Consider the following 60948-nt stretch of genomic DNA (forward strand, 5'->3'; position numbering starts at 1 on the left):
GTCGTGATTTTTTGCGGTGACTATTGGAAAAAGACGATTTTTTTACGACTTTTCCCGCAGAGACTTTTCCTTACGTTCGGGAGTTTAAGTAAACCTGCCCCGTATTTTCATCGCTTCATTGTAGCCATAGAAGTTATTGTTTGTATCTGGATATTTATGGTGCTGGATATGTGGGAGCTGTTTTTGATGTTAGGGTGTAACAGGAGTAATAGGGCTACTGTTTCGGCAAAGTGCTCTTTATTAGTAGCTGTCAAACCCCAAAGTGCCCATTATGTGCATTATAAAGGCGTTTAAGCCTATCTACTCTATGTTTCTACTAATTTTTCCCTTTTCCCTCAACTGTTTCATGAGAAAACATATAATAAATGGGAAACGTGTGCACGGAGAGGATAACAATAAGATAATTCACTGATATTATCTCAGCGCTGGAGCGGCACAGCTGTACTCCACCCATCAGCCTAACTAGCACAACAGAGATCTTTGGGGTGAAAACACCAGGGGGCAAAGTGATGCAAGTTAATTAATAAGGATAATTGATTAGGACAGTTGGTTTTAGTTGGCATGTACATTGCTGCAAAAAATAATCCAATACGACACACCCTTCGGATATAATATAAAATGACTGGGAATAGTTCAAATGTTGCACTCACCATAGCAGCTCTTTTTTTACTACTGGAAGGGTGTCCTTTTGCTTCCACAACATGTCTCAATATTCCTTCAAACAATCAACCAAGTCAGTCCAGTACAGCTCTGGCAGCAATGCCGGAGGTGGCTATCAGTGCGGTGTAGGGGGTGGCTTTGGAGGTGATGGAGGTTTTGGTGGTGGAGCTGGTTATGGGGCTGGCTTTGGTGCCGGGGGCTATGAGGGGGGTGCCGGTGGTTTTGGCGGTGGTGGCTATGGTGGTGGTGCTGGATTTGGCGGTGGTGCTGGATTTGGCGGTGGTGCTGGATTTGGCGGTGGTGCTGGATTTGGCGGTGGTGCTGGTTTTGGCGGTGGCGCTGGTTTTGGTGGTGGCGCTGGTTTTGGTGGTGGTCCCTCAGGTGGACTGCATATGGTCAGTGAGAAGGAAACCATGCAGAATCTTAACGATCGTTTGGCCAGCTACCTGGACAAAGTAAATGCACTGGAAGCAGCAAATGCTGAGCTTGAACGTAAGATTAAGGAATGGTACGACAAGCAGAAGCCCAGCACCACAACCGGAGAGGGGGCAAAGGACTACTCCAAGTACTACAAAGACATCGAGGATCTTAAAGCTAAGGTATGGTAGGAAATAACACTATCACTCTTTACTATAACAAGGCATGCAATAAATATTATGTATCAGCACGTATGACCTTATTCTGCAATGTAATCCTTGTATTAGGATTACACTGCAGAATAAGGTGTCTTTTTGGTTGTCTTTTTCTACTAAACTCTCGTATTTAAACAACTCCAATGTTTTTTATCCATTAAAAAAAACGGAAAAAAACCCAAACGCATTAGAAGACCTCGGAATCCTCGATTAGGACCTTGTGACCTTGCCGGCTTTTATACCTCGTCTATTATGTTCCTCGTGGTTTTTACACTTGATCAATAATGAAAAAATTCTATTTTGGGGTAATAATCAAAATACAGGATTTTTAGAGCTAAAAAGTTCAATTTGGGGAAACAGGGAAAAAAAAATGAATGAATCTGGCACAAAATGTTGGGTGCTGGCGAGGTTGCATTTACACTGCATACCACTATAATGAGGGATGGGAGTTAACACCTAATTGATATGGAGGGGGAGGGGTAAATGTTGCGAAATTAACTATAATGAATCACAAGATTATACAATAAATTAGTTCATAACACATTTCTTAAATCACGGTCCCCTAACGGTGTTTCATGAATATCTCTTTGTACGCCAAGATTGAGCGTGTTCCAGGGGTTCAGTCGGCATTTTGACACCCTTATTTCATAAATCTCCTACTAAATAGCAACTTTCTATTATATCACGGTGTATTATGCTGACTTGTTATTGCCTCACTCCTCAAACAAAGACCCTGAAATACCCATTGTTAGGACTTCCTAAGACTAATAAGCATTTTTTATGTCCCCCTCGCCAACTTCAACTCCCAACCAACACCCCAAATCTGTATGTGCTCCATTAATATTTACTTTATTTAGATAATCTATTGATTATGCAATTGGGTTTATTTCATGGTTAAATGATTCCCTTTTCTCTGTAATAATAAAACAGTACCTGTACTTGATCCCAACTAAGATATAATTACCCCTTATTGGGGGCAGAACAGTCCTATTGGGTTTATTTAATGGTTAAATGATTCCCTTTTCTCTGTAATAATAAAACAGTACCTGTACTTGATCCCAACTAAGATATAATTACCCCTTATTGGGGCAGAACAGCCCTATTGGGTTTATTTCATGGTTAAATGATTCCCTTTTCTCTGTAATAATAAAACAGTACCTGTACTTGATCCCAACTAAGATATAATTACCCCTTATTGGGGCAGAACAGCCCTATTGGGTTTATTTCATGGTTAAATGATTCCCTTTTCTCTGTAATAATAAAACAGTACCTGTACTTGATCCCAACTAAGATATAATTACCCCTTATTGGGGCAGAACAGCCCTATTGGGTTTATTTCATGGTTAAATGATTCCCTTTTCTCTGTAATAATAAAACAGTACCTGTACTTGATCCCAACTAAGATATAATTACCCCTTATTGGGGGCAGAACAGCCCTATTGGGTTTATTTAATGGTTAAATGATTCCCTTTTCTCTGTAATAATAAAACAGTACCTGTACTTGATCCCAACTAAGATATAATTACCCCTTATTGGGGGCAGAACAGCCCTATTGGGTTTATTTCATGGTTAAATGATTCCCTTTTCTCTGTAATAATAAAACAGTAGCTGTACTTGATCCCAACTAAGATATAATTACCCCTTATTGGGGGCAGAACAGCCCTATTGGGTTTATTTAATGGTTAAATGATTCCCTTTTCTCTGTAATAATAAAACAGTATCTGTACTTGATCCCAACTAAGATATAATTACCCCTTATTGGGGGCAGAACAGCCCTATTGGGTTTATTTAATGGTTAAATGATTCCCTTTTCTCTGTAATAATAAAACAGTACCTGTACTTGATCCCAACTAAGATATAATTACCCCTTATTGGGGGCAGAACAGCCCTATTGGGTTTATTTAATGGTTAAATGATTCCCTTTTCTCTGTAATAATAAAACAGTACCTGTACTTGATCCCAACTAAGATATAATTACCCCTTATTGGGGGCAGAACAGCCCTATTGGGTTTATTTAATGGTTAAATGATTCCCTTTTCTCTGTAATAATAAAACAGTATCTGTACTTGATCCCAACTAAGATATAATTACCCCTTATTGGGGGCAGAACAGCCCTATTGGGTTTATTTCATGGTTAAATGATTCCCTTTTCTCTGTAATAATAAAACAGTACCTGTACTTGATCCCAACTAAGATATAATTACCCCTTATTGGGGGTAGAACAGCCCTATAAAATATATGGACTGTACACTTTCCCTTCCAGGCTTGTGGTACATTACAGGTGGAGGGTAATTTCCCTGGTATATTGCACATTCTTCTTCAATCATTACATATTATGTATGTGATTTTATATCTTAATTCAGGGGTCCCCAACCTTTCTTACTCATGAGCCACAGTCAAATGTAAAAATACTTGAGGAGCAACACAAGCACCATAAAAGTTCATGGAGGAGCCAAATAAGGGCTGTGATTGGCTATTAGGGGCCTCTATGCACCCTATCAGCTTACAGGGGCTTTATTTGGTAGGAAATCTTGTTTTTATTCAACCAAAACTTGCCCCCAAGTCAGGAATTCAAAAATAACTCCCTGGTTTGGGGGCACTGAGAGCAACATCCAAAGGGTTGGGGAGCAACATGTTGCCCCCGAGCCACTGGTTGGGGATCACTGTCTTAATCATTCTATTCTGACCTATGGTGTTCTTATGTAGCAATTTATAACTATTGTCATATATTTTACTTTTGCAGATCATCGCAGCATCCAAGGAGAATGCAGCCCTTTTGTTACAGTGCGACAATGCCCGGCTGGCTGCCGATGACTTCAAGCAGAAGTGAGTTTACACACACATTATTGAAGATGAAACCATATTCCAAAAATCTTTCCAATTACTTGGGAAAAGATCCCAACATTTAAGGAGACAAGTTCTTTGCTGGGTATCAACACATGATTCCTTCATCAGGTTGAATTGTATTGTCCGTGTCTTGACAGGTATGAGAGTGAGCTGCACCTTCGCCAGACAGTGGAGGCCGATATCAATGGTCTGCGCAGAGTCATGGATGAGCTTAACCTGGCCAAAACTGATCTGGACTCCCAATTCCAGGGTCTCACCGAAGAATTGGCTTCTCTCAAGAAGAACCATGAAGATGTAATATATAACTTTCAATAGCTTGTAATGAACGCAAACTGTCTGGAAAACCTACCGGCTCATGTTCTAATATTCTGCTTCGGCATCTTACAGGAGGTTAAAGGTGTCCAAGTCACCGAAGCTGGTAAAGTTAAGGTGGAAATGAATGCCGCACCCAGTAACGACCTGACCAAACGATTGAACGACATGAGGGCTCAGTATGAAGACTTGGCCAAGAAGAACCGACAAGAATTAGAGAACAAATTTAACGCCGCAGTGAGTATAGTTAATTAATAGCAATGTCGTGCCCAGCGCTAACACATACAGGTTCATGGCGTGTCTTTACATCTAAATTCATCTTTGCTTTACTGTCTTTGCCTTGTTGGTCTGTTTGAATCTGTTTGTTTGTTACCCCATTCCCTTATGCTGTGTTCATAACTATATCTATCGTTATTTTTAGACTGGTCCAGTGAAAGAGAAAATTAAGGAAGACGTCAAAGAAGATACCACAGTCAAGACTCAAATTTCAGATCTTAAGAGGTCCCTCCAGGCTCTTGAAATTGAGCTCCAGTCGCTACTTGCCATGGTACAGTATGATCATATCTTATTCTCAGCATTCTCATGATGTATCAGGTTTCCCAGAAATGTTCTCATTGCTGTATGTAGAAAACAGTGGAAATACTTATAAATATAGTGGTGTAAGATCATTTTACCATGCCTGCACAAGGAATCCACTCCTTATGGAGGAATTTTGGTTAAAAAAGAATACATTTCGAAGATTATCTGAATTTGAAATCTGGATTTTGCCATGACATACACCAAGGTCTAGACCAGGGTTCCCAACCTTTCTTACTCGTGAGCCACAGTCAAATGTAAAAAGACTTGGGGAGCAACACAAGCACCATAAACGTTCATGGAGGTGCCAAATAAGGGCTGTGATTGGCTATTAGGGGCCTCTATGCACCCTATCAGCTTACAGGGGCTTTATTTGGTAGTAAATCTTGTTTTTATTCAACCAAAACTTGCCCCCAAGTCAGGAATTCAAAAATAACTACCTGGTTTGGGGGCACTGAGAGCAACATCCAAGGGGTTGGGGAGCAACATGTTGCCCCTGTGCTACTGGTTGGGGATCACTGGTCTAGACTTTTCTTGAAAAGTTAAGGAGAAATAATGTTTGGTGGAATAGTCCATTGCTTACAACAAGGAACTAAGCCTTGGTATGTTCCAAGAGACTAGTTCTGCAGAAATGTTCACTGTATATGTTTAGAGACAAAAGTATAGGCACCTCAAATCTCAATTTTTTTTCCCACTGGCAGAAAAAATCCCTGGAATTGCAATTGGCAGAGACCGAGGGAAGGTTCTGCATGAAGCTGTCAGTACTACAGGAGAACATCGCCAGCATAGAGCAGCATTTGGAGCAGCTCAGAGCCGAGTCCGAGTGCCAGAAGGATGAGTACGATCAGCTGTTGGAAATGAAGACCAAGTTGGAGAATGAGATCAAAACATACCAGTCCCTGCTGGATAAACTAGGGTATGGGCGGTCCTAATCATATTTCAGTTGTCTGCGGTTCCTTTTTATATGCCATTCTTAATAAATATCTTTGCTTAATCCCAGGGCCATACAAGTCACCCAAGGACAAGGACAAGGACAAGGACAAGGTCAAGGACAGGCACAAGATCAATCTCGAGGCCAAGGTAAAACTCCTTCATGATATCTCTTTATATTACAGAGACACATACCCCAATATGAACATTGGATACAAATTAATATTTGCCAAATGTTTACTAGTTTGCATCAATCTAGCTCATTGATTCTCTAGTAGGAATATATTTGTATCCCTGTAGGTTTAATGTGTTAAAGTAGTAAAGACTCCCTATTACTTTTCTAAATAATATATAAACCACCAGGCTATATATGTATGTTGCCTAATAGGGGTTGTAGCAAAAACCTAAATCCGAGCTTTTCTTCAATATTTATATTGCACAATAAGCTGGTTATAAAGGCAAAAGTTGCCCATGCATGGGTCAACAAGGCTGTTGATGTTGCCTTTCTTTACCAAGTGATCCAGTTCCCAATCAATATGTAAATGGGGCTTCTCTAGGCAAGGAGGAGAATTCTATTGACTGGGGACACATGTAGAGGAGGCCGGTGTTCTACATGGGCCTCCAATGTGTTCTGATCATTTAACTGAAGACTTGAATCTGCCCAACTGTATTAAACCAATGCAAAAACAAGTCTGCATGAAGTATGCAGATCATTTTCCCAAAACCTAAGGATGAACTTTAATGAAGGGATGGAGGGCTGAGCCTCCCAAAACCCAACAAAAAGCAGGATACAGGTATTACACATGACACTTTATTTATCCTGCAATAGTTACATAGTTACATTGGGTTGAAAAAAGACCATCAAAAGTCCATCAAGTTCAACCCATCCAAGTAAACCCAGCACGTACAACCTATACCAATCTAATGGGTTATGGAATTATTATAGACCATATTTCCACAGTGTGTACACTACTTGGTCTTCTGCTGGCATCATATGACATTGGCACGAAAATTACCCTCCTCCTATTTATCTTTATAATAGTAAATTATACTGCACCCGTTATCGAGAAACTTCTGAATGACAGGAAGGTCCCATAGACTTCATTACACCTGTATAAAAATCAGAATGCTCTTTCAGCTTAGGCCCTATTTGTTGGTCTTATGCTTGGCATTGAGTATATTTACCTTCAAGTTCTGGAGAACATATTACATTGAAAATACTGGACCCCAATGTTTCTATATATCTGTAGGCAAACTGCTTGGATTTTTTAAACTGACGAAAGCACTTTCTTCTCTCATAGCTCCCCAGAAGCATTAAAAGTGGAAAAACAAATCGGGCTAGAAAGCTTTGTCAATCAAGATGGTGGAAGTGGAAGAAAAAAAGAAGAAAGAAGTCAACGATCCCTGGAAAAATGTTGTTTCAGCCTGAGATCTGCTTTATTAATGCAATATAGAGTGGTTTGGTTAATATGCCCTTCTTTCTTTGTTTATGGGGCTGCTTTAGATTGGGGAGCGAGCACATAACACATTTATTGACTTAACCTGTCCTTTTCCTTTCCTTTGCAAAATTTCAACAATAAACTCTTTTCTGATGCAAGTTATATACAGCTTTGGTGGTCTTTTCTATATTGTACCGGACATATATGAAGCACCACCAATCAGATTTGTCCCAAATTTTATTGCATGAGATTTGTACAGCTAGACCTAATTTAAACATACTTGGTGGCGGTGGTATATGAGCTGATTGTCCACACAAACTAGAGGGAAAAGATACAACCTAAGTCCTACAGTTCTTCTAGACCAGAGATCCCCAACCTTTTCTACTTGTGAGCCACACTAAGATGCAAAAAAGTGTTGGGGAGCCACACATGCCTGAAAAAAGTTCTTTGGGGGCCAAATAAGGGTTGTAATTGGCTATTTGGTAGCCCCATGTTGACTGCTGGCCTGAAGGAGACTCTTTTTAGAATAAAACTGTAATTTTATACTTCCAAAACTTTTCTCCAAGCCAGAAATGTAAAAATGGCACCTACTCTGAGGCCCCTAGGAGCAACAGCAAAGGGAGTGGTGAGGAACATGTAGACACTGGTTGGGGATCACTGTTCTAGACTCTCAGAGATACCTACACAAGTCTCTGTAGCTTATATGTAACAGAACCTTATTATCCCACATAGTAATGCTTTATTATCCCAAGGTAGCCAGGAAAGGACTGTAAAGGTTAGCTTGATTAATATCATGGAGATAAAAGTTAGGAAGGAATTTTTCCCCTCTGAGGCAAATTAGAGAGGGTTCAGATGGGGTTTTTGCCTTTTTCTGGATCAACTGGCAGTTAGGCAGGTTATATATAGGCATTATGGTTGAACGTGATGGACGTATGTCTTTTTTCAACCCAACTTACTATGTTACTATGTTACTAAGTCACTGCGTCCAGAGCACAGGGGACAGGGCCCTCATAGACTCATAATTTCATATATCCCAAGGTAGCCAGGAAAGGACGGTAGAGGTTAGCTTGATTAATATCATGGTAATAAAAGGTAATTTCCAAAATGGGTCATTTACAAAGAGCACTAATAGACATGACCTGTAGAGCTAATACATAGAGCGTTTCAGTCAGGGCGGTGCTGAGGTAAGTACCTTGAGCTGGGTGCAAAGGTACAGACCAACCCTGTTCTTGCCAGTTTCTATAGAGTGGTCAGGTGGTAAGTTTTAAATGCAGGGCTATGATGTGGCCTAACTTGGGCAGGCGGGCCAGGGCCTTATTGAGGCCTGTGTTTCCTGTCACTTCCTAGTGTGTGCATCTGAATTACACACAAGTTAGGGGGCAAAAGGTGGGATACCTAGGTGCCTTCCTACACATCTCATTAATACATTGATTATTAACACAGTCAGCTCTGTTGGGGGAGCAATAGGTCTTTGCACTATGAAATGGAGTGCATGGATGGCTTCTTAGCAAGTGAGGGAATGCAGGGGTATGGGAGATAGCTCTTAGTTGATCCAGGGACTGGTCCGATTGCCATCTTGGAGTCAGGAAGGAATTTTTTACCCTCTGAGGCAAATTAGAGAGGCTTCAGATGGGGTTTTTTGCCTTCCTCTGGATCAACTAGCAGTTAGGCAGGTTATATATAGGCATAATGGTTGAACGTGATGGACGTACGTCTTTTTTCGACCTAACTTACTATGTTACTATGTTACTAAGTCACTGCGTCCAGAGCACAGGGGACAGGGCACTCGTAGACTCATAATTTCATGTCCCTTGTGCTCTGGATGTTAATTCAGATACGACACACCCTATGGGTATCATATATAAAGGGTAGGAATTGTTGGGTTGTTCACTATAGGGGTGTCTCTTTGTTTCCACAATATGTCTTACAGTACTTCTTTCAAACAGACGACTGAGTCAGGGAATCAAGGCGCAGGAGGAAATGTAGGCAGTCAAGCTGGGGGTGGCTCTGTTCTAGGCGGTGGCTATGGTGGTGGCTTTGATGTTGGCTTTGGTGGTGGTGCCGGTGGTGGATTTGGTGGTGGTGCCGGTGGTGGCTTTGGTGGTGGTGCCGGTGGAATGATAGGCATCGGTAACGAGAAGGAAACAATGCACAATCTCAATGGTCGTTTGGCATCTTATCTGAACAAAGTCCAAGAACTGGAGGCAAAAAAATGCTGAGCTTGAACGTGCGTCCAGAGCACAGGGGACAGGGCGCTCGTAGACTCATAATTTCCTGTGTGCCCAGTCCCTTGTGCTCTGGATGTTAATTTAGATACGACACACCCTGTGGGTATCATATATAAAGGGTAGGAATTGTTGGGCTGTTGCACTCACCACAGCAGCTAGAAGGGTGTCTCTTTGTTTCCACAATATGTCTTACAGTGCTTCTTTCAAACAGACAACTAAGTCAGGGAATCAAGGCGCAGGAGGATATGGAGGCAGTCAAGCTGGGGGTGGCTATTACTCCGCTGCAGCAGCTAGAGTTGGTTTTGGTGGTGCAGCTGGTTATGGAGGAGGTTTTGCTTCTGATGGTTCTGTTCTAAGCGGTGGCTATGGTGGTGGCTTTGATGTTGGCTTTGGTGGTGGTGCCGGTGCCGGTGTCGGTGGAACAATAGGCATCGGTAATGAGAAGGAGGCAATGCAGGATCTCAATGGTCGTTTGGCATCTTATCTGAACAAAGTCCAAGAACTGGAGGCAAAAAATGCTGAGCTTTAACGTGCGTCCAGAGCACAGGGGACAGGGCGCTCGTAGACTCATAATTTCCTGTGTGCCCGGTCTGTTGTGCTCTGGATGTGAGGAACCTTCAGGTGTGGCTGGGTGGCATGCCGTCCCTTAATTTGTGCCGCCCCAGGCTCAGGTCTTTGTGGCCTTGCCAAAAATCCAGGCCTGTGTGTACATGCCACATAAGTGTATTATCAACCTGCTTCATGGACAGTATTGTTGGGTTGCAACCATAAACACATGGAGATAAGATGCTACAGGCTACATTTGATCTAATGTTTGGAAATGTAAAAAAAAAACACCAATATATGAAAGTGTTATGGTTTGCTAGCTTTGTTTGCATGGCACTAAAGTGTCGGTCTGGAAAATCGGGTTTTTTGGGTTACAGATGCACTTAGGTTGGGCAATCACATTCATAGGTGCTCCCAGACTATTCACACAATCCATGCCATAAATATTTATGTTCATAGGGTTGTAGACATTTTGGAATTTAGTGTTTGTTTTGCCATTCCAAAGTATGCTTGTTCCTGGGGAGGCGGTGCTCTTTTCAGGTCTTTGATCCCTTTCATAAGCTCCAAAACCATATTTACTCTGGCATTTCATGAGTACAGGCATTTCAAAAAACTTCATGCATATAAACATGTGTTGACATTGTTTTTCTCTGCGATACTGTGTAAATATTTCTTTACTGTTATCTCTGGCATCTGTTTCTGATATTCTCAGACTCGCTTTCATCTGCTATGGTACCTAGGGATTGGAAGAAGGCGAATGTCACTCCTATATTTAAAAAGGGAGTAAGATCTCAGCCTGGCGATTATAGGCCAGTAAGTCTGACATCGGTGGTGGGCAGGTTATTTGAAGGCTTGTTAGGGGATCACATACAAAATTATGTACTGGAGAATGGCATTATGGGTAGGAATCAGCATGGCTTTATGAAGGACAGGTCATGTCAGACCAATTTAATTGCTTTTTATGATGAGGTAAGTAAGAAGCTGGACAGTGGGGGGGCAGTAGATATAATCTATTTGGATTTTGCCAAAGCATTTGATACCGTTCCCCACAAACGACTGCTTTCTAAGCTAAGGTCTATTGGTCTTAGTGAAGTCGTTTGCTCATGGATAGAAAACTGGCTACAGGATCGGGTACAGAGGGTGGTTGTTAATGGTACATTCTCTACTTGGAATAAGGTTCTCAGTGGGGTCCCTCAGGGTTCTGTACTGGGTCCATTTTTGTTTAACTTGTCCATAAATGACTTGGGGGAGGGTATCATGCAGCAGGATCTTGACCAACTGGCAATCTGGGCGGCTAAGTGGCAGATGAGATTTAATGTGGATAAATGTAAGGTCATGCACCTGGGATGTAAAAATATGCAAGCCCCGTATACCCTTAATGGGACTGCAGTAGGCAAATCCATAATGGAGAAGGACCTTGGAGTCCTTGTAGATAATAAACTTGGCTGTAGCAAGCAATGCCAGGCAGCAGCTGCAAGGGCAAACAAGGTTTTGAGCTGTATTAAAAGGGGTATAGATTCACGGGAGGAGGGGTTTATTCTTCCCCTTTACAGAGCGCTGGTAAGGCCCCATCTAGAATATGCTGTTCGGTTTTGGTCTCCAGTGCTCAAACAGGACATTATTGAGTTAGAGAGGGTCCAGAGAAGGGCAACTAAGCTGGTAAAGGGTATGGAAAGTCTCAGTTATGAAGAAAGACTGGCCAAGTTGGGTTTGTTTACACTGGAGAAGAGACGCTTAAGGGGGAATATAATAACTATGTATAAATATATAAGGGGATCATATAATAACAGTAGGTCCTTCCAACGGGCACAAGGCCACCCACTCTGATTAGAAGAAGGGAGGTTCCGTGTAAATATTCAGGAAAGATTTTTTAATGTGAGAGCTGTGAAGTTGTGGAATTCCCCAAATCAGTTGTTCTGGCTGATACATTATATAGCTTTAAGAAGGGGTTGGGTGGCTTCTTAGCAAGTGAGGGAATACAGGATTATGGGAGATAGCTCTTAGTACAAGTTGATCCAGGGACTGGTCCGATTGCCATCTTGGAGTCAGGAAGGAATTTTTCCCCTCTGCGGCAAATTAGAGGCTTCAGATGGGGTTTTTGCCTTCCTCTGGATCAACTAGCAGTTAGGCAGGTTATATATAGGCATTATGGTTGATGTGATGGACGTATGTCTTTTTTCAACCCAACTTACTATGTAAAACCACACGTTGCCCTAAGTAAAATATAAAGTCGCTGGAAATGCCACCAGAATGAAATTAAACCTGTGATTGGCAACGAGTGTGCAGGAAAAGGATCAAAGTCAGTTTATTGCTGACACAGTTGTCTTTATTTCCCAAAGATCCCAGTCATCAATTTCACCTTCTTGGCTTTGTCATCAATATCCCATTCCTGGAACAGACAGCTCAGTTCCCCCGCTAGCCCCAAAGGAGACGATAATTATCACAACGTAGACAACCCAGCCGACGTTAGATCCCTGAGAACAGGTGTAATTATAAAAACCCGATGTTTGGTAATAGGATAATCACCTAATCCATTATCCGTTTCAATTACAAACTTCGTCAAATTATCCATTAGATGCATTATTACCAAATCTTTGATGTTCGTATATATATATTATATTTAATTACTCTGCCTTTTTGTCTTCCAGCTGTTTTTATGTAAAATTAGAAGCACAAAGTGCCCGTGTAGACAGGATGACTATTCGATACTTCATTGATATTCTCTTTCTTCTACTCCACCCAGCAAATCATATCACGCAATAAACAATTAAGCACGAATGCAAATTGATGCTAATGATTAAATATAATTGATCTGGACGGAGGCGTCTCTATACTTTGGAATGTAGACTGGTTCACAAAAATTTAGACACGACACACCCTGTGGGTACCATATATAAAGGGTAGGAATTGTTGGGCTGTTGCACTCACCACAGCAGCTTTTTTTTCTGTCACTAGAAGGGTGTCTCTTTGTCTCCGCAATATGTCTTACAGTGCTTCTTTCAAACAGTCGACTAAGTCAGGGAATCAAGGATATGGAGGCAGTCAAGCTGGAGGTGCCTATTTCTCCACTTCAACAGCTGGAGTTGGCTTTGGTGGTGCAGCTGGTTATGGAGGAGGTTTTGCTTTTGATGGTTCTGCTCTAGGCGGTGGCTATGGCGGTGGCTATGGTGGTGGCTTTGGTGGTGGCTATGGTGGTGGATTTGGTGGTGGTGCCGCTGGTGGCTTTGGTGGTGGTGCCAGTGGTGGCTTCGGTGGTGGTGCTGGTGGAACGATAGGCATCGGTAATGAGAAGGAGGCAATGCAGGATCTCAACGGTCGTTTGGCATCTTATCTGGACAAAGTCCATGAACTGGAGGCAAAAAATGCTGAGCTTGAACGTAAGATTAAGGAATGGTTGGACAAACATGGGCCAGCACCTGCTGAAGCACCAAAGGACTACAGCAAATATTACAAGGAGATCGAGGACCTTAAAGTTAAGGTACTATTATGTCTCTTTGTTGTTCTTCTTCTTCAAACAGAGCTTTCCTTCTATGTATGACCGTATGCCTTATGATATAGTGCAGATATGAAATATATGAAACCTCTGAGATATTTGCCGTATTACCACTGAGAATGCAGAGAGGGAAAGCAAAGTTCTCGTTTCTTGACTTGGTGGCAATGTATTGAATGTTGATGTTCTCAAGAACATTTGCCAGTAGCCACTACTCAACAATTAGACTTGAACAGTCTACAATAGCTAGAAAAGTAAAGACCTGATTGGTTGCTATAGTGAGCTGCACTGGTGCAATCAAGTCTATGATCTGTATAACCTGAATTATTATATTCTGAGGCATACTGTTATGTTGCAATATATTTTCTAAAGGGGTATAAGCCTTAGTATTTAATGAATAATGAACTTATTCCCCATTTCCATTTGGCAGATCATCACAGCATCCAAGGACAATGCAGTCATTCTATTACAATGTGACAATGCCCGGCTGGCTGCCGATGACTTCAAGCAGAAGTGAGTTCACATAGATACAAACAGACAAACATAGATTCTACATACAAGTTTAAACCTTTATAGAACCCCCCATTGGCTGCTCACTTCAACATTAAATAGGTTACCCACCAACCTATAGCGCTACAGGACCTAGGAGATGATTATAATGCATGCAGGACAGCAACATCTGTAGGTGCCTCCAGGAGGACTATGCTTGTCATTTGCTTTGAACCTTAACATTCCTGTGGGATCTTGTTATGGAACACACACCACACCACAAGTGAACGCCTTCAAAGAATGTTCTTACCTCAGACACCCACTTAATTATACATTAATATTTTATATGCAACTTTATATGCCTCTTGAAGACCAACCCTTGGCTGGGTTGACAAGGAACATGATCAGGTACAAGGAGCAGGTACCAGCACTGGTATAAAGTAGAACCATAATATTTTACATGTAAAAGAACAAAGAGTCAGCTAGAATTCATTATGGTGGAGGGTACAGACTACATGATCAGGAACCTTGTCTTCATAGTTACATAGGGTTGAAAAAAGACCAGAGTCCATCAAGTTCAACCCTTCCAAGTAAACCCAGCACACACAACCTATACTGACCTATCTATACACTCACATACATAAACTATATATCCAACCACTAATACTAACTGTAGATATTAGTATCACAATAGCCTTGGATATTCTGCTTGTTCAACAACTCATCTAGATGTATATTATTAAAATTGTTAAATTACTCTTGACAGGTATGAGAGTGAGCACGTCCTTTCCCAGGCAGTGGAGGCCGATATAAATGGTCTCCATAAAGTCATGGATGATCTTAATATGTCCAAGACTGATCTACAATCTCAGCTTGATGGGCTCACCGAGGAACTGACTTATCTCAAGAAGAACCATGATGAGGTAAGATTTAAGCAACTTGAGCAATCCCACCAATGGTGCTAAAACCTCTCTAAGAGACTAAGACTAAGAGACCCATTTTGGTATTTCATTTTTCAGGAGGTTAAAGCCATCAAAGCACCTGTAGCTGGTACAGTCAGTGTGGAAATGCATGCTGCCCCAGGTAGCGACCTGACCAAATTGCTGAACGACATGAGAGCTCAATATGAAGATCTGGCTCAGAGGAACCGCAAAGAAGCAGAGGACAATTTCAACAAGCTTGTGAGAAAATAATTGTGAAATATCTTGTGCACATACAATATAGAACGATATATATATATTTATATCACTCTCTTATTACTTTTAGAGCGCTGACTTGAAAAAACAAATAGACCAAGGACAGACTGTAGTTGTTGAAAGCAGCACTGAAGTTACAAACCTCAAGAGAGCACTCCAAAGTCTGGAAATTGAGCTTCAGTCACTACTTGCCCAGGTACCGTATGAAATAAATCAGTGCATAGGATTGTTCTGCCCCCAATAAGGGGTAATTATATCTTAGTTGGGATCAAGTACAGATACTGTTTTATTATTACAGAGAAAAGGGAATCATTTAACCATGAAATAAACCCAATAGGGCTGTTCTGCCCCAAGAAGGGGTAATTATATCTTAGTTGGGATCAAGTACAGGTACTGTTTTATTATTACAGAGAAAAGGGAATCATTTAACCATTAAATAAACCCAATAGGGCTGTTCTGCCCCCAATAAGGGGTAATTATATCTTAGTTGGGATCAAGTACAGGTACTGTTTTATTATTACAGGGAAAAGGGAATCATTTAACCATGAAATAAACCCAATAGGGCTGTTCTGCCCCCAATAAGGGGTAATTATATCTTAGTTGGGATCAAGTACAGGTACTGTTTTATTATTGCAGAGAAAACAGGAATTCATTTTTAAAATTAGAATTATTTGCTTATAATGGAGTCTATGGGAGATGGCCTTAATAAACCTGGATAATAGGTTTTTGGATAACGGATCCCATACCTGTATAAGCACCTAAAAAGCTGTTGGTCTTGGTACATTCAAAGAGACTAGTTCTGCAGAAATGTTTACTTTTCAGTATATATGGCAGCTAAAATCTCAATTTCTTTTTTTTTTCCACTGGTAGAAAAAATCCCTGGAGATGCAATTAGCAGAGACCGAGGGAAGATTCTGCACAAAACTGTCACATATACAGGAGAACATCGCCAGCATAGAGCAGCATTTGGAGCAGCTCAGAGCCGAGTCCGAGTGCCAGAAGGATGAGTACGATCAGCTCTTGGACCTGAAGACCAAGTTGGAGGCTGAGATCAAAACATACCAGTCCCTGTTGGATAAACTAGGGTAAGGATGGTCCTAATCACATCTGAGTTGTTTATGGATTGATGTATGCTATTCTTATTAATTGTCTTTATATTACAGGGCCATAAAAGTCAGCCAAGGAGAGGGTCAAACACGTGGAGGTCAAACACGTGGACAAGACCAAATGCAGAGTCAGACACGAGGCAGCGGTAAGATACTTCTAGGATACATGTTGATGTTATATACAGAGATCACCATTTCCCCCAATATAAATTATAGCATACACATGCTTATTCATTTATTTATAGCATATTAATTCATTTTTACTGAATTTTTACTTTTTTGTTCAATCTGTGTCTTGATTTTGTGTCAGTGGTAGGATTGTGATGGTTCCCCATCCAGATGCGTCTAGTTGAGCTTCTATGGAGAACCCTTCTATTTTACAGCAGTTTGGAACTTGATAATAATAATAGTTTATATCCAGTATGTAACGGCAGAATCCTGTGTGTATTGAGGCCCTGTTTATTGGTCTTATATTGGTCTTCATGTTCTGTAGAACTGATTGCGTCTCAAACAAACCCTCTAAAACTACTGACAACACACGTTTCTTCTCTAATAGGTCAACAGAAACATTAAATGTGGAAAAACAAACCTGAACAAGCGTCTGGCCGGAGAGCTGTGTCTCCCACCATGGTGGAAGTGGAAGAAGAAAACAAGAAAGAAGTTAAAAAGAGCATGAAAATTCCGTTTCGGCCCCCCAAAATTCCACTTACCATTATAATATTTTCTTCTTTCTTTTCTTTTTGTGGGACTGCTTATGATTGGGGAGTGAACCCATCGATGAACCTGGGGAATCCATTGATCGATGAAGGACACTTTCTGTTTCTTGCTGTTTCCTGTCTTTTTTTGCATTATTTGTGCATTAAACTCTTTTCTGATGCAAGTTATATCCTTGTTGCGTTGCCTGTTGTGCTTCTCCTGTTTGGACAGCAATGTAGGAAGCATCTCAGATCAAATTTGTGATCAAGTAATGTCCTGTGAGACTCGGACAGCTTGTACAGCATAGCTTTGGTCTATTAGTGTGAGCGTCATGGCCGATCCACGTTAAAATCCAAAGGTGCACTAAACCTATGGCATAAAGGTGAAGCTGGAGTAGCTGAGAATTAATTTTCCATATAAACTAAACTCTAGGGCAGGAATCCCCGACCTTTTAGACCTGTGAGCCACATTCAAGTGTTGGGTAGCAACTCAAGCATGAAAATGGTTCCTGTTGGTGCCAATAAGAGCAATAATTGGCTATTTAATAGCCCCTATGTGGACTGGCTGCCTACAGAAGGCTCTGTTTGACATTATACTTGGTTTTTATGCAACCAAAACTTGGCTCCTTACAAGAAATTAAAAAATGAGCACCAGCTTTGAGGCCACTGGGAGCAACATCCAAGGGGTTGGTGAGCAACATGTTGCCCCTGAGCCACTGGTTGGGGATCACTGCTCTAGAGATCCCCAATCTTTTTAACCCGTCAGCCACACTCATATGTAAAAAGAGTTGAGGAGCAACACAAGCATGGAAATGGTTCCTAATGGTGCCAATAAGAGCAATAATTGGCTATTTAATAGCCCCTATGGGGACTGGAAGCCTACAGAAGGCCCTGTTTGACATTATACTTGTCTTCGCCCATGTTTATCTTCCATGAAAAAGGGTCAACTGTGAAAATGGTTACACACAAGTGGTACATTGGGCTCCCTGTAGGTTGGTAATCATTTTGCAAATCACTCAGAAGACCTATGTGTCAAATACTGACTCAACTCAACCTAGAAGCCAGGGATATCAGTTTCTAGTAACTTTATTCAGCCATCAGCACAACATGTTGACATTTAGTAACATAAGTTCATGATTTTATATTCCAAGAGCTGGCAGGATTTACCTAGAGTTTCCCATAGATAGTCCAGATGCCCTAGGCAACCCAGTCAGCCTCTTTTCCCCAAAAGCCCCCCGTGAACATACATGAACAAGCCCGTTCTTGACCACAGGGGCAAGGAACGTGCTGGGAAAGGTAAAAGTGGTGTGAAGGGGGACAGGGACCGGACTAGGGGTAGACAACAGAAGAGGTCAATACCCAGAGCCCCTCAACTGTTCCACCCTGGGCACGTGCCTCTTCTGCCTATAGTCTTCTTCTAACCTTATGGAAAAAGCAAGTCAATATCTGGACTGCCCTGGTATCATTGGCAGATTCTGGCCACAGTGAGGCCCCGTACTTACCCCCTGCCCTATGGTGTGAGCTGCAGAGCGCAATCAGAGCCCAGACAGAGGTGCTTTGACCAATAGCATTAAGTGGTGCCCTTTTGCGCCCCTTAGTGATCTTGCACTTTGGTTTGGGCTCTTTGTAAATTGCCCCATTTATTTACTTTGATAATCATAAACATATGTTAGGCCAGTGGGCGAAATATTGATTTATTTTCTTGACTATCTTGAGCGTGTAAGAGATAAGATGCTTTTGACTTTTACTTATTCCAAAAATACACAAGAACATTGAAAACCCTCCATGGAGGTCAATAATCTCTGGTAATTATAGCCTTATGGAAAAAGCAAGTCAATATCAATTTCATCCAGATGAAACTGATTGCAGAAGAATTGGATTCCTGCACTTTTCAAAACCCAGGAGGTCAGTATAACGAACGCCATGTTCCAAGCGACATTAGAGGAAGAATTACTCCTCAATTAGATCTCAGTATAAATATTTTTGATTTTTTTTTTAATAAAGAGGAAATAGGTTTGACTGAACAAAGAGAATTTTGGATCAGGTTATTAAAGTCCACCTTTCATTTTAATTGCCTCACATTTAACCAAAAAATCTACTTACAGACCCAAAGAACAACAAGGATCCATATTATGTCAATCTGTTCCAGGGGTTCCGAGTTCAATTCTCCACTCCCACTCAGCCAAGGGAGGGCATTACCCACAGAAGAGCTTCTTAGATTAGGAAGAAATTTGTTCCTATTAAAGACTGAGCCGGACCTTGAAATTAAATTTAAAGAAAGGGGATACTCTGGCAAACAGATTGAATCAGCCTATCGGAAAGGACTGCTTAACTAATGATGAAGAGACAGAAGAAGGATGAACCTTTCCCAATATCTAAAAGAAGAATATTATTGAATCATCATAGAATCGTCTAAAACTTAAATATTATATCATTTCAATGATGCAACCAAGACTTCTAGAGCAAACTGGTGAGTATAACCAGGATAAAGGGAAAAATCTCAATGGGCCCTATCCCTGTTGGGTCCTGCCACCTAACCCAGCAGCAGAGTAGAAAGGCAGTGGCTGGGGGTGGAGCAGGGAGTGGTGGTGGCTGGGTAGTGGGCACATTGGTGGCTGGGTGGTGGCCTCTTTCGAGGCTGGGTGGTGGGCTGTTTGGTGGGTGGGTGCTGAGCTCTTTGGTGGCTAGGTGGTGAGCTCTTTGGAGGCTGAGCTCTTTGGTGGGTGGGTGGTGAGCTCTTTGGTGACTGGGTGGTGGGCTCTTTGGAGGCTGGGTGGCGGGCTCTTTGGTGGCTGGGTGGCGGGCTCTTTGGTGGGTGGGTGGCGGACTCTTTGGTGGGTGGGTGGCGGGCTCTTTGGTGGCTGGGTGGTGGGCTCTTTGGTGGATTGGTGGTGAGCTCTTTGGTGGCTGGGTGGTGGGCTCTTTGGTGGGTGGGTCGTGGTTTCTTTGGTGAGTGGGTGGTGGGCTCTTTGGAGGTTGGGTGGTGGGCTCTTTGTTGGGTGGGTGGATGGTGGGCTCTTTGGTGGGTGGGTGGTGGGCCTTGGATACCCTAGTCCGTGCAATAAGATAATTGGAAGAAACATATTATAAAAGAATACAAAAACAGAAGGGGTTGTCTAAACAGCAATTTTGGGGTTTGAAGAAAAACAATCATGGGATCAGCAGGGATAATTTAGATCGACAAATGGTAAAAATTGACACATTTGGATCTTTAAACTGAGTATTTCTTCATATGAAATGCATGGAAATACTGTATCTTATATATCACGTACCTGTAATAATTGAGGCTTTTGAGATCTTGCCTCATATAACTTTATTCTGCCCAGTACTCCAGTCTGGTTCGTAGCTATACGAGCACAACCCGTTTAGCCAGGAACCGTAAGAAACTGACCATCTGCTTGGGTATTATGGGATATATATTTCCAAAGCCAAATAAGGTCTGTGGTTTCAGAATTTTCTGGAGATGTTCAAGTTAAGACATGAGACAGTAATGGGCATCTGTATAGGGGGTGTATGGGTTACAAATGGATTCAGAGTGACCAATTCTGTACTCTTTTGACTTAAGCATCCCCTAGAAATGGCAGCTGGAAGAGCTCAACATAACTATTAATCTTCTATTAGAGCGAATGTTCCTTATGGGTTTTTTGTTAAATAAAATGCCGATATTTGTGATTATGGGTTATGTGCTTGCAATACTGTTGGTCTAGGCCAGTGTTTTTCAACCTTTTTTGGGCCAAGGCACACTTGTTTCATTAAAAAAATCACGAGGCACACCACCATTAGAAAATGTTAAAAAATTTAACTCTGTGCCCAGCAGCAGTGCCCCCCTAGTACATTGGTGCCCAGCAGCAGTGCCCCCCTAGTACATTGGTGCCCAGCAGCAGTGCCCCCCTAGTACATTGGTGCCAAGAGCAGTGCCCCCCTAGTACACTGGTGCCCAGCAGCAGTGCCCCCCTAGTACATTGGTGCCCAGCAGCAGTGCCCCCCTAGTACATTGGTGCCAAGAGCAGTGCCCCCCTAGTACATTGGTGCCCAGCAGCAGTGCCCCCCTAGTACATTGGTGCCAAGAGCAGTGCCCCCCTAGTACATTGGTGCCAAGAGCAGTGCCCCCCTAGTACATTGGTGCCCAGCAGCAGTGCCCCCCTAGTACATTGGTGCCCAGCAGCAGTGCCCCCCTAGTACATTGGTGCCCTGCCTACGGCACACCAGGCAACATCTCGCGGCACACTAGTGTGCCGCGGAACAGTGGTTGAAAAACGCTGGTCTAGGCCACACCTGGATCTTATGTCTCCTTTTCTATCTATAGGCTGTTTCTTTATTTCCTACCTTAATAGATCCAACTTCTCCTGCTTAAAGGTTGTCCTTTTATAAATACCTTGGGGTAGCTCTGGGGGCCCACCAATGAGATCTCTGCCCTGGGCCCACTGGTACCTTAAAGTGGTCCTGGTGGGAAGTCTAATGTAGATGTGTGTCTACTCTGAGGAGTTTCTAAAGGTTGTCAGATCAAATGTGCCTACTTGATAACAGTGAAACGTGCGTCAGACAGTGTAGCCATCTCCATAAATCCTTTTTAGCTCTATGTTATTATGATGTATTGGTATGAGGTATCAGGGTCAGACATGAAATAAACCCAATAGGGCTGTTCTGCCCCCAATAAGGGGTAATTATATCTTAGTTGGGATCAAGTACAGGTACTGTTTTATTATTACAGAGAAAAGGGAATCATTTAACCATGAAATAAACCCAATAGGGCTGTTCTGCCCCCAATAAGGGGTAATTATATCTTAGTTGGGATCAAGTACAGGTACTGTTTTATTATTACAGAGAAAAGGGAATCATTTAACCATGAAATAAACCCAATAGGGCTGTTCTGCCCCAATAAGGGGTAATTATATCTTAGTTGGGATCAAGTACAGGTACTGTTTTATTATTACAGAGAAAAGGGAATCATTTAACCATGAAATAAACCCAATAGGGCTGTTCTGCCCCCAATAAGGGGTAATTATATCTTAGTTGGGATCAAGTACAGGTACTGTTTTATTATTACAGAGAAAGGGAATCATTTAACCATGAAATAAACCCAATAGGGCTGTTCTGCCCCAATAAGGGGTAATTATATCTTAGTTGGGATCAAGTACAGGTACTGTTTTATTATTACAGAGAAAAGGGAATCATGTAACCATGAAATAAACCCAATAGGGCTGTTCTGCCCCAATAAGGGGTAATTATATCTTAGTTGGGATCAAGTACAGGTACTGTTTTATTATTACAGAGAAAAGGGAATCATTTAACCATGAAATAAACCCAATAGGGCTGTTCTGCCCCCAATAAGGGGTAATTATATCTTAGTTGGGATCAAGTACAGGTACTGTTTTATTATTACAGAGAAAAGGGAATCATTTAACCATGAAATAAACCCAATAGGGCTGTTCTGCCCCCAATAAGGGGTAATTATATCTTAGTTGGGATCAAGTACAGGTACTGTTTTATTATTACAGAGAAAAGGGAATCATTTAACCATGAAATAAACCCAATAGGGCTGTTCTGCCCCAATAAGGGGTAATTATATCTTAGTTGGGATCAAGTACAGGTACTGTTTTATTATTACAGAGAAAAAGGAAATCACTTTAGAAGCATTTATTACTGGGAAGGAACAGGTGATTTCTAACATACTTTATGAACTGTTACCATACAAAATTAATTATAAATAGACTAAAGAAATGAAGTGAAGCAATAATATTATTTGGCTGCTAACAGAAACCATTGTTTTCCATCGAATATTTCACTGTAGAATATTTCAGCTTTGAATACTGAACCTGAATGGATTCATGCCTTTAACATTGGGTGCTATCCCATAGTTCTAACACAAGATGGCAATACAATGTGGGATATAAACAGGCAAGGTCGCCAATACCTCTTTACTAACCTCCGTACTGGTGTGCTAAGGGGTAGGGGGATTTAACAATCAGTCTACTTTCATTCATATAAAAATAATAATTCTCTCACTCGTAGTAATGAGCGAAGGCATGGATTCGCTGCAAAATGGCACATTTCACCAATGACAAATTTTTTTGTTGAAGCTGCTGCAAAAAATTCACAGTGAGTGAGGAAAAAGTTGCAACAGTGTCAAAAAAGTTGTGGTTGTATCAAAAAAAGTCCCAGTCGCATTGAATAAGTCATGTCAAAAAAGTCGCACACGTCAAAAAAGTACATCATACTTATCCCTTAAGTCTTCTAAGAGAAATTCTAAGAGATCAGTTTTAGTGATGATTTTTTGTTGCCAGGAATGGATTCGCAGTGAATTTGCGCATTTCGCCACTGGCGAATTTGTTTTGCGAAACTTCCGTGAAAATTCACAGTGGAAAAATCCGGGCGCACGGAGGGTGCGGTCACATACAAAAAGGGTGTGGTTGCATCAAATTGGGTGCAGTAGTGTGGGAAAGGGGCGTGGTCATGTAAGAAAAAAAGCATGGGTGACAAAAAACCCAGGGGTGACCAAAAAAGACGCGGTTGACAAAAAAAGATGTGGGAGGCAAAAACAAATCAGGTGACAAATGTGTTTTGCAAATTTTTCGCGGTTTTGTGAATCTTCTTGCCGTTCCGCAAATTTTATGGTGAAACGGGACAGATTCGCTCATCACTAGTCAGTTCAACTTTCTACACTTAAACCACTAGAACCACTAGTGCTACAGTTGAATCTATCATGGAAAGTGTTGGTCAAGCCCCAACACATAGCACCCAAGCACAGAACATAGTTACATAGTAGTTAGTTACATAGGGTTGAAAAAAGACCAAAGTCCATCAAGTTCAACCCATCCAAGTAAACCCAGCACACACACCCTATACTAACCAATCTATACACTCACATACATAAACTATATATACAACTACTAATACTAACTGTAGATATTAGTATCACAATAGCCTTGGATACTATGGTGGGATCATGCTTGTGGGGAAACAAAATTACTACAGGTATGAGAGTGAGTGGGTTCTCCATAGAAATGATCATGGATGATCTTCCCCTGGCCAAGTCTGAGCTATAACCCCAGCTTGAGAGTATAACTGAGTAACTGGCTTATCTCAAGAAGAACCATGATGATGTAGGGTTTGGCTATAAGTAATTTGATTGATTGCAATTTAGGTACTTACACCTAATTAGGTGTGCCTTTGTAAATAATTAGACTTACATAATATATTTTGGCATCTCATCTTTCAGGAGATTAAAGCCATCAAAGCACCGGAAACTGGTACAGTTAGTATGGGAATGAACTCTGCACCGGGTGCTGGCCTGACCAAAGGGCTGAAGGACATGAGAGCTCAAAAAAAACTACCTATGAGGATCCACCAAGACGTAAAAGACCATTTTAACAAAACTGTGAGAACAAATCAAATAAATATATATAAATTGAAAAACTAACACAATTTTAGCCACATTGGGCTGGGGTTTCAGTGTCCCCTATTCATCCATCACAACCTAAACCGCCCCAATTACAACATGGACTCCCATTTCCACCAAGGAATCCAGGACTTCTGGGAAGCATTCAATACACATACAAAATCCAGCTCTGCATAGAGGCAACAAGGAGAGGGTTGAGCACTAAAGTGCTGTTGAATTCATTCATTGTGCCTCACCCCCAAACTAGGAGTGTGTTTGCTCCACAGGGCTTCAGTATTGAGCCTGACACAACTAAAAAAAGAACATAACTTTGAGAAAACAGCTGGAAGGTTGGAACAACTGTTCCAACCTTCCAGCTGTTTTCTCAAAGTTATGTTCTTTTTGTTACATGTATGGGATCTCTTATCCGGACACCTGTTATCCAGAAAGCTCCGAATTACAGAAAGCCTGTCTCCCATAGACTCCATTTTAATCAAATAATTCAGAATTTTAAAAATTCTATTTAATGGTTAAATGATTCCCTTTTCTCTGTAATAATAAAACAGTACCTGTACTTGATCCCAACTAAGATATAATTACCCCTTATTGGGGCAGAACAGCCCTATTGGGTTTATTTCATGGTTAAATGATTCCCTTTTCTCTGTAATAATAAAACAGTACCTGTACTTGATCCCAACTAAGATATAATTACCCCTTATTGGGGCAGAACAGCCCTATTGGGTTTATTTCATGGTTAAATGATTCCCTTTTCTCTGTAATAATAAAACAGTACCTGTACTTGATCCCAACTAAGATATAATTACCCCTTATTGGGGCAGAACAGCCCTATTGGGTTTATTTCATGGTTAAATGATTCCCTTTTCTCTGTAATAATAAAACAGTACCTGTACTTGATCCCAACTAAGATATAATTACCCCTTATTGGGGACAGAACAGCCCTATTGGGTTTGATAAATGGTTTATTGATTTTTTAGTAGACTTAAGGTATGGATTCACTGATCACTAATTATACATGAACAAACCCGGCTTACTGCAAAATGGAAGAGAAGAGACACTTTGGGCCAGATTCAATTTAGTGAGAAAAAGTTATCTCATGTGAAAACTTGTGGACGAGATTCAATTCGAGGAAATTTTTTCTCCAAATTCAGTTGCAGTTTTCCCCATAGACTCGGTGCGACAGCCCTGAGCACCACAGAAAATAAAAGTGTTGGTCTGGAAAGTTGTGTCACCCACGAGGAAGAAGAGAAAACAGAAGAAGTTGGAAGTCCCCTCGGGGGAATTGGTGGACGTATTTTTCTTTCTCGTTTTGTGGGAGACTTTAGATCCGGGAACCGAACACATGGATCCACCTGTGAGTGTATGTACTGACTCAGCCTGTCGTGCTGTTTCTTGTTGTTTCCTTTCCTTTGCATAATTTGTGCAATAAACTCTTTCCTGATGCAAGTTATATCCAGCCTTGTGGTTTGGCCACCTGTTTTGACAGTAATGTTCAATGAGCATCCAATCAGATTTGTACCAAATATTGAGACTTGTACAGCTTGACCCAATTTTGCAGTACAGCTTGGCTGGTCTCTCTGTGTCTCATCGGTGATCCAAGTCCTTCCTACAATCCAGTGTGCACTATAGCTATGACTGCATGTAAAGCCTGCCATTTAAACTCTACCATGTAAACTTTTATTCTTGAACCAACAAATGTATTTGTAGCTGTAATATTGGTGTGTAGGCGCCATCTCAGTGCCTTGTGCCTGAGTCTGAGCTTTCAGCCAGCGCTACACATTAGAACTGCCTTCAGCTAACCTATTGTTTCTCCTACTCCCATGTAACTGGAGGAGTCCCAAGCCGGACTTGGATTTCTTACTATTGAGTGCTATTCTGATACCTACTGGGAGCTGCTATCTTGCTCCCTTCCCATTGTTCTGCTGATCGGCTGCTGGGGGTGAGGGGGGGGGATATCACTCCAACTTGCAGCGCAGCAGTAAAGTGTGCCTGAGTCTGAGCTTTCAGAAGGAGCCAGCGCTACACATTAGAACTGCTTTCAGCAAACCTATTGTTTCTCCTACTCCCATGTAACTGGAGGAGTCCCAAGCCGGACTTGGATTTCTTACTATTGAGTGCTATTCTGATACCTACTGGGAGCTGCTATCTTGCTCCCTTCCCATTGTTCTGCTGATCGGCTGCTGGGGGTGAGGGGGGGGGGGATATCACTCCAACTTGCAGCGCAGCAGTAAAGTGTGCCTGAGTCTGAGCTTTCAGCCAGCGCTACACATTAGAACTGCTTTCAGCTAACCTATTGTTTCTCCTACTCCCATGTAACTGGAGGAGTCCCAAGCCGGACTTGGATTTCTTACTATTGAGTGCTATTCTGATACCTACTGGGAGCTGCTATCTTGCTCCCTTCCCATTGTTCTGCTGATCGGCTGCTGGGGGTGAGGGGGGGGGGGATATCACTCCAACTTGCAGCGCAGAAACACCTGACTTCCGGCAATGTGGGAGAGGATAGACACCATATGGCTTGTTGGACATATAGGGCTCATCCTCTGGACCCTTGATACGTTGGAGTGGCTGCTTCCTATGATTCTAACACTAGGCGGCAGTGTAACGTGGTACATACAAATAGTGGCTAATGCCTGTTTAGCACTGGAACAAGGGCGGGATAATCGCACACATCCCAAATTATATGTCCTCTGCTTTGGTATCTGTTAACTATAAATAAAGATGCTAAGAACACTTGCTGCTTGGGAGGTGACTATTTTCTGCTAATGTCTCTCATCTTTACGAGCCATACATCTCAATAAAAACACATATCTGTTATTGGTGTGCTACTATCTATGTTCCAGCATTCCGGTGCCTTTGGGAGCAGCGCTGATCAAATTTTGATTGTGCACTCTGCATCATAAAACGTGGGTTAGTGCAGATACACATATAGAAATGGTTGCCCTTTTCTATTGGCCACCACTGGGATCACCCAGCTGCAATCAGTTGACCCCGGTGGTGGCCCCCCAGGGGTGAGTGAGCGTAGGACTGGCCAGACCGGGGGTGAGTGAGTGTAGGACAGGCCAGACCGGGGGTGAGTGAGTGTAGGACTGACCAGACCGAGGGTGAGTGAGTGTAGGACAGGCCAGACCGGGGGTGAGTGAGTGTAGGACAGGCCAGACCGGGGGTGAGTGAGTGTAGGACAGGCCAGACCGGGGGTGAGTGAGTGTAGGACTGGCCAGACTGGGGGTGAGTGAGTGTAGGACAGGCCAGACCGGGGGTGAGTGAGTGTAGGACAGGCCAGACCGGGGGTGAGTGAGTGTAGGACAGGCCAGACCGGGGGTGAGTGAGTGTAGGACTGGCCAGACCTGGGGTGAGTGAGTGTAGGACAGGCCAGACTGGGGGTGAGTGAGTGTAGGACTGGCCAGACCGGCGGTGAGTGAGTGTAGGACAGGCCAGACCGGGGGTGAGTGAGTGTAGGACAGGCCAGACCGGGGGTGAGTGAGTGTAGGACAGGCCAGACCGGGGTGAGTGAGTGTAGGACAGGCCAGACCGGGGGTGAGTGTAGGACAGGCCAGACCGGGGTTGAGTGAATGTAGGACAGACCGGGGGTGAGTGAGTGTAGGACTGACCAGACCGGGGGTGAGTGAGTGTAGGGCTGGCCAGACCGGGGGTGAGTGAGTGTAGGACTGGCCAGACTGGGGGTGAGTGAGTGTAGGACTGGCCAGACTGGGGGTGAGTGAGTGTAGGACAGGCCAGACTGGGGGTGAGTGAGTGTAGGACTGGCCAGACTGGGGGTGAGTGAGTGTAGGACTGGCCAGACTGGGGGTGAGTGAGTGTAGGACAGGCCAGACTGGGGGTGAGTGAGTGTAGGACTGGCCAGACCGGGGGTGAGTGAGTGTAGGACTGGCCAGACTGGGGGTGAGTGAGTGTAGGACAGGCCAGACTGGGGGTGAGTGAGTGTAGGACTGGCCAGACTGGGGGTGAGTCAGTGTAGGACAGGCCAGACCGGGGGTGAGTGAGTGTAGGACAGGCCAGACCGGGGGTGAGTGTAGGACAGGCCAGACCGGGGTTGAGTGAGTGTAGGACAGACCGGGGGTGAGTGAGTGTAGGACTGACCAGACCGGGGGTGAGTGAGTGTAGGGCTGGCCAGACCGGGGGTGAGTGAGTGTAGGACAGGCCAGACCGGGGGTGAGTGAGTGTAGGACAGGCCAGACCGGGGGTGAGTGAGTGTAGGACTGGCCCAGACTGGGGGTGAGTGAGTGTAGGACAGGCCAGACCGGGGGTGAGTGAGTGTAGGACAGGCCAGACCGGGGGTGAGTGAGTGTAGGACAGGCCAGACCGGGGGTGAGTGAGTGTAGGACTGGCCAGACCTGGGGTGAGTGAGTGTAGGACAGGCCAGACTGGGGGTGAGTGAGTGTAGGACTGGCCAGACCGGGGTGAGTGAGTGTAGGACTGGCCAGACTGGGGGTGAGTCAGTGTAGGACAGGCCAGACCGGGGGTGAGTGAGTGTAGGACAGGCCAGACCGGGGGTGAGTGTAGGACAGGCCAGACCGGGGTTGAGTGAGTGTAGGACAGACCGGGGGTGAGTGAGTGTAGGACTGACCAGACCGGGGGTGAGTGAGTGTAGGGCTGGCCAGACCGGGGGTGAGTGAGTGTAGGACTGGCCAGACTGGGGGTGAGTGAGTGTAGGACTGGCCAGACTGGGGGTGAGTGAGTGTAGGACAGGCCAGACTGGGGGTGAGTGAGTGTAGGACTGGCCAGACTGGGGGTGAGTGAGTGTAGGACTGGCCAGACTGGGGGTGAGTGAGTGTAGGACAGGCCAGACTGGGGGTGAGTGAGTGTAGGACTGGCCAGACCGGGGGTGAGTGAGTGTAGGACTGGCCAGACTGGGGGTGAGTCAGTGTAGGACAGGCCAGACCGGGGGTGAGTGAGTGTAGGACAGGCCAGACCGGGGGTGAGTGTAGGACAGGCCAGACCGGGGTTGAGTGAGTGTAGGACAGACCGGGGGTGAGTGAGTGTAGGACTGACCAGACCGGGGGTGAGTGAGTGTAGGGCTGGCCAGACCGGGGGTGAGTGAGTGTAGGACAGGCCAGACTGGGGGTGAGTGAGTGTAGGACAGGCCAGACTGGGGGTGAGTGAGTGTAGGACAGGCCAGACTGGGGGTGAGTGAGTGTAGGACTGGCCAGACTGGGGGTGAGTGAGTGTAGGACTGGCCAGACCGAGGGTGAGTGAGTTTAGGGTGAGTGTTAGGTAGTTGCCCAGCTTGAATATATTGCAATATAAGGACAAACAGTCCCTTGTTTTGTTTAAAGGGGAGGGCATATCTTAATGTACTTAATGCACAGAATGGGTTAATGCCCTGTATATATTGCTAATGGGTGAGTGCAGAAGACCTTTTGTTTCTGTCTATATGAGAACAACTTTTGGCGCCAAAAAACATCATCATGACATCACCACCCACCAGTCTATACCTCACAGAGTGTCATACAGCCATCAATAAACTGAAAAAATTAAAAATAAATAAAAATAACACCCATGTAGCATTAAAACCTAAATCTGAAAGAAAGTAACTAGGCCATATTGCGGCAACCCAAACATGTTGTCACTGCTCCAGATTTTACGTCCAATAGGGACAGGCTTGCTGAAGTCCTAGGTCCGGAACAACCTCCGAAGCTTGTCGGTGGGGGGGAATTAGTAGTCCTAAATCCTCTGAGAAGGACATAAGCACTATCCCAATACAACATACCTTGGACCAGAATGTTCTAGGGGAGCAAGCCAGGAACTGGGGAATGATAGGGCTATGACAGGGCTAGGAGGGAGGGAACCGGAGGAAGGGGTTAGGAATTAGAAGGAAGTGAAGGGGTGTTCTATTTTACCTTGAACAGCTCCTGTTCAACCTCTTTAGAGCAAAGGGGTAGCGGAGTAGGAGGTGGAACTAGTATGGAGTAGCAGCACGAGGGGCTCCCCTGGGAGGGAGATGGTGAAAGAGGTATGAGGTGTAGAGTGTAACAGGGGTTAGGCCTGGGGCCGAAGTGATGGAAGGGGCCCAGTGGAAGAGCCGTGAGTTATGGAGGACCTTCTGTATCCTTCTAATATAGACCTTCTGTATCCTTCTAATATAGACCTTCTGTATCCTTCTAATATAGACCTTCTGTATCCTTCTGATATAGACCTTCTGTATTCTTCTAATATAGACCATCTGTGTCCTTCTAATATAGACCTTCTGTATCCTTCTAATATAGACCATCTGTATCCTTATAATGTAGACCTTCTCTATCCTTCTGATATAGACCTCTCTATCCTTCTAATATAGACCTTCTGTATCCCTTTAATATAGACCTTCTGTATCCTGATATAGATCTTCAGTATCCTTCTAATATAGACCTTCTGTATCCTTCTGATATAGACCTTCTGTATCCTTCTGATATAGACCTTCTGTATCCTTCTGATATAGACCTTCTGTATCCTTCTGATATAGACCTTCTGTATCCTGATATAGACCTTCTGTATCCTTCTAATATAGACCATCTGTGCCCTTCTAATATAGACCTTCTGTATCCTAATATAGACCTTCTGTATCCTTCTAATATAGACCTTCTGTATCCTTCTAATATAGACCTTCTATGTCCTTCTAATATAGACCTTCTGTGTCCTTCTAATATAGACCTTCTGTATCCTTCTAATATAGACCTTCTGTATCCTTCTGATATAGACCTTCTCTATCCTTCTGATATAGACCTTCTGTATCCTTCTGATATAGACCTTCTGTATCCTTCTGATATAGACCTTCTGTATCCTTCTGATATAGACCTTCTGTATCCTTCTAATATAGACCTTCTGTATCCTTCTGATATAGACCTTCTGTATCCTTCTGATATAGACCTTCTCTATCCTTCTGATATAGACCTTCTGTATCCTTCTGATATAGACCTTCTCTATCCTTCTGATATAGAGCTTCTCTATCCTTATGATATAGACCTTCTGTATCCTTCTGATATAGACCTTCTCTATCCTTCTGATACAGACCTTCTGTATCCTTCTGATATAGACCTTCTGTATCCTTCTGATATAGACCTTCTCTATCCTTCTGATATAGAGCTTCTCTATCCTTATGATATAGACCTTCTGTATCCTTCTGATATAGACCTTCTCTATCCTTCTGATACAGACCTTCTGTATCCTTCTGATATAGACCTTCTGTATCCTTCTGATATAGACCTTCTGTATCCTTCTGATATAGACCTTCTGTATCCTTCTAATATAGACCATCTGTATCCTTCTGATATAGACCTTCTGTATCCTTCTCAAATAGACCCTCTGTATCCTTCTGATATAGACCTTCTGTATCCTTCTGATATAGACCTTCTGTATCCTTCTGATATAGACCTTCTGTATCCTTCTGATATAGACCTTCTGTATCCTTCTGATATAGACCTTCTCTATCCTTCTGATATAGACCTTTTCTATCCTTCTAAACCTGAGTGCCAGCACACCTTGCTGCTCTATATACAGTATATGCTCTTCTTTCCCAAAAATCCCAGGTGATTTTGTATTCCTTAAGGGGATAAGTTCCCCGCTGGCTCCAAAGAATAAGATAATTGATATAGCTTAAACTTAGATAATGCTAAATCCTTGAGAGCAGGTTTTCATATCTGGGTGTAACTATTTAGAAATATCCAATGGCTGTGCCAAAGATAATCACCCAATTCATTAAAAGTTTCCTTATCAAACTTCATTAAATAATCATTAGATCAACTCAAAAATCCTAGAATAATTCTGTATATCTGTCCTACAGTATGTACTTACTTTTCTTTTTTCCTTTCTGTTGTTTTGATAAAAAACATAGAGAACAGGAATTGCCTGTCCCGACAGGATGACAATTCGATACTTTATTGATTTTCTCTTTTTGCTACAGAGGCACAATTGTACTCCACCCATCAATAAAATAGTATAACAAACAGCTTTATGGGGATAATGCAAAGTGATGCAAGTTAATAATTATAATTGATCTGAACAAAGGTGTTACAATAATTTGGCATGTAGACTGCCGCTCCAAAAAAATCAGATATGACACACCCTTTGGGTATCATATATAAGGACTAAGAATTGTTCAGTTGTTGCACTCACCATATCAGCTTTCTTCCGTCACTAGAAGGGTGTCTTTTTTTTCTGCAATATGTCTTACAGATCATTCAAACAGTCCACTAAGTCAGTCCAGCATAGCTCAGGAGGATATGGAGGCAGTCAAGTTGGAGGCGGCTATTCTTGTGGTGTAGGGGCTGGAGCTGGCTATGGTGGTGACTTTGGTTATGTTGGTGGTGCTGGAGGTTATGCCGGTGGATTTGGTGCCGATGGTTTCGGTGTAGGCGGTGGCTATGGTGGTGCCTTTGGTGGTGCCTATGGTGGTGCCTATGGTGGTGGTGCCTTCGGCGGCAGTGGAGGTGGACAGGTGGGCGTCTTTTCGATTAATGAGAAGCAAACCATGCAGAATCTTAATGATCGCTTGGCTTCATACCTGGACAAGGTCCATGAACTGGAGGGAAAAAATGCCGAGCTGGAACGGAAAATTAAAGATTGGTATGAAAAACATGGGCCAGCACCTCCTGAGGCACCAAGGGACTACAGCAAATATTTTAAAGAGATTGAGGCCCTAAAAGCACAGGTATAGTAAAACATTTTCTGGTAGATAATACTTTCCTTTCAAGGTTCGGTGAAGGCTGAATGTTCCGATACATTGCATGTTCTCCTATTTCCACCGACATTCCATGTGTTTACTGTATTATTACGGATTGACCTTATGTATATTATAATTACATCTTGCATTATACGGTTCTGCGTTGTGCTGTTGTTATCTATCAACTTATAACCCCCTATTTTAATGTTTTTAAATTTCCCATTTGCAGATCATTGCGGCATCAAAACAAAACGCAGTGATTTTGTTGCAGTGCGACAATGCTCGCCTTGCTGCCGATGACTTCAAACAGAAGTGAGTACACACAAATACTACCATGCATTTTATATGGATTGTTATAGTAACCCCTTGCCTTAGTTGTCCATATTGTCCCCTGTATATCTGGGGAACATGGGCAGGACTAAGAGATCTTAAAATCAGGTTCCAACAAAGAAAATAATGTAGCATCCATTGGTGTAACTATGGGTGGGCAGTGTAACCATTCTGGGGTCCGCCCATTGTGAGTCCAACCAGGTGGTCCATAGTGCTACACTGGAAGGTCCATAAGTTTCTCATTGTACCTTTAGCAGAACCATAATATTTCATAGGTGAGAGATCAAAGAGAAGTTGAGTTTCTTCTAAGGGTATAATGTTGAAGAATGTCTTCTTCATTATTATATTGCCTAGAACAGACTGTTTCCTATGTACCTTGATCCTTACCATGTCTAGAGAGCAAGCAACAAACCCCTACAACACTTACACAAGTTCTTCAGTACTGTCCTAGGTCGGTATACCTGGTCAACCTTAGGAGCACTTGGTATCAACATTTCTGAAGTTACGCATATCAACAACAGTAGAAGAACAAGATAAAATAGTCCTATTATAGGTCATTTTCACACAAAACCATATGGATGTATTTCAAAGTTTCACATCTGCTTGAGTAAGCATCATGACTGTGGAGGAAATAATCTCTTGAAATTCAAAAATTGATATTCTTCTTGGCAGATTTGAGAATGAGCAGGCCATTCGCTATTCAGTGGAGGCCGATATCAATGGTCTGCGTAGGGTCATGGATGATCTTACCCTGTCCAGGGCTGAGCTGGAGGGTCAGCTCGAGAGTCTCACTGAGGAACTGGCCTATCTCAAGAAGAATCACGATGACGTAAGACTTAGCTCTCAGTAATGTCATCTATTGCAAATACAGCACTTGTGCCTTGCCTTCTGATCTTTTTTTCTGGTATTTCCTCCTGCAGGAAGTTAGATCCATCAAAGTAACCGAAGCTGGCAAAGTTAGTGTTGAGATGAATGCTGCCCCCAGTAACGACCTGACCAAAAGGCTGAACGACATGAGAGCTCAGTATGAAGACCTGGCTAGGAATAACCGCCAAGAAGCCGAAAACAATTTCAATAGAATTGTGAGAACATGTGATAACATATCTTTTAACATATTGATTTATTCTCCTTGGATAGCTTCCCCCCCACACACACACAAATACATCCTTCTCTCATATCCCTTGCTCCTTTTTATTTCTTCTAGAGTGCGGACCTGAAAAACCAAATGCATCACGTACAGATTACAATGGATGAAAGCAGGACTGAAGTTACCAACCTTAAAAAAACACTCCAATCCCTGCAAATTGAGCTTCAGTCACAGCTTGCCCAGGTACAGTATGAAAGACAAGTGGTATATAAGCCACGGTAGCAAAGTTGCGTGTCTCCAGTTCTGCAGAAGCCTTCTCAAGGTACATCAGGGTTCAAGAAAATTTAAAAAATGCACTCCTTTTGCTTAATACTAAACAATTGACCACTAATTATGGTCATACTTGAATGCTAATAGAAAAGGTGGAGAGATAACCCAAGTTAGGGCTGCACAGTTGGCTGTAGTCACCTCCTCTTAGCTGGCCTTCATAGGGTGAGGCCTTCAGCTGAGAGTGGTACATGAAAAGTCTCAGCCTTAAACAGTTCCAAAAGCTACATTCTATGTGTTAGAGATGTTTTGGGTTTTTTTTTTATAGTTTTGGAAGAAGCTGTTTGTGTTTTATGTCCATCCAATGAACCCAATAAGCGAACTAACGTTTGATGTTCTCTAGAACTTATAAGCAATTCAGTCCTATATTGTTTACAATAATATCCTTTGAGCATAAGTAAAAAATAGAAATACCAATTACAGCCCTAAAGTTTAGAGAAATAGACCATAGGTAAAAGGAATTGGGTTCTAGAACATTCAAAGAGACAAGTCCTATGGAAATGCCATTTGCTTGTAGACAAAAGTACAAGCACCTAGAATTCAATCTAACGTTTCCTTTTCCTCTTGGCAGAAAAACTCCCTGGAAATACTATTAGCAGAGACCGAGGCAAGATTCTGCATGAAACTGTCACATCTACAGGAGACCATTGCCTGTGTAGAGCAGCGTTTGGAGCAGCTCAGAGCCGAGTCCGAGTGCCAGAGAACCGAATACCAACAGCTCTTGGAAATGAAGACCAAGCTGGAGGGTGAGATTGCAACATATCGATCCCTTCTGGATAAACTAGGGTAAGGATGTCCCAAACCATATACAAGTTGTCTACAGTTGCACATCATATACTGTTGCTAATGTCTTTTCTGAACCACAGGTCCATACAAGTCACTCAAGGACACGGCCAGGGGCAAGTAATAGGACAAGGACAAGTACAAGGACAAGGACAAGGACAGGGACAAAACAGAGGTGAGATACTACGTAGCCCTTCATGGTGGGGATGAGAGGTTTGGTGGATATGGGAGTGGTATTAAAGAATTGGTGGTCAATGAGGATATAGATTTTGGAAGAAATAAGGATGGAGCCCTGCAACAGATCTTGGAAAGAAGATTATAATCTGCTATCTATGCATTGATCATTGTCTCTCCTATCTTAACTTTTCTGCCTATTGCTCTTGGGACCTAATGAATTTTTGACTTATGCTGAAGCTTGGGAAAAGCCCTACTGACACCAATGTTCTTTCTCTATAAGGTTCTTGGAACTGAGAAGCAAATCTGTACAAGCCTTGGGCTGAAAAGTTACAACATCCGTGGTGGTTGTGGTGGAAGCAGAAGAGAAGAAAACCCCAAGATAAATGCAGTTTTAGCCCAAAAATAACATAATGTTTCCGAACACAGAACACGGCATGGTTAATATTTCTCTTTTTTGTGGGACTGCTTTAGACTGGGGACTAAGCGCAGCACTTGCTGTTTCTTGTTATTTTCTTTCTCTTTGCATACTTTTCTCAATAAACTCTTTTCTGAAGCAAGTTATATCCAGCCTTGGAGTTTCCGTATGTTCTGAGAGTTGTGTAATGCATTTAGCAGAAATCAAAGCTGCCATTTCTACACCAGCCTAAATCTGGTCTTTCTCTAATGTAGGGATCCCCGACCAGTGACTCAGGGGCAACATGTTGCTCCCCAACCCCTTGGATGCTGCTCCCAGTGGTCTCAGAGTAGGTGCCATTTTTACACCAGCCTACATCTGGTCTCTCTCTAGTGCAGTGATCCCCAACCAGTAGCTCAGGGGCAACATGTTGCTCACCAATACCTTGGATGTTGCTCCCAGTGGCCTCAAAGTAGGAGCCATTTTTACATTTCTGGCTTGGAGGCAAGTTTTGGAAGCCCAGAGAGACAGTTTTACTCCAAGCAGAACCTCCTGCAGGCCACATGGGGCTCCCAAATAGCCAATCAAGGCCCTTATTTTGCCCCCAAATAACTTTTTTCATGCTTTTGTGGCTCCCCAGGACTTTTCACATCTGAGTGTGGCCGATGAGTAGAAAAGGTTTGGGGATCCCTGCTCTGGTATAAACCCACTAGAACTCCCCACCTGTGTCTAAACCTGTGTCCAAATGATCTGTAGATCATTACCAAGTATCCAGTTAAGCTTGTACTTGTTGTATAGGGAGTAGATGAGGCTTCCATGGCTATGGTTATATTAGATTCAATAAGGGTAATGAAGACTCTAGTATAATGGTCAATACTAACTATACTGTTGGGTAGCAATGCTCCTTAGAGTCTTTAGCAGGTCTGAACTGAACTGGGATACAGTATCAACATTGTGGGGCTAATGTACCAACAGCTTGAAATAAACATGGGTCATTAAACTGAACATATTTCCATCAAAGAGAGTGTAATCCCCCCCTTTGTCCCACTATTACTCTGACGTTGGAAGTGGAGGGGGTACCACATCCACAAAATCATTATAATATTTACATTATTAGTAGTAGGTGTAGGTATGGGACCCATTATCCAGAAAGCTCGGGACTTGGGGTTTTTCAGATAAGGGGTCTTTCTGTAATTTGGATCTCCTGACTTTAGTCTGTTAAAAAAATCATTTAAACATGAAATAAACCCAATAGGGCTGTTCTGCCCCCAATAAGGGGTAATTATATCTTAGTTGGGATCAAGTACAGGTACTGTTTTATTATTACAGAGAAAAGGGAATCATTTAACCATGAAATAAACCCAATAGGGCTGTTCTGCCCCCAATAAGGGGTAATTATATCTTAGTTGGGATCAAGTACAAGGTACTGTTTTATTATTACAGAGAAAAGGGAATCATTTAACCATTAAATAAACCCAATAGGGCTGTTCTGCCCCAATAAGGGGTAATTATATCTTAGTTGGGATCAAGTACAGGTACTGTTTTATTATTACAGAGAAAAGGGAATCATTTAAACATGAAATAAACCCAATAGGGCTGTTCTGCCCCCAATAAGGGGTAATTATATCTTAGTTGGGATCAAGTACAGGTACTGTTTTATTATTACAGAGAAAAGGGAATCATTTAACCATGAAATAAACCCAATAGGGCTGTTCTGCCCCAATAAGGGGTAATTATATCTTAGTTGGGATCAAGTACAGGTACTGTTTTATTATTACAGAGAAAAGGGAATCATTTAACCATGAAATAAACCCAATAGGGCTGTTCTGCCCCCAATAAGGGGTAATTATATCTTAGTTGGGATCAAGTACAGGTACTGTTTTATTATTACAGAGAAAAGGGAATCATTTAACCATGAAATAAACCCAATAGGGCTGTTCTGCCCCCAATAAGGGGCAATTATATCTTAGTTGGGATCAAGTACAGGTACTGTTTTATTATTACAGAGAAAAGGGAATCATTTAACCATGAAATAAACCCAATAGGGCTGTTCTGCCCCCAATAAGGGGCAATTATATCTTAGTTGGGATCAAGTACAGGTACTGTTTTATTATTACAGAGAAAAGGGGAATCATTTAACCATGAAATAAACCCAATAGGGCTGTTCTGCCCCCAATAAGGGGTAATTATATCTTAGTTGGGATGAAGTACAGGTACATTTTTATTATTACAGAGAAAAGGGAATCATTTTTAAAGGTTATAATTATTTGATTATATTTTGATTTGAGTTTATGGGAGATGGCCTTCCTGTAATCTGGAACTTTCTGGATAATGAATACCCTACCTGTGTTATATTAGACATGTAGCTATGGTCTGCGTAGGGTACGTAGAGTATGTAGGGTACGTAGGGTATGTAGGGTACGTAGGGTACATAGGGTATGTAGGGTACGTAGGGCTCATAGGGTATGTAGGGTACATAGGGTACATAGGGTATGTAGGGTACATAGGGCTCATAGGGTATGTAGGGTATGTAGGGTACGTAGGGCACATAGGGTATGTAGGGTATGTAGGGTACGTAGGGCTCATAGGGTATGTAGGGTATGTAGGGTACGTAGGGCACATAGGATATGTAGGGTATGTAGGGTACGTAGGGTACATAGGGTATGTAGGGTATGTAGGGTACGTAGGGTACATAGGGTATGTAGGGTATGTAGGGTATGTAGGGTACATAGGGTATGTAGGGTACGTAGGGCACATAGGGTATGTAGGGTATGTAGGGTACGTAGGGCACATAGGGTATGTAGGGTACGTAGGGTACATAGGGTATGTAGGGTATGTAGGGTACATAGAGAAGGCTGACCGGGGTACTTTTTTTTCTAACAAAATAGCTAAAGCGTGAGAATAATTAAAATCCAGGCAGTAGTGAGATAGTTTTAACATAAAGATATTTTATTAGGACATACATAGCATAACGTGTTTCGTACCTAAAGGGCATATTACTCATATGTGAGAAATAGAAAAAAAAAAAAATGTATATCAAAAAAGAAAAAATCTGGCATATCAGGTATATCAAAGTCATTTCTCTCACGCTGTACTGTATATGGGTTTGTATAAGGCAGAACATTAACTTCAAACAAAGGAATTAAAGACTAAACAGGAAACGAAGATACAGATTCATTGACTTCAGATGTTGGAAACCAGTTTTCCTCTAGGTCAGGTCAACATTAAGGCCACAACTGTGGTTACTACTGACATATCTGCTGAAATTTGTACATATTGCCCCAGTTAAACTTTGCTGGGGGGGGGCAGCCTCCCTTGTGGTTTGTTCTGGTGTAACCAGTGAGTAAACTGCTATCTGGAAAGAAGGGCACGGCCTTGGTTCTGTGGAGCAATATATTGAATTCACGGGTCCAATGATGTAACCTCAAGGATGATACTGGCTTCATTTTTCATTACCCAGTATCCAGTTAAGTTTGTTGTATAGGGAGTAGAAGAGACTTCCATGACTTTGCTATGGTTATATTAGATTCAATATGGGTAATGAGGAATCTAGTATAATGGTCAATACAACTATACTGTTAGGTACCAATGCTCCTCAGAGTCTTTAGCAGGTCTGAACTGAACTGGGATACAAAATAGGCCCAACTAAGACATAATTACCCCTTATTGGGGCAGAACAGCCCTATTGGGTTTATTTCATGGTTAAATGATTCCCTTTTCTCTGTAATAATAAAACAGTACCTGTACTTGATCCCAACTAAGATATAATTACCCCTTATTGGGGGCAGAACAGCCCTATTGGGTTTATTTCATGGTTAAATGATTCCCTTTTCTCTGTAATAATAAAACAGTACCTGTACTTGATCCCAACTAAGATATAATTACCCCTTATTGGGGGCAGAACAGCCCTATTGGGGTTATTTAATGGTTAAATGATTCCCTTTTCTCTGTAATAATAAAACAGTACCTGTACTTGATCCCAACTAAGATATAATTACCCCTTATTGGGGCAGAACAGCCCTATTGGGTTTATTTCATGGTTAAATTATTCCTTTTTCTCTGTAATAATAAAACAGTACCTGTACTTGATCCCAACTAAGATATAATTACCCCTTATTGGGGGCAGAACAGCCCTATTGGGTTTATTTAATGGTTAAATGATTCCCTTTTCTCTGTAATAATAAAACAGTACCTGTACTTGATCCCAACTAAGATATAATTACCCCTTATTGGGGGCAGAACAGCCCTATTGGGGTTATTTAATGGTTAAATGATTCCCTTTTCTCTGTAATAATAAAACAGTACCTGTACTTGATCCCAACTAAGATATAATTACCCCTTATTGGGGCAGAACAGCCCTATTGGGTTTATTTCATGGTTAAATGACTCCCTTTTCTCTGTAATAATAAAACAGTACCTGTACTTGATCCCAACTAAGATATAATTACCCCTTATTGGGGCAGAACAGTCCTATTGGGTTTATTTCATGGTTAAATGATTCCCTTTTCTCTGTAATAATAAAACAGTACCTGTACTTGATCCCAACTAAGATATAATTACCCCTTATTGGGGCAGAACAGCCCTATTGGGTTTATTTCATGGTTAAATGACTCCCTTTTCTCTGTAATAATAAAACAGTACCTGTACTTGATCCCAACTAAGATATAATTACCCCTTATTGGGGCAGAACAGCCCTATTGGGTTTATTTCATGGTTAAATGATTTTTAACAGATTTAACGTAGGAGATCCAAATTACAGAAAGACCCCTTATCCGGAAAACCCCAGGTCCCGAGCATTCTTTTAATATGGGCTAACCTATAACCCTGACCCTCTGCATTACCCTGCTCCCATATGGAATTGTAGCAAAATGCTGCAGGGGGGGGGGGGGAATATGTCAAATTACATCTCAGGCCTTGACATAATAATTTTCTTTTCATTTTATTTCACTTTTTGATTGGTTAGTGCCTTACGTTCTTGTCCTAGAAAGCGAGCAATTAGAAAGGGATCTATCAGCCAAGCCCATTTGCGGCCAACAATGACTTTGGAAACTAGAATTCACCACAAGAGGCCACTGTAGAACTTAACAATACAAGATAATATGCAGTTATGTTAGTAGACGTATATATAGAACTAGTCCTACTAGTCTGTATGGGTAAATAACTGTTTATACACCGGGTGGAGCTGCCATGTTGACTCAAGCGGCTGCAAAGGGTGTATGTAATGTTACATTTACACCACATGTACATGTTGAACAGCTATAGTAACTAGTGATGAGCGAATTTTTTCGCCAGGCATGGATTCCCCGTGAATAGAAAGTACATGAGACAAAAAAGTCGCCAAAAAAAAGTTGCTGAGACAAAAAAGTTACAGCAAAAAACACCCATACGTAACCAACAGATAGTTTATATCATATTAAGTGGTTTATTAAAGAATCTTATCCAACTGGAATATATATATCAGTAAATATTGCCCTTTTATATCCTTTCCCTTGAGCCGCCATTTTGTGCTGGGCTGTGTGTTCCCTCAGAGATCAGCTGACAGGAAGTGATGCAGCTCTAACTGTAACAGGAAGTAGTATGGGAGTTTCCCAATAAGGGGAGACTTAAGGGCACTATTGAGAGAACTGAAGGTATGCCTGCAGCTTGAGATTAACTCTTTATTAGCCTTTCCTTCTCCTTTAAAAGCAGTGTTTGTTCATATGAAACAATGTAACACAAGGCAGCAGCCTGACAGACCTGACTCGCTGGAGGAGACTGACCCCTGAAACAATGTAACACAAGGCAGCAGCCTGACAGACCTGACTCACTGGGGGAGACTGACCCCTGAAACAGTGTAACACAAGGCAGCAGCCTGACAGACCTGATTCGCTGGAGGAGACTGACCCCTGAAACAATGTAACACAAGGCAGCAGCCTGACAGACCTGACTCACTGGGGGAGACTGACCCCTGAAACAGTGTAACACAAGGCAGCAGCCTGACAGACCTGATTCGCTGGAGGAGACTGACCCCTGAAACAATGTAACACAAGGCAGCAGCCTGACAGACCTGACTCGCTGGAGGAGACTGACCCCTGAAACAATGTAACACAAGGCAGCAGCCTGACAGACCTGACTCGCTGGAGGAGACTGACCCCTGAAACACTGTAACACAAGGCAGCAGCCTGACAGACCTGACTCGCTGGAGGAGACTGACCCCTGAAACACTGTAACACAAGGCAGCAGCCTGACAGACCTGACTCGCTGGAGGAGACTGACCCCTGAAACACTGTAACACAAGGCAGCAGCCTGACAGACCTGACTCGCTGGAGGAGACTGACCCCTGAAACACTGTAACACAAGGCAGCAGCCTGACAGACCTGACTCGCTGGAGGAGACTGACCCCTGAAACACTGTAACACAAGGCAGCAGCCTGACAGACCTGACTCGCTGGAGGAGACTGACCCCTGAAACACTGAAACACAAGGCAGCAGCCTGACAGACCTGACTCGCTGGGGGAGACCGACCCCTGAAACACTGTAACACAAGGCAGCAGCCTGACAGACCTGACTCGCTGGAGGAGACTGACCCCTGAAACAATGTAACACAAGGCAGCAGCCTGACAGACCTGACTCGCTGGAGGAGACTGACCCCTGAAACACTGTAACACAAGGCAGCAGCCTGACAGACCTGACTCGCTGGAGGAGACTGACCCCTGAAACACTGAAACACAAGGCAGCAGCCTGACAGACCTGACTCGCTGGAGGAGACTGACCCCTGAAACAATGTAACACAAGGCAGCAGCCTGACAGACCTGACTCGCTGGAGGAGACTGACCCCTGAAACAGTGTAACACAAGGCAGCAGCCTGACAGACCTGATTCGCTGGAGGAGACTGACCCCTGAAACAATGTAACACAAGGCAGCAGCCTGACAGACCTGACTCGCTGGAGGAGACTGACCCCTGAAACAATGTAACACAAGGCAGCAGCCTGACAGACCTGACTCGCTGGAGGAGACTGACCCCTGAAACAATGTAACACAAGGCAGCAGCCTGACAGACCTGACTCGCTGGAGGAGACTGACCCCTGAAACAATGTAACACAAGGCAGCAGCCTGACAGACCTGACTCGCTGGAGGAGACTGACCCCTGAAACAATGTAACACAAGGCAGCAGCCTGACAGACCTGACTCGCTGGAGGAGACTGACCCCTGAAACAATGTAACACAAGGCAGCAGCCTGACAGACCTGACTCGCTGGAGGAGACTGACCCCTGAAACAATGTAACACAAGGCAGCAGCCTGACAGACCTGACTCGCTGGAGGAGACTGACCCCTGAAACAATGTAACACAAGGCAGCAGCCTGACAGACCTGACTCGCTGGAGGAGACTGACCCCTGAAACACTGTAACACAAGGCAGCAGCCTGACAGACCTGACTCGCTGGAGGAGACTGACCCCTGAAACACTGTAACACAAGGCAGCAGCCTGACAGACCTGACTCGCTGGAGGAGACTGACCCCTGAAACACTGTAACACAAGGCAGCAGCCTGACAGACCTGACTCGCTGGAGGAGACTGACCCCTGAAACACTGTAACACAAGGCAGCAGCCTGACAGACCTGACTCGCTGGAGGAGACTGACCCCTGAAACACTGTAACACAAGGCAGCAGCCTGACAGACCTGACTCGCTGGAGGAGACTGACCCCTGAAACACTGAAACACAAGGCAGCAGCCTGACAGACCTGACTCGCTGGGGGAGACCGACCCCTGAAACACTGTAACACAAGGCAGCAGCCTGACAGACCTGACTCGCTGGAGGAGACTGACCCCTGAAACAATGTAACACAAGGCAGCAGCCTGACAGACCTGACTCGCTGGAGGAGACTGACCCCTGAAACACTGTAACACAAGGCAGCAGCCTGACAGACCTGACTCGCTGGAGGAGACTGACCCCTGAAACACTGAAACACAAGGCAGCAGCCTGACAGACCTGACTCGCTGGAGGAGACTGACCCCTGAAACAATGTAACACAAGGCAGCAGCCTGACAGACCTGACTCGCTGGAGGAGACTGACCCCTGAAACAATGTAACACAAGGCAGCAGCCTGACAGACCTGACTCACTGGGGGAGACTGACCCCTGAAACAGTGTAACACAAGGCAGCAGCCTGACAGACCTGATTCGCTGGAGGAGACTGACCCCTGAAACAATGTAACACAAGGCAGCAGCCTGACAGACCTGACTCGCTGGAGGAGACTGACCCCTGAAACAATGTAACACAAGGCAGCAGCCTGACAGACCTGACTCGCTGGAGGAGACTGACCCCTGAAACAATGTAACACAAGGCAGCAGCCAGACAGACCTGACTCGCTGGAGGAGACTGACCCCTGAAACACTGTAACACAAGGCAGCAGCCTGACAGACCTGACTCGCTGGAGGAGACTGACCCCTGAAACACTGTAACACAAGGCAGCAGCCTGACAGACCTGACTCGCTGGAGGAGACTGACCCCTGAAACACTGAAACACAAGGCAGCAGCCTGACAGACCTGACTCGCTGGGGGAGACCGACCCCTGAAACACTGTAACACAAGGCAGCAGCCTGACAGACCTGACTCGCTGGAGGAGACTGACCCCTGAAACAATGTAACACAAGGCAGCAGCCTGACAGACCTGACTCACTGGAGGAGACTGACCCCTGAAACACTGTAACACAAGGCAGCAGCCTGACAGACCTGACTCGCTGGAGGAGACTGACCCCTGAAACACTGAAACACAAGGCAGCAGCCTGACAGACCTGACTCGCTGGAGGAGACTGACCCCTGAAACAATGTAACACAAGGCAGCAGCCTGACAGACCTGACTCGCTGGAGGAGACTGACCCCTGAAACACTGAAACACAAGGCAGCAGCCTGACAGACCTGACTCGCTGGAGGAGACTGACCCCTGAAACACTGAAACACAAGGCAGCAGCCTGACAGACCTGACTCGCTGGAGGAGACTGACCCCTGAAACAATGTAACACAAGGCAGCAGCCTGACAGACCTGCCTCGCTGGAGGGACTGACCCCTGAAACAATGTAACACAAGGCAGCAGCCTGACAGACCTGACTCGCTGGAGGAGACTGACCCCTAAAACACTGTAACACAAGGCAGCAGCCTGACAGACCTGACTCGCTGGGGGAGACTGACCCCTGAAACACTGTAACACAAGGCAGCAGCCTGACAGACCTGCCTCGCTGGAGGGACTGACCCCTGAAACAATGTAACACAAGGCAGCAGCCTGACAGACCTGACTCGCTGGAGGAGACTGACCCCTGAAACACTGTAACACAAGGCAGCAGCCTGACAGACCTGACTCGCTGGAGGAGACTGACCCCTGAAACACTGTAACACAAGGCAGCAGCCTGACAGACCTGACTCGCTGGAGGAGACTGATCCCTGAAACACTGTAACACAAGGCAGCAGCCTGACAGACCTGACTCGCTGGAGGAGACTGATCCCTGAAACACTGTAACACAAGGCAGCAGCCTGACAGACCTGACTCGCTGGGGGAGACCGACCTTTGCAACATTGTTTAAAAAGTAACATCCAGGAGTTCAGCAAATGCTGCTTTTGGGGTTGACATGTCCTTTATAATCACCCTCCCAGTGCGCCCCGGATTCCCCAGTCCGACCGTGCCATTTATATAAACAGGGCCTGTCTGCAAGTTGCCGCTAAAGAACTCAAAATCACTGGTAACCATAAAGCAGCGAATTTCCATATTTCACCATTGGCAAATTGTTTCGCAAAACTTCTGGGAAAATTCGCCGCACAGAATTTTTTTTTGCCGCACGTCAAATTGGGCGCAGTCGCATAAAAAAAGGGCGCGGTCATTTCAAAAAGCACGGGCAACAAAAGATATACGCGGGCAACAAGAAATAGACGCGGGAGCCAAAAAAAATCTCGAATTTTCTTGCTGTTTCGCTAATTTTATGGCGAAGCGAAATGGGACAGATTCGCTGATCACTAACGGGCAGTACATACACCCTCAACCTCCATTTCCGCATTTCGCCATTGGCGAATTGTTTTGCGAAACTTCCATGACAATTCGCCGCGGAAAAATTTGTTGTGCAGAAATTTTTTTGTCACATGTTAAATTGGGCGCGGTTGCGGCAAATTGGGCACAGTCACATCAAAAAAGGGCGTGCTCACGTAAAAAAGCACGCGGGCGACAAAAAAAAGATGCGGGCGACAAAAAATAGAAGCAGGCGAGAAAAAAAAAATCACGCAATAAATGCGTTTCACGTTTTTTCCGCTGATTCGCTAATTTTCGTGCCTTTCGTGAATTTTATGGCGAAGCAAAATGGGACAGGTTCGCTCATCACTAGCATTGAATTCCATACAGGTTTGTGATGTGCGGGTTGACTATTTACACCGACCCTAACCTGCCCCTTCTCTACCTGCACCCAAACCAGCCCACAGCTTCACGTCTATTTATAGACCCGAAACCGCCCCGCCTATGATGTCACGGAGGGGGCAGGGCAAGGCACGCACCTATAAATAGATTCCGCCAGACCCAGAGGAGGGGCTCAGTTAGGTTGTGGGTGGGGAGGGAGAGAAAAGGGCTCAACCAGCCCACGACCTGCTTTTGATGTTGTGTTGGTGGCCCAGACCCGCCCAAACCACGGGTCCCACAGGTTGTGGGCCGGCTCGCCGCTAGTGCAGATCACTGGTCTAACGGGGGCATCTAAAGGGGGGCAGGCATAATGATATCCAAAAATCTTATTCTATGGAGAGACAAATAACGCATAATACATGATTGTGTGGTACCCTGAGTGTAGGCGCCAGGCTGCTAGAAGCCATTAGACAAGACTCCGCTCCTGCTTGTGCAACAGGCACCCAGTTTCTGGCAATTGGAAACGCCAGCCACGCTCAGGTAACAACAGGGCGGATACATGTCAAACAATGACTTCCTTACTGAAAAATAATTATGAGGGAGATTTTATAATCAGCACCTACTAACGCTCTAATTAGGAAGCACGGCGGGTACCCAGTGTGTGCCGCAAACGTCAGGCTTTATGAAGCTGTGCCAACAGAAACGAGACATCTCCAGGGAGTATTAACTGTCAGACAGAAGGAATCTCGTCTTAAAGGAGAAGGACAGAAGTGATTGTAATCACTAATTCTTTGCGGCAAAATTGTGTTGCAGAAGGGGACAGGACCTCAATTGTAAAGGAATTGGGCAGCTCCTGGGCAACCAGGTCCCTTGAGCCGTGCCATAGCCGGCCTACTATCACGTGCCCACCTTTGCACAATACAGAGTAAAGGTGCCCATACCCAATAAGAGGTTGAGGTCGGCAAGCGAGCGGATCTTCTCCCGATATCCCCACCTACGGGTGGGCGATATTGGGAAAATGTAGGCTGATTCAATCGGGGGCCGCATCAACGAGCCAATGCGGTCCCCGATCCGACTAAAACTTTTATACTACCCAATCGATATCTGGCCAATTTCAGGCCAGATGTTGGTCAGCAGGCCCCTCGTTCCTGCCCCTACATGGGCCGATAAGCTGCCGAATCTGTCCAAGGGACCAATATCAGCAGCTACAATCGGCCCGTGTATGGCCACCTTAAGTCCCATTCAGTAATTAGTTGTTCCAGATAGATCTCTGCGGCCTCGAGCAACTAATCTCTCTTAAACGCCTTTCCATTTGCAACAAAGGGGATCACCGGTGGAAAGACCTACACTTCTCACAAAGTTTCCTCCGCACGCAACTTCACTCAACCAAAACCGAATCAATACATAGGCGTTTTCACTGGCAATTCCCTTTGTTGTCAGTGTAAAGGCATTTAGGAGAGATCTCTGGGTAAAATAGACAGACTGCGTAAAATAAAAAATGTTTCTAATATAGTTAGTTAGGCAAAAATGTAATCTATAAGGGCTGGAGTGGGCAGATGTCTAACATAATAGCCAGAACACTACTTCCTGCTTTCAGCTCTCTAACCCAGGGCCACCATCAGAAATCACGGAGCCCCTCACAACAAAATTTTCCCCCCAAGCAGCTTCCTCCAGCTCTTCCTCCCCAGTGGTTTCCTCCAGCTTCCTCCCAGCCCCCCCACCCACCCAGCGACTCCCTCCGGCTCCCCTGTTGTAGCTTCCTCCAGCTCCACCCCCCCCCCAGCGACTTCCTCCAGTCCCCTCCCCCCCCAGCAACTTCTTCTGGAAGCGTCTTCTAGTTCTGTGCCGGGCTCCCCGCAGATCTGCACCTTTTATATGGCTGCACCCCGTGCGTATGGACGCACGGGGCGCAACCAATCAAATTTCCCGCTGGCCACCAATGACAGGGCCCATAGTTCTTTAAAGGGGGCCCGAGCTAAAAAAAAACTGTATCACGGCCGGGCCCCCTTTAAAGAGAAGATATTGTCCGGGCCCGGCACAACAATCCCCCCTGTGCCCCCCTGATGGCGGCCCTGCTCTAACCAAGGGCTGGAGTGGGCAGATGTCTAACATAATAGCCAGAACACTACTTCCTGCTTTCAGCTCTCTAACCCAGGGCCACCATCAGAAATCACGGAGCCCCTCACAACAAAATTTTCCCCCCAAGCGGCTTCCTCCAGCTCTTCCCCCCCAGCGGTTTCCTCCAGCTTCCTCCCAGCCCCCCCACCCACCCAGCGACTCCCTCCGGCTCCCCTGTTGTAGCTTCCTCCAGCTCCACCCCCCCCAGCGACTTCCTCCAGTCCCCTCCCCCCCCAGCAACTTCTTCTGGAAGCGTCTTCTAGTTCTGTGCCGGGCTCCCCGCAGATCTGCACCTTTTATATGGCTGCGCCCCGTGCGTATGGACGCACGGGGCGCAACCAATCAAATTTCCCGCTGGCCACCAATGACAGGGCCCATAGTTCTTTAAAGGGGGCCTGAGCTAAGAAAAAACTGTATCACGGCCGGGCCCCCTTTAAAGAGAAGATATCGTCCGGGCCCGGCACAACAATCCCCCCTGTGCCCCCCTGATGGCGGCCCTGCTCTAACCTCTTAGTTAGTCAGTGACTTTAGGGGGGGGGCACATGGGACATTACTGTCAGTTAGTTTGTGAGCACCCAGGTCTGATTCAAACGCAAACTAACTGAGCAGTTATGTCCCATATGCTGAAAGCAGAAAGTAGTGTTCTGGCTATAATGTTAGACGGTAATAGGGTGGTTCACATTTAAGTTAATGTTAGTATGTTTAATAAAATGGCCTAATCCAAGCAACTTTTCAGTTGGTCTTTATTTTTTATTTTTATAGTTTTTGAATTATTTGTCTTCCATTTCTGTCTTGTTCCAGTTTTCAAAAGGGGGTCAAAACCTATTGCTCTGTGGGGCTCCAGTTTTATTGTTACTGTTACTCTTCATTATTTATCTTTCTATGTCGATCCGCTCCTATTCATATTCCAGTCTCTCCTTTCAACCACTGCCGGGTTCCCAAGGTAAACAAGACCCTAGCAACCAGATAGCTGCTGAAATACCAAACTGGAGAGCTGCCGAACAAAAAGCTAAATAACTGGAAAACCGTAACAAAATTTAAACTGAAGACCAAATTGTCTTTAAAACAGCAAGGTCTACATGATACTAAAAGTTAATTTAAAGGTGAACTGCCCCTTTAAAACAAATAAACACCCAAGATAAAGCTCATAAAGTGAAATAGGCACCAGTAAAACAAACCAGTGGATGAAACAAGTCACAGAATTAAAATGCATTGTGTTAACACCAGTTCATGTGTAAAATATACAACATAAATCTTACTACATATTATCGGAAGGGCGAATTATTTTGCTCATCCCAAATTAGCAAGTAATGTACTTACATATATATATATATATAAATCTATTTTACTGATATTTCTCTCTCCACTTCATACAAAACCATTGAGCTCAGTCACTGACAGACCAGCTGATCAATAATATGTGTAATATAATAATATCGACTATATTTAAACCTTGCCTATTGTAGGAATATGGATATGAAATGGATAAGTCTATATTATACTGATGCCTCTTTACTCATTATCCAGGCTGAGGACCCCTAACATCATGTTAAGAACAGCCGATCAGCAGAACAATGGGAAGGGAGCAAGATAGCAGCTCCCAGTAGGTATCAGAATAGCACTCAATAGTAAGAAATCCAAGTCCGGCTTGGGACTCCTCCAGTTACATGGGAGTAGGGGAAACAATAGGTTAGCTGAAAGCAGTTCTAATGTGTAGCGCCGGCTCCTTCTGAAAGCTCAGACTCAGGCACACTTTACTGCTGCGCTGCAAGTTGGAGTGATATCCCCCCCCTCACCCCCAGCAGCCGATCAGCAGAACAATGGGAAGGGAGCAAGATAGCAGCTCCCAGTAGGTATCAGAATAGCACTCAATAGTAAGAAATCCAAGTCCGGCTTGGGATTCCTCCAGTTACATGGGAGTAGGGGAAACAATAGGTTAGCTGAAAGCAGTTCTAATGTGTAGCGCTGGCTCCTTCTGAAAGCTCAGACTCAGGCACACTTTACTGCTGCGCTGCAAGTTGGAGTGATATCCCCCCCCCCCTCACCCCCAGCAGCCAATCAGCAGAACAATGGGAAGGGAGCAAGATAGCAGCTCCCAGTAGGTATCAGAATAGCACTCAATAGTAAGAAATCCAAGTCCGGCTTGGGACTCCTCCAGTTACATGGGAGTAGGAGAAACAATAGGTTAGCTGAAAGCAGTTCTAATGTGTAGCGCTGGCTGAAAGCTCAGACTCAGGCACAATGCACTGAGATGGCGCCTACACACCAATATTACAGCTACAAATACATTTGTTGGTTCAGGAATAAAAGGTTAAATGGCAGAGGGAATTATTTGCTGTGTAACAGTGTCATTTAGAAATAAAAAGTCCCCCATCAATCCCTTTTTAACTCGTCTGTGACTTTTTCTATCCTTAATACTCAGCTGGCAGTTAGGCGGGAAGATAGGACTTGATAGACATGTCTTTTTCAAATCCAGCTACTAAATTACTACGTAGGGATCATTTTTAAGAGAAAGTGCAAAGTGCAATTTTGAGCTGTCACTGTGTTTTTTACCCACAATGCAGCATTTTCCCTCACAATTCCAGTGTAATTACAATAAGGGTCGCTGGAGGAAAGCCCTTCACATCGCTTCAGTATTCCGAAGTCACAAGTCGTTTCCTCCAGCAGCAACTTTGGGAAACGAAGCAATGCGAAGGGCTTTCCACCAGCAACTCCTATTGTGTTAGTATGATATAGAATGCCCTATTCCTAGCAACTTTGCATTGGTTTTCGTTATTTATTTATTATAGTTTTTGAATTATTTGCCTTTCTCTTCTGCCATTTTCCAGCTTTCAAATGGGGGTCACTGACCCCGGCAGCCAAAAACTATTGCTCTGTGAGGCTTAATTTTTAATATTATTATTTTTATTGTTCATTTTTACTACTTATCTTTCTATGCAGGCCCTCTACTATTCATATTCCTATCTCTCATTTAAACCACTGCCTGGTTAGGGTAAAAAACACTGTAGCAACCAGAGAGCTGCTAAAATACCACATGGAGAGCTGCTGAACAAAAGACCAATTGCTAATTATCTTAGAATATCAATGTCAACAAAATATGAAAAGTTAACTTAAAGGAGATCTAACCCTTTTTGTATCATTGTCTATGAGACACTAGGCAAACCTGATATTTGCTGTGTAGGAAGAAAGGAAGATGGTTGGATTATAACCCCTTATTGGAGGCAAACCATATTGGGTTTATTTAATGGTTAAATGATTCCCTTTTCTCTGTAATAATAAAACAGTACCTGTACTTGATCCCAACTAAGATATAATTACCCCTTATTGGGGGCAGAACAGCCCTATTGGGTTTATTTAATGGTTAAATGATTCCCTTTTCTCTGTAATAATAAAACAGTACCTGTACTTGATCCCAACTAAGATATAATTACCCCTTATTGGGGCAGAACAGTCCTATTGGGTTTATTTCATGGTTAAATGATTCCCTTTTCTCTGTAATAATAAAACAGTACCTGTACTTGATCCCAACTAAGATATAATTACCCCTTATTGGGGGCAGAACAGCCCTATTGGGTTTATTTCATGGTTAAATGATTCCCTTTTCTCTGTAATAATAAAACAGTACCTGTACTTGATCCCAACTAAGATATAATTACCCCTTATTGGGGCAGAACAGCCCTATTGGGTTTATTTCATGGTTAAATGATTCCCTTTTCTCTGTAATAATAAAACAGTACCTGTACTTGATCCCAACTAAGATATAATTACCCCTTATTGGGGGCAGAACAGCCCTATTGGGTTTATTTCATGGTTAAATGATTCCCTTTTCTCTGTAATAATAAAACAGTACCTGTACTTGATCCCAACTAAGATATAATTACCCCTTATTGGGGGCAGAACAGCCCTATTGGGTTTATTTCATGGTTAAATGATTCCCTTTTCTCTGTAATAATAAAACAGTACCTGTACTTGATCACAACTAAGATATAATTACCCCTTATTGGGGCAGAACAGCCCTATTGGGTTTATTTCATGGTTAAATGATTCCCTTTTCTCTGTAATAATAAAACAGTACCTGTACTTGATCCCAACTAAGATATAATTACCCCTTATTGGGGGCAGAACAATTGGGTTCATTTCATGCCCCATATGTGCACTGTTTCCCCAGGAGCAGTAACCCACAGCAACCAATAAGATGTTTTTAAACAGGTAACTAGTAACTGCTACCTGTTGATTGGTTGCTATGGGTTACTGCACCTGGGCAAACTTAGTACCTTTTACTACAGAACCCCAATAGAAGACAAATGGACATTTTTGGGGGAATATTAGGACAAAAAATACATCAAATGAGGGACTTTTTATACATAAATGCACAATAAACATTCTATACAGCTCTATTCAAAGTCCAAATCAAGTCCATAAACTGCTTTACCGTGAAAATCATCTGGAAGCTGAAAATAGAAGCAGGGAGGAGCAAGTGGATGCAACAGTACGTGGCTTATCTGTCTGCATTTCCATGATTAAAAGGACATAAAATAATACTTATTCCTGCTACACCCAGTTATCATTCAATCATAACCACAGCCCTGAGGGATGTGAGAGATTAAGCAAAGTGGACACAATCAAATGACATTTTAATTAACACTTTAATAGGAATTACGGCACTTTAAAAATGTGTTTGGGAGGACGCGTTACATAGGAACACCCTTATTGCACCGTGTATAAAAGCCACCGGTGCCGGAGAGGTACAACATCCTCACTTCTTCTACACCAGGCGGTTGCGTATAGCCCATTACGTATCATCAGCAACATGTCTTGCAAAAAGAGCTGTGGATCTTCTAGAATATCTGTTGGGTGCGGCGGATATGGGACCTCGGTGTGTTCCTTCCTTGGCAACTCCGGAGGCGTTTGTGGTACCCCGGCTTACTGTGGCAGCGTGAGTGGAGGTGCTGCTGGTGGCTTGGGGGGCGAATTTGGCAACTATGCCGCCGGTTGGGGCACTGGCGCTGCTTATGGCTTCGGTGTTGGGCCGGAGGGCCTCCTGGCCGGTGGGGAGAAGGAAACCATGCAGAATCTAAACGATCGTCTGGCTGCATACCTCAACAAAGTGCGGGCTCTGGAGGAGGCCAACTCCGACCTTGAGTGCAAGATTCGAGAATGGTATGAGAAGCACCGCAATGCCTGTATGCCCGACAGGGATTACAGCAAATACTACCACATCATCGAGGACCTAAAAAAGCAGGTATGGACATTTCTTTTTGTTAGATTTTCTTTATTGATTTTATACAAACAAAAAGAAACATTTGGGATAGGAAGGGGTAGAAGGAAAGATAGAAAAGGGGTGGTGGTGGGCATCTCAGATGTCTCAGGTACAGCCTAGGTTATTATTACATGGCTAAGGTGCCTTAAACACTTGGCTGGGTATCTTGATCTGCCATATTGCTCGGTCTTGGGTCTGCTAGCCAGCAGCTCCAGATTTTCTCAAATTTGGCTGGACGTCCTCAGGCCGGGTAAGTGAGCTTTTGTCGTGGCATCCATTAGCTTAATCCAGAATCCCAAGGTAGGTGGCTCTGTGGCTTTCCATGTCAGTAATATGGCTTTCCTAGCGTAATGTAGGAGTTGTTGCAGACATAGTCTGTCACTGGAGGACAAGGTAAGGCCTTCAGTGTGGCCCAATAGACTGAAGTAGGTGTCCGGATGTTTGGAAGTCCCAGTGTTGAGCATAGGTGAGTATCGTGGTCCACACTGTTGAATTTTGGGACAGTCCCAAAACACATGTAAACAGTTACCCTGATCTAGGTTGCGTTTCACACACACATTTGGGTAGCCCTGACAGGTATGGGCGTATGCATCAACCATTTATGATCATTTATGATCCTAATGTTAAGGGGAACATTGTGGATATGAGAATGCTTGTCTTCTTCTGCCATCTTGACATGATCTTCCCCTCGCATGTAGATTCAGTGTGCCAGTGTAGAAAACGCCCGGGTCATTCTGCAGATTGACAATGCCCGCCTGGCTGCCGACGACTTCAAGCTGAAGTAAGTTGATGTTCTGTTCCTACGTTGCCTGCTTGCATGTAGCGATCAAACACGAGAACCCGCAATAACATTTGGCTTCTGTGAAAGGTACGAGAACGAGCTCTGCCTCCGCCACGGTGTAGAAGCCGACATCAATGGCCTCCGCAAAGTGTTAGATGAGTTGAACCTGGCCAAGTGTGACTTGGAGTCCCAGATTGAAAGCCTAACAGATGAAATTGCTTGTCTCAAGAAAAACCATGAAGAGGTAACACATATTAAATACCCTTCTTAATTAACACTGTACAGTCCAATAATACTGCACTCACAGGCCGTAAAGGGGTGGTTCGCCTAAGTTAACTTCTATTATGATATAGAACTGCTAATTCAAAGCAACTTTTCAATTTGTCTTCATTATTTATTTTTTATAGTTTTTCAATTATTTGCCTTCTTCTGACTCTTTCCAACTTTCAAATGGGGGTCACTGACCCCGGCAACCAAAAACTATTGCTCTGTGAGGCTACGATTTTATTGTTATTGTTATTTTGATTACTTATTTCTCTATTGAGGTCCTCTCCTATTCATATACCAGTCTCTCGTTCAAACCACTCCCTGGTTGCTAAGGTAATTTGAACCCTAGCAACCAGATAGCTGCTGAAATTTTAAACTGGAGAGGCGCTAAAGAAAAAGTGAAATAAATGAAGACACAAATAATAAAAAATTAAGACCAACTGCAACTTGCAGCTTGAGTCAAGTTTTTGTTCATCCCTAATAGCTAATTTCTCCCATGTATTTTAGGAGATGAAGGGTTACCAGGGTGCCACAGGACACCTTAGTGTGGAAATGAAGGCCGCCCCAGGAAATGACCTGACCAAACATCTAAATGATATGAGAGCAGAGTATGAAGAGCTGGCCGAGAAGAACCGCAAAGAGGCAGAGGCTCGATTCAACGAAGCGGTAAAACTCATAGTTGAACATTAAAAACATTTACAGTTCCTGGTTCGATACTGAAGGATTTATTTGTTTTCCATGTGCGTGTTTCAGAGTAGAGCACTCAAGCAAGAAATATCATGTGGCGCCGAACAGATTCAGTGCAGCAAAAATGAGATAACAGATCTGAAGCGGAACCTCCAAGCGCTAGAGATAGACTTGCAAGCTGCCCTGGCTATGGTAAGGCTGCCCCATTGAAGAAGTCAAAGTCATTTCCAAAATGTAAATATATTATATAGATGGGGACCCCTGGTGTAAGTACTGAGGGAGCAGAGGAAATGGTGGTTTCCTAACTAGAAAACAACAGTACAGGTATGGGATCCCTTATCCGGAAACCCATTATCCAGAAAGCTCCAAATTACGGAAAGCCTGTCTCCCATAGACTCCATTTTAATCAAATAATTCAGAATTTTAAAACTGATTTCTTTTTCTCTGTAATAATAAAACAGTACCTGTACTTGATCCCAACTAAGATATAATTACCCCTTATTGGGGCAGAACAGCCCTATTGGGTTTATTTAATGGTTAAATGATTCCCTTTTCTCTGTAATAATAAAACCGTACCTGTACTTGATCCCAACTAAGATATAATTACCCCTTATTGGGGCAGAACAGCCCTATTGGGTTTATTTCATGGTTAAATGATTCCCTTTTCTCTGTAATAATAAAACAGTACCTGTACTTGATCCCAACTAAGATATAATTACCCCTTATTGGGGCAGAACAGCCCTATTGGGTTTATTTAATGGTTAAATGATTCCCTTTTCTCTGTAATAATAAAACAGTACCTGTACTTGATCCCAACTAAGATATAATTACCCCTTATTGGGGGCAGAACAGCCCTATTGGGTTTATTTCATGGTTAAATGATTCCCTTTTCTCTGTAATAATAAAACAGTACCTGTACTTGATCCCAACTAAGATATAAATAATCCTTATTGAATGCAAAACAATCCTATTGGGTTTAATTAATGTTTTATAAATTTTTTAGTACACCTAAGGTATGGAGATCCAAATTACGGAAAGACCCCTTATCGGGAATACCCTTGGATAATGGGTCCTATACCTGTATATAGAGGCCCAGATTAAGAGTGCAATTCAGTAATTGTAAACATATTTCTTACAATTGTAGAAGCAATCTGGTTGGTTTGTAAAGCCCCCAAGCTTCCTCAATAAGCCAAGCAAAAATTTTCTCTTCTTTATGTTTCAGAAAAAAACACTGGAGTGCTCTTTGGCCGAAACCGAAGGGAACTACTGTGTTCAGCTTTCAAAGATCCAGGCCAAGATCAGCGCACTTGAACAACAGCTCTGTGAAGTCAGGACTGACATGGAAAGACAAAGCATCGAGTATGAGCAGCTCCTAGACATCAAGACCCGGTTGGAAATGGAAATAGAGACCTACCGCCGATTGCTCGATGGAGAGTCATGGTAAGTGGACATCATAAGGAATTTTCTTGCTCGATGGAGAGTCCTGGTAAGTGGACATCATAAGGAATGTTCTTGCTCGATGGAGAGTCCTGGTAAGTGGACATCATAAGGAATGTTCTTGCTCGATGGAGAGTCCTGGTAAGTGGACATCATAAGGAATGTTCTTGCACGATGGAGAGTCCTGGTAAGTGGACATCATAAGGAATGTTCTTGCACGATGGAGAGTCCTGGTAAGTGGACATCATAAGGAATGTTCTTGCTCGATGGAGAGTTCTGGTAAGTGGACATCATAAGGAATGTTCTTGCTCGATGGAGAGTCCTGGTAAGTGGACATCATATGGAATGTTCTTTGAGAAGATCTACAATAATACACATACAATGACCAGACATCATCCACTCTTGTTCTATCATCCAACCGTTATTATGGTGTAAGAGTATATATCAGTACATATAATAGGAAGAGATAAATACATCATATTTTACCATGGACAGGTCATGCTCCCTTCTGGATATTATAACACCAAACTACAGGAGGGCAAACTACAGGAGAACATACAAAATCATGTATCTAGATTGCATCTAGAACATTGTATCTAGAACACAATGGCTGATTAAACAAGGCTAAAGCTGTCTAAATTTGAGTCTAGAGCTTAATACATAGAAACTTACCCACGTTCTATTCATTCCTATGGGATTTTTAGAAATTAGAGTTCACCATTTGATAAATATACTGCTAACAATGCCACTGGAATGAATAGAACGTGGTTGAGTTTTTACGTATTAAGCTCTAAACTCACATTTTGATAGATCTGCCCCTTAATATTTCCATTAGGCAAATCCCGAGTGAAAATAAAAAAACCATAAGGGCCGCCTATGAGCAAAGACATGAATACATACAATACCAGACTAACAACTGTGTATTTCACTATGTGGAAATGAATGCCATTAAAGCCAGTTGCAAAACTTAATTACAGTGATGATCTTCAAAGCTTTATACTTATTGCAATTTTACAAGAGTTTTAAAAAGTTCTTTGTTTTTTTTCAGCATTAAATCCTACCCAGTTCCCACTCCAAAAGGTAATTAGATTTATATATTACACTTATATATTATGGTTGAAACGTAAGTCTTTGAGTACCGTGTTTCAACTCTGTAGCCCCAATGTCCTATGTAGAACCTAGATACTCTCCATGAATTAATGGTGTTTTCTATTGAATTTACAGAACCATGTAAAACAAGAGTAATTAAAACCATCGTTGAAGACATTATTGATGGAAAGATTGTATCTCATCAAGTCACAGAAAGAAAGGAGTAAATCGCCAACATGTGCAACATGGATCTGACCTACAAAATCTGGCCTTGACCTTCTGAAGCCTAGTAGCCTCCTGAGATCACTTACCTTTCGCGTTACATTATCTACAGCATTTACTCTTGCAAGAACCGTCAATCTCTGGTGTTTGTCTTTAGAATAAACTTTCCCTTTGAAGCAAAGTTACTGTTTCCGTGAATTCTATTGGTCAAAGTTCCAACTATTGTACTTATAGAACGTTGCCAGGTAGTCAACATTCTTATGGATTATACGAGGGGTGACGGTAGTTCTAGGGCAGGGATCCCCGACCTTTTTTTAATGTGAGCCATATTCAAAAGTAAGAAGAGATGGGGAGCAACACAAGCATAAAAGAAGTTCCTAGGGGGGCAAATTTGGCTATTTGGTAGCCCCTATGGGGACTGGCAGCCTACAGGAGCTCTGTTTGGCAGTACTCGTGGTTTTTATTCAACCAAAACTTGCCTCCAAGCAAGGAATTCAAAAATAAACACCTGCTTTGAGGCCACTGGGTGCAACATCCAAGGGGTTGGGGAGAAACATGGTGCACCTGGGCCACTGGTTGGGAATCACTGTTTTAGGGGGTCACAGCTTGACAATCATTGTACATAGAATGCAAAAAGCACCACCAAGCGTGTGATCTAACATAGGTTACATTTAGAAGGCACAAGGCAGTGGGGAAAGTGTAAAAAGTAGGAGCAATACATCATTCAGAAACACAAGTTATGGAGCGACAAAGGGCACAGACTGCCAGGGGGCCCTGTCCTTACTAACTGCACCTCACACTAGTCTTCAGCCAGACTGGGGATAGAAGTTCTAAAGGAGCACTAATGGGTACTCCCTTGCACCCCTTAGTGCAGAGATCCCCAACCTTTTTTACTTGTGAGCCACACTCAAACCAAAAGGTGTTGGGGAGCCACACAAGCATGAAAAAAGTTCTTTGGGGGCCAAATAAGGGCTGTGATTGGCTATTTGGTAGCCCCATGTGGGCTGCTGGCCTGCTAGAGACTCTGCTTGGGGTAAATCTGTGTCTCTGGGCTTCCAAAACTTGCCCCCAAGCCAGAAATGTAAAAATGGCACCTACTCTGAGGCCCCTGGGAGCAACATCCAAGGGGTTTGGTGAGGAACATGTTGCCCCTGAGCCACTGGTTGGGGATCCCTGCCTTAGTGCTTTGTACTTCTCCCCCCAGTCTGTAGTAAATGACCCCTAAAGAGAAGTCTTTTTGAGAAGTCACCAAGATTGGCTACAGTTTGCACTATGTGCCTTCAAGACCGTTCTAAAAGGCAGATGAAAAGTGAGTCAGTATAAAATAACACTGTTTTGACTCCGATGATATTGGATGTTGGTTACATGGAGAAGTTCCTTTTGTTGCTGAACTAAGAATGATGGTATGGGAAAGCATTTATTTAATAGTGAATGAAGGTTACTCAGGTAGCAGCAGATAGTTTATATCATGTAAAGTGACCTATTAAAGAGTCTTACCAAACTGAGATATATATATCAGTAAATATTGCCCTTTTATATCCTTTCCCTTGAGCCGCCATTTTGTACTGGGCTGTGTGCTCCCTCAGAGATCAGCTGACAGGAAGTGATGCAGCTCTAACTGTAACAGGAAGTAGTGTGGGAATAACAGGCAGAACTCTGTCCATTCATTGGCTGATGTGACCTAGCATGTATGTGTGCCTTGGTTTGTCTGTGGACCCTAAGGGGGCGGCCCTTAGTACTTAAAATGGTAATTTCCTATTTAGGATTACCCAATGGCACATACTACTAAAAAAGTATATTTATATGAAAATGGTTTATTTAGATGAAGCAGGGATTTACATATGAGCTGTTTATGCAATATATTTTTATAGAGACCTACATTGCTTGGGGGTATAGTATCTCTTTTAAATTTGACTGTGGACACTCTACTGACATCCTATAAACACGTGCCCATGTTACCAGCCGCCTTAAATCCCATGTTCAATACAGGTATCGGACCTCTTATCCGGAAACCCATTATCCAGAAAGTTCCGAATTACGGAAAGGCCATCTCCCATAGACTCCATTTTAATCAAATAATTAACATTTTTAAAAATGATTCCCTTTTCTCTGTAATAATAAAACAGTACCTGTACTTGATCCCAACTAAGATATAATTACCCCTTATTGGGGGCAGAACAGCCCTATTGGGTTTATTTCATGGTTAAATGATTCCCTTTTCTCTGTAATAATAAAACAGTACCTGTACTTGATCCCAACTAAGATATAATTACCCCTTATTGGGGGCAGAACAGCCCTATTGGGTTTATTTCATGGTTAAATGATTCCCTTTTCTCTGTAATAATAAAACAGTACCTGTACTTGATCCCAACTAAGATATAATTACCCCTTATTGGGGGCAGAACAGCCCTATTGGGTTTATTTCATGGTTAAATGATTC

General features: G+C 43.4%; 4 protein-coding genes across 4 annotated transcripts; all 4 read left to right on the forward strand.

Annotated features, from left to right (window-relative positions):
- The first annotated feature begins 687 nt into the window (after window positions 1–687).
- On the forward strand, window positions 688–7558 carry krt53 (keratin 53). The gene is given in 8 exon segments (NM_001128013.1): window positions 688–1259; window positions 4036–4118; window positions 4277–4433; window positions 4527–4688; window positions 4873–4998; window positions 5729–5943; window positions 6028–6107; window positions 7259–7558. Coding segments are annotated over 8 exon segments (1398 nt in total). The 5' UTR covers window positions 688–701; the 3' UTR covers window positions 7276–7558.
- A 5524-nt stretch (window positions 7559–13082) lies between these two features.
- LOC116407951 (keratin-3, type I cytoskeletal 51 kDa-like) lies at window positions 13083–17335 on the forward strand. Its single transcript, XM_031894335.1, has 8 exons — window positions 13083–13648; window positions 14091–14173; window positions 14916–15072; window positions 15169–15330; window positions 15416–15541; window positions 16216–16430; window positions 16509–16597; window positions 17008–17335. The coding sequence occupies exons 1-8, from the start codon at window positions 13151–13153 to the stop codon at window positions 17022–17024; spliced, it is 1347 nt and encodes a 448-aa protein (XP_031750195.1). The 5' UTR covers window positions 13083–13150; the 3' UTR covers window positions 17025–17335.
- Window positions 17336–32643: 15308 nt separating this feature from the next.
- Window positions 32644–36460, forward strand: krt50 (keratin 50). The gene is made up of 8 exons (XM_031894337.1): window positions 32644–33183; window positions 33425–33507; window positions 34198–34354; window positions 34446–34607; window positions 34730–34855; window positions 35511–35725; window positions 35806–35897; window positions 36180–36460. Exons 1-8 carry the CDS (start codon window positions 32698–32700, stop codon window positions 36191–36193), a joined length of 1335 nt encoding a protein of 444 aa, XP_031750197.1. The 5' UTR covers window positions 32644–32697; the 3' UTR covers window positions 36194–36460.
- Window positions 36461–53506: 17046 nt separating this feature from the next.
- On the forward strand, window positions 53507–58689 carry krt24 (keratin 24). Its single transcript, XM_002940652.4, has 8 exons — window positions 53507–54007; window positions 54724–54806; window positions 54894–55050; window positions 55581–55739; window positions 55827–55952; window positions 56983–57200; window positions 58246–58277; window positions 58422–58689. Exons 1-8 carry the CDS (start codon window positions 53576–53578, stop codon window positions 58511–58513), a joined length of 1299 nt encoding a protein of 432 aa, XP_002940698.3. The 5' UTR covers window positions 53507–53575; the 3' UTR covers window positions 58514–58689.
- Window positions 58690–60948: the final 2259 nt, after the last annotated feature.

The sequence above is a fragment of the Xenopus tropicalis genome, chromosome 10, assembly GCF_000004195.4.
Source record: "Xenopus tropicalis strain Nigerian chromosome 10, UCB_Xtro_10.0, whole genome shotgun sequence".
NCBI lineage: Eukaryota > Metazoa > Chordata > Amphibia > Anura > Pipidae > Xenopus > Xenopus tropicalis.

Excerpts from the sequence above, each read along its gene's own strand:
- LOC116407951 (XM_031894335.1), top strand. The coding sequence starts at position 13,151 with ATGTCTTACAGTGCTTCTTTCAAACAGTCGACTAAGTCAGGGAATCAA. Across the intron at positions 15,331-15,415 it reads AGGACAATTTCAACAAGCTT|AGCGCTGACTTGAAAAAACA; the intron begins GTGAGAAAATAA and ends TATTACTTTTAG. Across the intron at positions 15,542-16,215 it reads TTCAGTCACTACTTGCCCAG|AAAAAATCCCTGGAGATGCA; the intron begins GTACCGTATGAA and ends TTCCACTGGTAG.
- krt50 (XM_031894337.1), top strand. The coding sequence starts at position 32,698 with ATGTCTTACAGATCATTCAAACAGTCCACTAAGTCAGTCCAGCATAGC. Across the intron at positions 33,184-33,424 it reads TTGAGGCCCTAAAAGCACAG|ATCATTGCGGCATCAAAACA; the intron begins GTATAGTAAAAC and ends TCCCATTTGCAG. Across the intron at positions 33,508-34,197 it reads GCCGATGACTTCAAACAGAA|ATTTGAGAATGAGCAGGCCA; the intron begins GTGAGTACACAC and ends TCTTCTTGGCAG.
- krt24 (XM_002940652.4), top strand. The coding sequence starts at position 53,576 with ATGTCTTGCAAAAAGAGCTGTGGATCTTCTAGAATATCTGTTGGGTGC. Across the intron at positions 55,953-56,982 it reads TGCAAGCTGCCCTGGCTATG|AAAAAAACACTGGAGTGCTC; the intron begins GTAAGGCTGCCC and ends TTTATGTTTCAG. Across the intron at positions 57,201-58,245 it reads TTGCTCGATGGAGAGTCATG|CATTAAATCCTACCCAGTTC; the intron begins GTAAGTGGACAT and ends GTTTTTTTTCAG.